The sequence below is a fragment of the Marmota monax genome, unplaced genomic scaffold (assembly GCF_021218885.2).
Source record: "Marmota monax isolate L192 unplaced genomic scaffold, Marmota_monax_Labrador192_F-V1.1 WCK01_AAM20220418_F8-fsc00186, whole genome shotgun sequence".
Lineage (NCBI taxonomy): Eukaryota > Metazoa > Chordata > Mammalia > Rodentia > Sciuridae > Marmota > Marmota monax.
This window is the reverse complement of record NW_026694725.1, coordinates 652,968-725,056: the sequence shown is the minus strand read 5'-3', so window position 1 is coordinate 725,056 and position 72,089 is coordinate 652,968.

Sequence of the window (72,089 nt, the reverse complement as noted above, 5' to 3'; positions counted from 1 at the left end):
ATGCATGTAGCTTTGGGGCCAGTTAAAGACCCTGCCGAGTTGTGGAGACTGAGTATCTTTTCTCTCCCACCTGGTCCAAAACCACAGAATCCATTTTCCCAATGGCCAGTGCCACTGTGTGAGAGGCCGGAGATGCTGACCAAGAACTTCACCTCCCAAGTTTGGGGCTGCCTTCTTAGCTTGCTGATGTCAGTGTTGTCCCAGTCTGACCGCTGGCTCCCCAGAATCTCAAAATGATAGTGTCACGTTTTTCTGGTCGGTTGCGGAGTTGGTGGGAATTTCTGTTGTTTCTCAGTTACTATGGAAACCACTTCCACAAATAAATATTTAGATAAGGATGAGGAGCAAACCCCCTTAAAGATTGTGTGTATTTTATTTAATGCTGAAACTATTTAGTTACAGCACAGAGTGCAACGTAACCAGCCATGGCCACCCCTATTCAGAAGGAATGTTCTGTCACACTCTTCTGACCCTGAGTACCCCTTTATCATCCACGGTTGATTCACAAATTCTCCCTTTCCTCTTTTCTCCTTTCTACTGTTCTCTCTTTTATCTGCATTTTTCTCTCTTCACGTTTTCTCTCTGCCATTTGCCCTCTTGGCCTCTTTCCCACATCCTCCTGTCTCCTCCTCTTCCCCTTTTCCCCCTACTTTGTCTTCTTTTCTCTCTTGGCAAAAAATAAGCAAGTATTCAAACAACCAAATCTGTAGCTGGTTTTTGATCCATTCTGGTTCTTGAGACTATGAATGACAGAAGACTCTGTCCCTTGGCCACCTGTCACAGGTTAGGCCTGTGGCCAAGACCCACTTCCGGTGTTTGCTGGAGAGACGCTGGGAAGTCCTCCTGGCAACTGCACAGATGGTGAGTGATGGAGTCCGGATGCCGGGACTCAGGGCAGGTCAAAACGATGACCACTCAAGTGTAAACTGGGCTAATTGCTGGGGACAAAGGGAGAGTCAGGCCCCAGTGGAGCGAGTACATGTTAGGGTGGAGTACCATAAGTAAGGCATGTGTTATATTGCTCACAGATTGATATTGAGGGTCCTGACATAAGCTTCAAGACTGCCTTGGTTTTGATTCTCATTTTGTGGATGTAGACGTTGGGCTCTGTCTTTCCATCCCAGCAAATAAAAGTTTATTTTGATTGTTTATATACACTTTCCTAACGGGGCAGATATTTTTCTTGGGAGACAGTTCATTTAAAGCATCACAGAAAAGATACACAAACACAGACCAAGAAAGAAACTTGGAAGCCTCCCGAGGGGCCCCTGCATATCCTTCATCCTAGTCATGGTGCCATTTCTCCAAAATTGGCCACTACCTGATGTTTGTATAGTAAGCGTGCTCTTGCATTCCTTTAAGGTTTTATCACCCAAGTGTGCATCCCTACATGCTCCCATTAAATCTTACATATTTTTAAAAACTTGATTTGTCTTTTAAACTCCCTCTGATCTGCTTTCTCTGTCCTTCTCTCTCTTGTCCTTACAATATACTGATTTTTTTTTTCAACCCAGGTTCAGGATTCTTGTTTGTCCTCGGTATTTCTTGTAAATCGGCAACCTGGATCAGTCCTGACCGGCTCAGATGCAGTCCCTTTGGTGAGACATGGTGATGTGTTCTTTCATCAAAGCATTACAGAGACTTTTTTTTCCTTTTTGGTGTTAGTAGTCACTGATGATCAATATCTAGATCCATTTCTTCATTAGGAGTTGGTGACATCTTAATCTGTTACAGATTGAGTGTCCCTTATCCAAAATGCTTGGGACAGTATGGTTTAGATTTGGGATTTATTTTTTTCAGATTTAGAATACTTGAATATATATAATTAGGTATCTTGGGGATGGGACCCAAGTCTAAGCACACAATTTATTTATGTCTCCTGTAATCTTATACAAGTAGCCTGAAGGTAATTTTATATAATCGTTTTCTCTGAGCCAGTGTTTTTTCTGTGACCCATTATATGAGATCTAGTATACAATTTTCCCCTTGTGGAATCATGTTGGCAGTCAGAAAGTTTTGGATTTGGGGGCATTTTGGATTCCAGATATTTGGATTAGGGATGCTTACCTGTACTTCATTTTACATTTAAAACTGAACTGATTGAATAAGAAAACAATTGTCCTTATCCAATATTTTGTTACTCAGTGGTACATTTCATTTAAGAAAGAATAAATGTTCTATTTGCCCAGTTTTCAAGCTAATGACTTGATATACTGTCATCCTTGAATGTGACTAATTGCAAATACATCTGTGGATTCAGAAATATTTGATGGGTTTCAAATCATTAAAATTCTTTTCTTGATTGAATCTCAAAGTATCTCCTCTTTGGCAATAGAGAACATTTTCATGTTGATTCCTGGGTCCTCTTGACTGACTTGTCCCTGGTAATCTTTCATAATCTATCTGGTACAGCAAAACAGTCCAGGATCATCTTGTGAATTTCCCTGAGAAGCCCTATTTCTGTTTGCTTTAAAATGAGAATAACAATTGAAAACCACAACATGGACACCAAAGATACTGATTGCTAGTGGGATGTGTATAGATGACATACACATGTATATTTGTGACAAATGGAAGATAGTAGATATAATCTATACACAGACACAACACACATAATGAACTTATATATTCATACTGATATTTTCCATTTAAACCCATGATTATCTGGCATTTCTTCAACTTCTAAGTTGCATAAGTATCTCCTTTCATTCATACTAAAATCCTGGCTTTCAAGGATACCAGGATGATAGAATTAGGTTGCCCCATACTTATTCATTTGCTTTATCCTTTGTTACACATACAATAATCTTAGAATAATAATATTAATAATACCTCCACCAATTATGATTCAAAGCAGCTAAAACCTTTTGTGTATGTTATCCTCATTCTTCCTCATATTTTTATAATTATACTATTTCTACATCGTAAGAGCACATATCCATTCCATACTATACTATCTCCTTCTTAGCCCTGTTTAATCTCAGTTCTATAAGCATGTGTATACTTAGTGTCACCTCCAGGTCTCCTGTTTCTCTTGATTCTTTTTGTTTGTCTGAAGCTCAATCTCTAGTAAATTCTTTGGAAGGGCTCAGAGGAACAGAATTCTTTCATTCTTAATGTCAGCAAGAGTGCCTTTGTACCAGTAATACTTGAAAGTAAATTTATTCAGGTAGAAAACAATTGTCTTACCTTGTCTTTCACTGAGATATTAAGTAAGTGACTCAATTTTATTCTGTTAAATAAGTCTGATTACATAATAATTTTTAACTTCCTAAGTAATGTATTTTTCTGCTCTAGATATTTATGACTTAATTAAAAAAATTAATATCTTTAGAACACATCCTTTGTGATCATAATTTTGTCTTGATATTCTCAAACATATGTTGTGCTTTTTCAATATGTGGTTTTCAAATGCTTTTTATTTTAGGAATGTTTTTCTTGATTTTAATGTTTGTTTTTTTCCTTTGCCTGGATTTTCTTCTTTAGGAACACTTATCACTGGGTTCTCTGTGTCTATCTTTATTATATGTCACTTTCTCTCAAGTGCTTTTGTAATCTCTTCATTTTTTTCTGATTTAACTCCCTACCCCGTTGTACTTTCTGTTTTTTCTAAGGGATTATGTGTTAGGATTATTCACTCTTGTGCTCCTAACAGTTTCGTCTTTATTTCTACTTGATTTTTTCATTTATTTCTGACTTTTTCACCCAGGTTCTGAGTTTTCCACATTCTGACTTATGCAGTCCTCTTATATTTTGTACCACATTAATACATTAATATATTTTAATTTATTTGAACATTTTTTTACAGCTTTGCTTTTTTAAAACAGTTTCTTTCTGACATGATTTCATTGTCTGTAAGGAGATTTCTTGATCCTCATTCTCCTTTGTCTTAAGGTAGCTTTGTAGAGCAATCGATTTCTAACACACGTTTTTATGTTGAGTTCATGTATTGAGAGCTTCTGAATATATCCTCTCTCCCACTTCTCCTTGCACCTTATCTTTCTTTTTTAAAAAACATTTATGTATTCTGCTTAATTTTGATTTTACCCCCTAAGTGTTTATCCTCAGTATTGCGCCCTGTCCTGGGAGGGAGCCCTGGGGTTACACTTTTATGGGGCTATAAGCTTTAGAGAGGCACCTTGCACTCACCTTGAGTGCAGCTGCTTCCAGCTTCAGCTGCTGTCCTCAGACCTGTCCACTGCCCCGCCCCTCTATCACACACTGAACCTTTAAGATTCCAGTGCTCTCAGGTTGGTGGAGCTCCCTGTTTTGGCCTTTGCTTTCTTGTGCTGTAACCTACAGTTCCCATGGCTGCGGGTGGTTTGTCCCCATCTATTTGTATGTTACCTAGTTTTTTTTTTTTGTTTTTTTTGTTTGTAAATGTAGCCCATGGGGTTCTGTTTTTGCTAAAGATAAAAGTTCTTTATCTTTTTTGTGTGTGTGGAGGTGAGGGGGTACTGGGGATTGAACTCAGGGGCACTTGACCACTGAGCCACATCCCCAGCCCTATTTTGTATTTTATTTAGAGACAGGGTCTCATTGAGTTGCTTAGCACCTCGCTTTTGCCAAGGCTGGCTTTGAACTCGTGATCCTCCTGCCTCAGCTTCTTGAACTGCTAGGATTACAGGTGTGTACCCCTTGCCCAGCTCTTTAGCTTTTAAATTATTATGTCACCACTGCCACTTCCATCTTCCTAAATTTTAGTGACTCATTTTTTTATCACAAGCAGTCAGTGTATCTGTGTCTGTGTGTGCTGCATGTGGGCTTAATAAAATAACCAGGCCTTGCATGTTTGTTTTGATGATTATTTTTGTATTTTAATTAATATGTAATATCTGTACTTATTTATTGGTCTTATAATTTGATACATGTGTCCAATGTGAAATGATCAAATCAGGGAAATTCATTTGCATCACCTCAAATATTATCATTTTTATGATCTGGAGGTCTTTGAACTCTGCTTCTCATGTTGATTGTGTAATTAGTTGTGTCACACTGCATTTTCCCTATTGTGCTCCGTAGCTGACTGTGCTCCCTTCCCTCCTCACTTCCCTCCTCTGACTGTGCTCCCTTCCCTCCTCTTACCCATCCTTCACCTTCTCTGGGTCCCTCTCCCCCTGGCCCTTTCTGGCCTCTTTGATGTGATGGTTTGAAGAGTTTCAATAATTTTAAACACTCCTATAAACCACCACCCAGAGTTCCATCATTGTACTCATTTTCCTCACATCTCTTTCTACCCCATCTCCCTGCCCAACCTCCACTCCCACCATATGCAACAGTTTTCTGAATTTTATAAACATAGAGTACTTTTTACCTGTCCTTAGACTTTATATAAATGAAAACACAAATCATTTTCTGCTCCTAGATTATCACTTGTTAGTTTTTCTCTTTTTAATATGCTTTTATTAGTGTATTATAGCTATACACAATAGTTGGGTTCATTTTGACATAATCGTATTTGCATGGCCCTTAACTTGTTCCATTTCAGTCACTGGTACTTTCTCTTTTCCTTTTTTAACTCATCCCTAATTCCCCTTTCTCTATTCTACTGATCTGCCTTCTATTTATTTTTTTATATTTATTTTTTAGTTGTAGATAGACACAGTACCTTTATTTTATTTTATGTGGTGCTGAGGATCTAACCCAGTACCTCACACATACAAGGCAAGTGCTCTACCTCTGAGCCACAATCCCAGCCCTGTGCCTTCTATTTATTTATTCATTTTTAGCAGTTCATGGCTTTAACCACTGGGCCACCTTGTCCGTATTTATTCTTTTTTAATTGGTGCTTATAACAGTTATACATAAAGGAGAAATTCACCATGGTATATTTATACATGTACATAGTGTAATTCTATCAAATATAGTTGGCATTTCTTCCCCTTTCTTGTCCTTCCTCCATCCCCTTCAATCTCCTTCTTTGACTCCTCTGATCTTCCCTCTATCCTTGTGAGATCTGATTCGTCCAATTTTTACCTTACTCTGGTTTAGCTTCATGCCTGTCAACAGATGAATGGTAAAGAAAATATGGTATATAACCACAATGGAGGTTTACTCAGCCATAAAGAGAAGTGACATTGTGTCACTTGTTAGTAAATGAATGGAACTAGAGAGCATATGCTAAGTGAAATAAGCAAACTCAAGAAAGTTAAGGATCAAATATTTTCTCTCATTTATCATGAATCGTGTTGAATTTTATCAGGTGTGGTTCCTGAAGGTATGAAGTAGTTACATGATATTTTTTCCTTCTCTATTCTCTTTTTCTTCTTTTTAAAAATTTTATTTATGTATTTATCTGTTCTACATTTGTTACACATGACAACAGAATGCATTTCAATTCATAGTACACATATGGAGCACAATTTTTCATTTCTTTGGTTGTACACAAAGTAGAATCACACCATTTGTGACTTTATGTATGTACCTACGGTAATGATAACCATCTCAATCCACCATCTTTCCCACCCCTATGCCTCTTCCCTTCCCCTTCTTTTTCTTTGCCCTATCCAGACTTTCTCCATTCCTCCCATGCTCCCCTCACCCCCATTCTCTTAATGTATTGAATTAAATTGCTTTATTTTAAACCATGAAGTCAATTCACATTTCTGGAAGAAAAACACACATAGTCACAATACATAATTCTCTTTATATTACTAACTTTAATTTGCTAATATTTTGTTAAGAAACTTCCATTTTTATTTATTTATATTTATGAAGCATATTTGCCAGTATTATTATTATTATTGAAATATATTTTCAGGTTTTGATTCCCGGGTAATTCTGATCTCATAAAAATGAATCGGTAAGAAACATTTTTTGAGTTTGTGTAAGATTGATATGTATTCTGTAAACTTCATAACTTTATCATCTTGGCTTGAAATTTACTTTGTCAAAGGATTTTAGATTTTAGATTAAATTAAAAAATTATAGAAGTATCAAGAGTTTCATGAAAAATTCTTATTGGTGCATAATTACAGAATAGGACTTTATTGCACATAACACCATTTGATCAGTTTTGTTCCCCAGTACCTCCCTTACCATCTTTCCCTCCCTCCCCTGATCTATTTTCTCTACTATAGAGAGTATTTTCTCTACTCTCCATTTTCATGAGATATCTTTCCCCCCCTTTTTCCTGTCTAGTTTCTACATATGAGAGAAAGTATTTCACCCTTGACTTTCTGAGTCTGGTTTATTTAATTTAAAATGATGCTCTGCAGTTCTATTTTCCCACAACTTACACAATCTTGTTTTTCTTTGTGACTGAATAAGACTCTGGTGTGTATATATGCCACATTTTCTTTATTCACCTAGCATGGTCCCATAACTTGGTTATTGTGATTGTGCTGCTATAAACATGTATATGTACATCTCACTATAGTGTGCTGACTTTAATTCTTTTGTATAAATACTGAGGGGTGATACAACTGGGTCTTATGATGGTTCCAATCCTAATCTTTTGAGGACCACAATACTGATTTCCATAGTGACTGTACTAATTCACCGTCCCACCCAACCATGTGTAAGGGTACCATTCCCCTCACATCTTCCAATCAGCATTTATTGCTATTTGTATTCTTGATGACTGCTGTGAGATGAAATCTCAGTGTAGTTTTGATGTGCATTTTCCTGATGGCTAAAGATGTTAAATATTTTTATTTTTCATGTAATTCTTAGCCATTTTTACTTCTTCTTTAAGGAAATGTCTATTTAGTTCACTTTCCCCATTATTGATTGTGGTTTTTTTTTTCTTGTGTGTGTGTGTGTTTTAATGTTTTTCTCTATTCATACATTTTTGGATATTAATCCTCTGTCAGGAGAAGAGCTGGGAAAGATTTTCTCTTGTTCTGTAGGCTCTCTCTTCATGCTCTCAATTGTTTTCTTTGCTGGGCTAAAGGTTTTAAATTCAAGGCTATCTCACTTTTTAACTCTTGGTGCTACTTCCTCAACTATAGGAGTCCTCTTGAGAAAGTTGCTATTTATGCCTAGATGTTTATGTATTTCCTCTATGTGTTCTTCTAGTAGTTGCAAAGTTTCCTGTCTAATTCCTAGATCTTTGACTTTTTAAAAAAAAATGTATTTTTAATAACTTTATTTTGTTTATTTCTTTTTATGTGGTGCTGAGGATCAAACCTAGTGCCTCAAACATGTGAGGCAAGCGTTCTACTGCTAAGCCACAACCCCAGGCCCAGATATTTGATATATTTTGAGCTTACTTTTGTGCAGGGTGAGAGACAGGGGTCTAGTTTCATTTTTTTTTTATATATAGATATCCAATTTTCTCAGCATCATTTGTTAAAGGGACTGGGTTTTCTTCAATGTATGTTTTTGAGACATTTGTCGGGAAGGTTTCCTCTTTAATGCTTGATATTGACTGGAGCTGTGTGGGCTTGTCTGTCTGTATTCTGTTTTGTTCCATTTGTCTACTTTTATGCCAGTACTATGCTTTTTGTTGTTGTTGTTGTTGTTAAAATGGCCCTGTAGAACAATTTAAAGTCTGGTTTTATGATGCTTTCTGCTTGACTCTTTTTTGCTCAGAATTGCTTTGGTTATTCTGGGTCTTTTGTTCTTCCATACGAATTTTCACGATTATTTTTTTCTAGTTCCGCAAAGAGTTTTACTGGTATTTTGATGGGGATTGCATTGAATCTGTAGGTTGCTTTTGGTAGAATGGTCATTAATTCTGCCTATCCATGAACAGTTCTTTTCATCTTCTGGTGTCTTCTATTTCTTTCTTTAGCATTCTATAATTTTACTTGTAGAGATGTTTCACCTCTGGTTATATTTATTCCTGAGTAATTAAATTCCTTCTCAAGTTTAGTTTTGGTAAATTGAACTTTAAAAAACATTTTTTTCATTTGTCAAATGTATTGCCTATATTAATTTGTCTATTAACATTTGCTTAAAATTTTCTACAGATAAGTCTCTCGTATCCTTTAAATGTCTGTGAGTAAGCTATTGATCATGTTTCATTTATGATAATTGTAATTTGGTATTACTTCCCCCTTAAATGTTAGGCATAGCTTAGCAATAAATACATTTTGGCCTGAGGGTTTCTTGTGGGAAGGATTTAACTACAAATTCAATTTCTTTAATGAGCATAAGCGGTTTTGTTTATATACTTTTCCAGTTGTATTTGGTACTTTCTGTCTTTCAAAAATGTGTCCACCTCACCTATATTATTAAATGTATTATTGTAATAAATTTCACAATATTTCTTTATTATCTTTTTCTTTTTAAAATTTTTTATTTGTTCCTTTTAGTTATATATGACAGTAGAATGTATATATATATATATATATATATATATATATATATTTTGACATACTATACATACATGGAGTATACATAGTCTCCCATTCTTTTGGTTATACATGACGTGGAAGTTATACTAGTTATGTATTTGCATATGAACATAGGAAAGTTATGTCCAAATCATTCTACTGTCTTTCCTATTCCCATTTCTCCTCCCCTTCCTTCATTACCCTTTTTTAAATCCAAAGTACCTCTATTCTTTCCTCAACCCCCTTATTGTATGTTAGCATCTGCATATCAGAGAGGATATTCAGCCTTTGGTTTTGGGGGGATTGGCTTATTTCACTTAGCATGATTGTCTCCAGTTTCATCCATTTACCAGCAAATTCTATAATTTCATCCTCCTTTATAGCTGAGTAATACTTCATTGTGTATATATACTACATTTTCTTTATCCATTCATCTGTTGAAAGGCACCTAGGTTGGTTCCATAGCTTAGTTATTGTGAATTGAACTGCTATAAACATTGATGTGGCTGTGTCACTATAGTATGCTGATTTTAAGTTCTTTGGGGATGTACCAAGGAGTGGGATAGCTGGGTTAAAGGGTGGTTCCATTCCAAGTTTTCTGAGGAATCTCCATACTGTTTTCCAGAGTGGTTGCATCAATTTGCACTCCCACCAACAATGCATGAGTGTACCTTTTCCCCTATATCCTCGCTAACATATATTGTTACTTGTATTCTTGATAATTGCCATTCTGACTGGAGAGAGATGAAATCTCAATGTAGTTTTAATTTGCATTTCTCTTGATAGAGATGTTGAACATTTTTCATATATTTGTTACTGATTGTATAACTCTCTAGCATGTCGATTTAGGAAACAACTTCCTCAACAACACTCCTAAAGCACAAGAAGTAAAATCAAGAATCAATAAATGGGATGGTATCAAACTAAAAAGCTTCTTCACGGCAAAGAAAACAATCAAGAATGTTAAGAGAGAGCCTACAGAATGGGAGAAAATCTTTGCCACCTCAATAGAACAATAATCTCCAGAATATATAAAGAACTCCAAAAATTTAACAACAAAAACAAAACCCCCAAATAATCCAATCAATGAATGGGCAAAGAAACTGACAGTCTTATTATCCTTTCAATGCTTGTAAGATCTTTGATGATGTTTCCTCTTAAATGCTGGATATTGATATTATATATTTTCAGTTTTATTTTTCTTGTTTTGTCCGTCTTGAGCTTTACCAATTTTACTGACAATTTCAAATAATATCATTTCATTCATTGGTTTCATTCATTTTCTCTATCATTTTTCTCCTTTTCATTTTAGTGATTCTGAGGTTTTTTGTTCACTGGTTTTTGGTTTTATTTATTTAGACAGGGTGCCACTATGCTGCCCAGACTGACTTTGAACTCAAAATCTTTCTCTCAGCTTCCCAAATCACTCCCTAGAGACAAAAGGTGCATGCTTAGGTGCTTGGAAGAAATTCTGTTTGCTGTTACATTTTTCCTTTAGCATTTCTGGTTTAACTTACTTTTTAAAAAAAAATTCTAGTTTTTTTTATACATGACAGCAGAATGCATTACAGTTCATATTGTGCATATAGAACACAATTTTTCATATCTCTGATTGTATACAAAGTATATTCACATCATTCATGTCTTCATACATGTACTTAGGGTAATGATGTCCATCTCATTTCACCGTCTTTATTACCCTACTACCCCCACCCCCTCCCTTCCCCTCCCACCCCTTTGCCCTATCTAGAGTTTGTCTAATCTTCCTTTGCTACTCCTCCCAACCCCACTATGAATCAGTCTCCTTAAATCAAAGAAAACATTTGGCATTTGGTTTTGGGGGATTGGCTTACTTCACTTAGCATTATATTCTCCAGCTCCATCCATTTACCTGCAAATGCCACGATTTTATTCTCTTTTATTGCTGAGTAATATTCCATTGTGTATATATACCACATTTTCTTTATCCATTCATCTACTGAAGGGCATCTAGGTTGGTTCCACAGTTTAGCTATTATAAATTGTGCTGCAATAAACGTGATGTGGCTGTGTTCCTGTAGTATGCTGTTTTTAAGTCCTTTGGGTATACACTGAGGAGTGGGATAGTCAATGGGTGGTTCCATTCCAAGTTTTCCAAGGAATCTCCTAAACTGCATTCCATATTGGCTGTACCATTTTGCAGTCCCACCAGCAATGTATGAGTGTGCCTTTTCCCCCATATCCTCACCAACACTTATTGTTGTTTGTATTCTTAATAGTTGCCATTCTGACAGGAGTGAGATGAAATTTTAAAGAAGTTTTGATTTGCATTTCTCTAATTGCTAGAGATATTGAACATTTTTTAATATATTTATTGATTGATTGTATAGCCTCTTCTGAGAAGTATCTGTTCAGTTCCTTGGCTCATTTATTGATTGGGTTATTTGTTTTTTGGGTTTTTTTTTTGGTGTTTAGTCTTTTGAGTTCTCTATGTACCCTAGAGATTAGTGCTCCATCTGATGTGCAAGTGGTAAAAATTTGCTCCCAATCTGTAAGCTCTCTATTTACCTCACTGATTGTTTCTTTTGCTGAAAAGAAGCTTTTTAACTGAATCTATTCTACTTATTAATTCTTGATTTTAATTTTTACACTATAGGATTCTTATTAAGGAAATATTGGGGCCTAATCCAATATGATGGAGGTTTGGGCCTATTTTTTCTTCTATTGGGCCTGTTTTAATTCCTAGGTACTTGATCCACTTTGAGTTGAGTTTTGGGCATGGTGAGAGATAGGGGTTTAATTTCATTTTGTTGTATATGTATTTCCATTTTTCCCAGCACCATTTGTTGAAGAGGCTATCTTTTCTCCAATGTATGTTTTTGGCACCTTTGTATAATATAAGATAACTGTAATTATGTGGGTTAGTCTCTGTCCTCTATTTTGTACCCTTGGTCTACCAGTCTATTTTGATACCAATCCTAGGCTTTTTTTGTTACTATTGCTCTGTAGTATAGTTTAAGTTCTGGTATAGAGATGCTACCTGTTTCACTCTTCCTGCTAAGGATTGCTTTAACTATTCTGGGTCTCTTATTTTTCCAGATAAATTTCATGACTGCTTTTTCTATTTCTATGAGGAAGGTCACTGGGATTTTGATTGGAATTGCATTAAATATGTACAGTGCTCTTGGTAGTGTGGTCATTTTGACAATATTAATTCTGCCTATCCGAGAACAAGAGAGATCTTACCATCTTCTAAGGTCTTCTTTAATTTCTTTCTTTAGTGTTCTGTAGTTTTCATTATAGAGGCCTTTCACCTCTTTTGTTAGGTTGATTATCAAGTATTTTTTGTGGCTATTGTAAATGGGGTTGTTTTCCTTATTTCCCTTTCAGAGGTATTTGTCACTGATATGCAGAGATGCCTTTGATTTATGGGTGTTGATTTTGTATTCTGCTACTTTGCTGAATTCATTTACTAGCTCTAAAAGTTTTTTGGTGGAATTTTTTGAGTCTTCTAGGTATAGAATCATATTGTTGGCAAATAGTGCTAATTTGAGTTCTTTTTTTTCCTGTCTATATCCCTTTAATTTCTTTCATCCATCTAATTGCTCCAGTGTTTCAAGAACTATGTTAAATTGAAGTGGTGAAAGAGGGCATCCCTGTCTTGTTTCAGTTTTTAGAGGGAATGCTTTCAATTTTTCTCCATTTAGAAAGATGTTGGCCTAGGGCTTAGTATAGACAGCTTTTACAGTGTTGAAATATGTTCCTATTATCCCTAGTTTTCTAGTGTTTTGAACATGAAGAGGTGCTGTATCTTGTCAACTATCTTTTCTGCATCTAATGAGATGATCATATTATTCTTATCTCAAGTCTGTGATGTGATGAATTACATTTATTGATTTCTGTATGTTGAACCAACCTTGCATCCCTGGGATGAACCCCATTTGGTTGTGGTGTACTATCTTTTTGATATGTTTTTGTATTCAATTTGCCAGAATTTTATTGAGAATTTTTGCATCTATGTTCATTAGAGATATTGGTCTAAAGTTTTCTTTCTTTTATGTGTCTTTGCCTGGGTTTGGAATCAAGGTGATATTGGCCTCATAGAATAAGTTTGGAAGTGCTGTCTCTTTTTTCTGTTTTCTAAAATAAATTGAAGAGTATTGGTATTAATTCTTCTTTAAAGGTCTTGTAGAACTCAGCTGTGTATTTTTGGTATTTAACTTGACTTGGTTTTTCCTTTGATTAGTTTTTCCTTTAGTGTAATAACTCCCTTTGCTGATTTTCATTGTTTTTCAATTCCTCTTCATGGAATGTTTTGCTGAGTATGTTCTGTAGTGTAGGCTTTTGGGTCGTAAATTCTTTTAACTTTTTTTTTTATCATGGAAGATTTTTATTTCATCATCAAATCTAAAGCTTAATTTTGCTGTATATAAGATTCTTGATTGGCATACATTTTCTTTAAGAGCTTGGTATATGCTGTTCCAAGATCTTCTAGCTTTCAGGGTTTGGGTTGCACATAATCTAATGGGTTTTCCCCTATATGTAATCTGATTTCTTTCCCTCATGCCTTTTTAATATTCTCTCTTTATTCTGTATGTTGGGCATTTTCATTATAATGTGCCTTGGTGTGGATCTGTTGTGATTTTGTACATTTGACATCCTGTTACCCTCCTGAATTTGGTTTTCCAATTCATTCTTCAAGTTTGGAAAATTTTCTGATATTATCTTATTGAATAGATTTCTCATTCTTTTGGTTTGGAACTCTATGCCTTCCTCTATCCTGATAACTCTTAAATTTGGTCTTTTCATACTATCCCATATTTCATGAAGGTTTTGCTCATGGTTTCTTACCATTTTCACTGTGTAGTTCATATTCTTCTCAAGATTATATATTTTGTCTTCATTATCTGTGGTCTGTCTTCCAAATGGTCTAATCTATTGGTGATGCTTTCAATTGAACTTTTAATTGGTTTATTCTTTCCTTTATAGGATTGGTGTTTGTTTGTTTATTTGTTAGAACCTCTATTTCCCCACTGAAGTACATTTTGCTTCCTGAATTTGTTTATGTAGCTCATTGTCAAAATGATCTTCCGCTGCCTGTATTTGCTCTTATATTATCCTTTAATTCACAGAACATTTTAATTATGGACATCCTGAACTCCTTCTCTGTCATTTCTTCTGCTGTGCTGGTCATGGATTCTAATAATGTGGTTTGGGGCACTTTCTTCCCTTGTCTTTTCATATTGCTTGTGTGTCTTCCCTTATAGCACTGTGGATCCTAGTCATTACCGTTTTTATGCTATAGGCTTATAATGTCCCTGTAGGGATCTAGTACCTCTCCTTTGAGATGAAAGACAATGTTAACAGATCCCAATATAAATAATATACACCCTAAAAACAAATGTTTGCTATTAAGATGTTTACAGTTTGGTCACAATGTACAGAAATGGTAAATTCAATTATTATCTACAATATACTTAGTAGGTTTTTAAGAGGGTTTACAGTTTCTGATGGTGGATAAAGAACTGGAGGTGAGGAGTAGGATAATACGCTCAGGAAGTAGGAGGTGAGGATATAGAGCTATTATATCTTAGGAAGTATTAAAAAGAACTCTAAAGAGGAAGATTAGTAGCAGGAGAAGGGAGAGGAAGTAATTTTGGGTAGAGAAGTGGGAAGACAGTAGAGTACATAAAACAAACACACATATATATTAAGAAAAATTTAAAAAATGTTAAAATAGTAGAAATTGATGGGAAAAAAGAAAAAATATATACAACTGTAATATACTATTCAGATAATCCAGTCTTCAAAATCCTAATTCATGCAAAGTACTTGGTTTCACATATTGGGGATGTGAGGTAGAAGAATAGAGAGGGAGAGCAAAAAAAATCTTAAAGGAAGAAGCAGGTATTGTTTTGATTGGAGATCAGTATCTCATCCAATAGTTAGGGTCCTCGGTTGTTAGCTGGTATCTCCACCCTCAGGATGGTGAAGGTAACCAGGGTGTCACTGTGCCAGGCTAGTGGCTGCTGGGGAAAGGGGGGAGTTAGAAAATGGGTACCTGGCCAGCCAGAGTTCCAAACTGGGCGTTGTCCCCACTGAAGATGGTGATGAAGGTGGCCCAAGATAGAGGTGTCTGCTTTCAATGATGGGGTGTCGGATCAGATGGGGGGAGCTGGACAATGGTATTGGACAATGAGTTCAGAGATGAGCTCTGTGGTGTGCAGTGTGTTGCTGTCGGCTGTCTTCAGTGAAGTTCCCGAGTGCAGGCAGGCTACTGCACATTGGGGACTATCTCTGTTGCAGCAGAGTTCCAAGATGGCGGTGACCAGGGGAGCCCCAGTTGGTCAATGGGGGTCCACACGGGACTGGCAGCCAGGATTCCTACACATGGGAAGCTGCTGGGTGTGCTGTGTGGGAGCGGTGTCTGTGATTTCTGCTTGGGTGGGTCGCTGAAAGTTCTCCACAGGTGCTGCCACCGATGGTCTCACTGGGGTACGCGATAGTCCTGGATGGGCAAGTAGTTGGGAGACCGACTCTGACACCGAGGCCTGGAGCCCTGGAGGGGCGTGGTGACTCTTGCATTCTTGCACTGGGGCAGAAATATTGCTTGCAGAGAAGCAGTATTCTCACTACTTGAATCCCAGGTCAAGGAGCGACACAGAATACTGCCTCCCTCTGGCCCACCATCTTGGATTCCCCTTAACTTCCTTTTATTTTCATTTTCTGTGGAAAGTGGAAGCTTAGATCATTGTTTTGAATCTCTTTTCTTTTTAGGACAGGTGATGATAGTGTTCTTTCAGGTTCTCACTCATGCTTTGTACTCTCCAAGATTTGCTTTTTTTCCCATCATCTTGCTATAATTTATGAAAAAAAAGTAACTACATCCCAGACTGTTTTACAAGAGATGGGACATGTGCCTCCCCTGGAGGTATTATGCAAAAGGCTGGCGAGACTGAGACTAGAAGCTTGTTACCCTGGGCTAGGCTGAGTCAGGCTTGGAGATTGAGCCTGATGTCTGGCTGGTATGTTTGGTTCTAAGCACTCACTTTCCCAAACACCTATGTTTGAGGTAATAGTGCATTCAGGTCCTTGATTCTCCTTTGTCTAAACCCTGCCTAAATGCTTTAATTCAATATTTTTATTATTTTCTTATGTTTCCCTTGGTATTTGTGCATAGTGAACATTTGATTATAGGCAAGGGCAAAGATAAAATAAAATTACTGTATTTGCTCCCTTGGTGAATGGAATCATCCATTCTATGGCTTTAAATACCATCTACAGATATGTTGCTACATATACTGTTGCCTATCAGCTGTTATTAATTAGTCTTGTTAACATTATTATGCAGAACAGAATTAGGCTTACTACTTTGGATAAAGCAGGCATTGAAGACCAAGCTACTGGTGACTTCAAAATCTCAACAATTTCAGTAATTAGTCTGCAACCTAGGCCAGTAGGATATCAGAAAATAATAAGACAGAGAGCAGTCCACCCTCCACATGCAGGTGAAATACAGCAGAGACACAAGTTGGTGGTACTCTCATGTCACTGGTAGCTGCTGTTAGGACAAGCCAAATAAAATCCAAGCCCCCAAGACATGACTCCTACATGACTCTGCTCCCTGACAAGGAAATCCCAAATGAAAGATATGGCTCCAATCTACAAGGCCGATAAACAAGATACTAAAAGGTACACAGGTTAAAAACAAAAAACCTAGCAGTGATGGTGGGGGTGGAGAGTTGAATCATGGATATGCCATTTACTAGATGTGGTGTCTTCAGCAGTTTATCTAATCTTTCTTATTATGTTTTATCCATGGTAAAATAAGAATAATGGTAGGGACCTCACTGGTCTTTGGGGGATATTCATGAAAAAAATGAATGCGGAAATTCTGGGCTCCTTATAGACACCTCTTAACATTTTCTTATCATCTGAAACTACGGTGCTTGGTTTTGACCTAGATTAGCCCAAGCTGATTGTGAGCTTCTGCTGCTGCTGTTACTATCATTCACTGTCACCATCACTGTTATCATTATTGTGATTATTATGGAATTTGTAACACTTGAACAGAAAATAAAATTAATTGACTACCATGGCCTCTCTAGTGTTGTTGACAAACAGCTTTCTCCACCATTTAGTTTGTGGGAACTTGGAAAACAAAGACAGATCAAAGAAGTAGCTTTGGGATAATTTACACTTGCAACCAATTTAATGGACATCGGTGTGCCTGCCATTATAGAAGCAAATTTCCTGGCTCACACACAAGAACTCCAATCTCCATAACACTGCTGATTGTGTGGGGGTCTTCCTGAGGAGGCAGAGTCTCAGGAGGCTTTCTCTCAGAGCCCCTTGAAGCACCTCAGTGGGAAAGCATATTATGTGCCTGCATGATGGCAAAGAAGTCAGAGTCCCATCAATCTGCATTTGCATAGCGTGTTCCTTGTTATGGTTGATGAATTAGACAAAAAACATGGAAGGAGAACAAAGAAAAGTCATTATGTATAAAGGCCGTTCCTCAAACTCACTCATTTGCCAAATCCTGGTTTTAGAAGAAGATATGCAGAGCCTTTGAAACACATGTTACCAGCTCCGTTTGTATAGAGAAGAAGCTGACAGGCTGGCTAGCTTGTCACCAACTTTTGCATCACTGAATTGGTTCCCACTTCACTATTTTATTTTTTAATTCAATCCTAAGAGGGAACCTGGGGAGAGGAAAGAAACACTGGTTTTTAAAAAATGTATTCTAATTTGTTATATATGACAGCAGAATGTATTTCAATTCATAGTACACATATAGAGAACAATTTTTCATGTCACTGGTTGAACACAAAGTAGAGTGACACCATTTGTGTCTTCACACATGTACTTAGGGTAATGATGTCCATCTCATTCCACCATCTTTTTTAGCCCCTTGCTCCCTCCCTTCCCATCCCTCCCTTTTTCCCTATCTAGAGTCCATCTATTCCTACCATGCTCCCCCTCCCAACCCCGCTATGAATCAGCCTCATTATATCAGAGAAAACAATCAGCATTTGGTGTTTTGGGATTGGCTAACTTCACTTAGCATTATATTCCCCAACTCCATCCATTTATCTGCAAATGCAGTGATTTTATTCTCTTTTATAGCAGAGAGAAACAATTAATTTTGACTATATGTCCACCTACAGGCAAGAAAGGGGGCATGTGCTCTCATGTAGTAATATACAGCTTCAATATAACTTACAGCAATACTTACCAAACTTGCCCTTTCGGTTTGTTTAAGGCAATTACAACTCTTGCCTTGAATTCTTTTTTGAGTTCGTAGTTCTGTGCTGAATTTAATATGTTTTTGCATCTCACATTGTCCATACTGGGGCTCTATGTGGTTGTTTCCTTGTACAAAGATACTTTCCTAAATGCAGAGACTTCTTAGCATCCTTCTCTCATTCTGTATATGTTAATGTTAGGTTTTTGAGTACACCAGCCTAAGCAACTATATGCCCATAGTTTCAGCTATTTTTCCCTAATCTTAACACAAACATCCATGCAAAATCTTGACAATACTTCTAACTAGGGAAATACGTCTGCTGTCACTACCCAGAATGTTCTATTTTTCCCTTGGCCTGGAAAGAAGAAGTTCTATAAAATTCTTTGATTTTAATGGGAAGTCTCAAAAATTTCTGAAAGTTATTTCATGCTACCAAAAGACATTTATGTCCTACAATTTAGCCAGTTGCTTTCTATTTTACAGTATTCTATATCATTCTCCAAACCAACCTCAACCCGATAGCAATGTCTGGAGTTAAAACAGCATCTACTATAACCTTACTACATTTTTTTCTGATTACCTGATACTTATTTATTTTATGACTGTTACCCTCCATATGTCTCCCTCACACCCCTACAACTATTAGAAGTGCTGTATAATAAATAAGAAAACTAATGGTAGGAAAGTTTGAGTAAATTGTCCAAACTCACACATTCAGAAAGTGGCCGAACTACACTGCACATTTAGAGTGTTCTAAACCTAAAGCCACGTTCTTTCTATTGTCTCTAGGACCCTCCATTGTCGTCACCATAAACTGGATGATTCTCATGGAGTCAGATCAGGGGCAGATCCTTAAGGTCATTTCTGAGCAGCATACCAGGGCTACAACCATGACACTCTTGATACTTTTCACTGAATCCTTGTTTCCTCCAACGGCTATGAACCTTTATCCTGGGGCACTTGAACATTGAGCCACATCCCCAGCCCTATTTTGTATTTTATTTAGAGACAGGGTCTCATTGAGTTGCTTAGCACATTGATTTTGCTGAATCTGGTTTTGAACTTGCGATCCTCCAGCCTCAGCCTCTGGAGCCCCTGGGATGACAGGCATGTGCCACTGAGCCCAGCTGCAACATGAATTTTAAGAGAAGCTAAGGGAAAGTAATCATATACAGGCTTATAATATTCAATGCCTCATTATATTTCTTCTTCTGAGGTTATATTCCCATAATCATGGAATGTCAGCACTAGAAGAGACTAGAGATTGGATTGAGTTAAGCCCTTTGTCTTGTAAACTGCAAAGATAAAGCCAAAGAACAACCAGAGACAAGAAAAATTGAGCTCTATATGTATAATATGAATTGTAATTCTGCAGTCATATATAACAAATTTGTATAAATAAAATAAGATGATCAGATAGAACACTAATCTCTAGGATATATAAAGCACTCTTAACACCAAAAAAAATAACAAATAACCCAACCAATAAATGGGCCAAGGACCTGAACAGACACTTCTCAGAAGAGGAAATACAATTGAACAACAAACATATGAAAAAATATTCAACATCTTTAGCAATTAGAGAAATGCAAATCAAAACTTCTCTAAGATTTCATCTCACTGCAGTCAGAAGGGCAGTTATCAAGAATACAATCAACAATAAGTGTTGGTGAGGATTTGGGGAAAAGGCACACTCATACACTGCTGGTGGGACTACAAATTGGTGCAGCCAATCTGGAAAGCAGTATGGAGTTTCCTCAGAAAACTTGGAATAAAACCACCATTTGACCCAGCTATCCCATTTCCGGTTAATACCCAAAGGACTTAAAAACAGCATACTACAGGGACACAGCTACATCAAGTTTGTTAGTTTATTGCAGCAAAATTTACAATAGCTAAACTGTGGAACCAACCTATATGCCCTTCAGTAGATGAATGGATAAGGAAAATATGGTATATATATATATATATATATATATATATATATATATATATATATATACACATACACACACACACACACACAATGGAATATTACTCAGCAATAAAAGAGAACAAAATCATAGCATTTGCAGGTAAATGGATGGCACTGGAGAAGATAATGCTAAGTGAAGCAAGCCAAACCCAAAAAACCAAAGGCTGAATATTTTCTTTGACTTGAGGATGCAGACGTGTGATGGTAATTGGGGGTGGGGGGGCAGGGAGAATGGGAGGAATGGAGGAACTTTAGATAGAGAAAAGGGGAGGGAGGGAAAGGGAGGGGGAAAGGGGATAGGAGTGATGGTGGAATGAGTTAGACATCATTACCCTAAGTACATATATGAAGACACAAATGGTGTGAAAATTCTTTATTTTGTACAACCAGTGACTTGAAAAGTTGTGCTCTATATGTGTAATATGAAATGAATTGCATGCTGCCATCATATATAGCAAATCAGAATAAATAAATGATTTCATAAAGAAAAAATAAATTAAAAAAAAGATGAAACCAAAAGAGAACTAGCCCACAGTACCCCATGATCTGGTGAGCAGACAGCCTCTATTCCTGCAAGGATGAAGTTGGGACTATGAAAATGACTCATTAAAGCCTCTGCACCTGACAGTGAGCCTGCAAATTCAATCCTGTGTGGAGGAAGCTTGGAGCTGCTAATGGCAAAATGTGACTTTGCCTCACTAGATATTTAGGCACTAGCTTTGCCACAGTTGCTTTGGAATTCACACCAAACAAGGTGGTTTATATTAATAAGGTGCCATTGTGTAGCATTTTATGAATTATTATAAAGTAGTTATTAAGATATGTTTTAGCAATCAGTTGAGCTCAACACAAAACATCAACACAAAACCACCAAGCACTACAGATCAATTGGCTAAAGTCACACAAGATAATCTTCAATTTCCTATGCTGTCAGTGATGCCCATGACATCATTCTTAAGTCTAGAATATGCAAATTTTATATTGCTTTTTACAAGCTATAACTGGCTTTTGCATAAATCAATTCCTTTACATGGCATCAAACCCCTGCAAATTAAATAGAATATATACTGTTGTTCCTTTTACAAATGGAAACTAGAAACTCAGAGGGTTTAAGGGACTAGGGTTAGTCCACTATTAATTAGTAGAATTGAGACTTCAATGTGGGTTTTGTGTATCTATGTGGGCAGTCTTTCCATACTGTCATAAGGTCACAGTACATTTTTTTAAATAGAATTTAGTCCTAAAAACAACTCCTTCAATGATTTACTGATTATCTTTGCCTTCAACTATTACATTTTTTCCCTAATGTCTTCCAAATTTTTGTCATATAACCCCCAATTCTGCATCTACCAATTATTTTGTGCAGTTCTATTTGTCCGGCAGCTGGACATCATACGTCTTTGGAGAGCACAACATTTGGATACATGTTTTTTCTATCCTCCATGGTACTTAGCACTATGCTTTTCACTTATGAGTGAGTAAGTCTGGAGATGCAGGATAAATGAAAATATCATGAAAAGGTTTCAAAGGTATATGGAAATCCGGATGGTGAAAGAATAACATAGAAAACAGCACAAAGATGATTACGGCTGCCAATGTGTACCTTGCAACCATTAGAGTCACAGAGCCTTAGAGTTGGAGGATAGCTAACACCATCTACTCCAACTATCACATATATACATGAGAAATTGAAACAACAAGTGGGACAAATGACTTCTTCAGAGCCATTTTAAGTGACAGTTCTAGGATTCCAACCCAGACTTTCTGGAGCTCAGATGGCCCCTTCAGGACTAAGGCACTTATTCCCAGCTGCTAGGAATGTTGGCTGCTCATGGTTCAGAGCTGAATCCTCCAGACACTGCTCTCACAGAACAGCTCCTGGTTCGGCCCTGCCCAGGTCTGTGCCTGTTCTCCAGGGGAAGTCTCCAATCATTGATTCCTGCTAGGTACTAAGAGTCTGCTGCCTATGTCCAATTAGCACATCCCTGCAGGGTCACCCAAGGCAGAGCATCCAGCACACTTGACTGATGTCTCTTGTTGCCCCTACTTCACAGTTCAACATCTCTCTCTGCCCAAGCCTGCTCCCCTCATGTGTCCATTAAACTTCCTGAACACAAATCTGTATCTCAGAACTTGTTTCATAGAGAAGTTGGCCAAAGAGATCATCCAAACTAGCTGTCTTTTGGAAGAAGAGACTGATAGACTGATGGGATCTCTGATTTGTAAGTACTTTGGTTCTAATTAAAAAGAATAAAAGGGACACCTTTACTCCTAGCTATCTCTCCTTCCCTTACTCTTTAGCCGTCTTCCTTTCCCACTGCTTTGCACATTTTAGGAGCCACCTACCTGTCCTAACAAACCAATCCCCTAACCTCGGTCAGCCAAGCACTACTTTTCCATCCTGAAAGCTTCCTTGGGAAATTCCTATTTGCATTACTCAGAACTCCTCTTGGCAGGAGTGGGTCAGAGTTGGTTTAGACAATACTGCGTACTGCTGTGTATAATGCCTCGTAATCCCACCAGCCTTCTCTGGCACAGCTGTCTCTTTCTAGTTGTCTTCTTCACCTCATAAATATGCTAAATCCATAGAGTCTGAAAGCAGAAATGAAAGGCAAAGCATGCTCTCCTTCTCCACCTTGACACAGGTGGGTCCTGACAAACCTTTGATGGCTTGGCTTCCTGCATCTGGACCATGGTCTCTCCCCAGGGAAGGACAAAAATACAGAAGCATATCAGGCTGACGATGACTGGACCAGATTCCTGGAAGCCACAAAATCAGAGGTGAACTTTTTGTGTACTGCCAACCCAACAGCTTCATCCCTCTTCTGGGAATTACAGTTGATGGTCACTTCTCCTTAGGAAGCCTTCCAGCAGCAACTCCAGCTGTTGTGCAAACCACTGATCCAGTTTTTGACTTGGTGAGTCATCTTTACCATAGTCTCTCCTCTCCTTAAACCCCTCTCCCTATCCATGCATAGCACATAAAAATGGATTGTGGATGATTGCTGTTATGTGTATATCTGGACATAAACTAGAAGGACTCTAAACTACGAACTAACAAGCCCATCCCCCACCACCAGGTGCCAACTTGAAACTTCCACTCTGGCTCCGGCTTTTATTCTAAAGCTCTCCTCAATACTTACTTCCTGTCCTCAGCTCCCTTGTTCTACCTGCAAAACTATTTTCCCCAAGTGCTATGGGTGCTCTTTGGAAGGTAGAGACCATATTAACCATCTTGGTATCCAGTCTCTGCTCCTCCCCAGCCTATTAACCCTGCTCAGCATGTATTTGGTGTTCATTAAATATCTGTTCAGCATAACAACTTAATGCATTGCTAGGAAGCAAAATTAAGAAAAATTTCTCACTAGTCAGTACCATGAAGCACTAAATGTCCTTCATTAAGTGGTGTCATCCTGTGTATGGCTGTGTATGCTGAGGTGGGGTGGAGAGGACACACTGCCAGACTGCAGCCCTGGATCTTCCATGCATGATCTTGGTGACCTTAGACACTTCTCACCTATTGAACTCAGTTTTCCTGTCAGTTAAGTATTGGTGCTCTCTAACACCACATCAAATGTTTTTCTGTAACTCCTTATGATTGTCTAGATTATCGGATGACTTAATTCAAATCACTGGTGTCCTCTCCACTTGGCCTAACAGTGGCCATATAAGTTGAGTATGAAACCATACATGAGGAAATCTCCCAGTCTAGAGCAGCTTAGCCTTAGTGCGACAGGAATACCTTCAGATGCAGAAGGAAAAATAGCTTTTGACTGAAGCTTTCTTTCCAACTTTTCTGTATGGATATTGTCACATCCAACCCAGCCCTGATCTTCTTCAGGTTTATTTACAGGTGAGAGGAAGGTGAAGGCAGGGACAGGTAAGGCTGTCCCTCTCTATAGTGTCTCTGTCAGGACACCGGTTTACACAGTGTGAGCTTCCTCCGCCCACCCTAACTAATTTGTAAAGCTGTTGCACAAAGCGATCCTTGTCTATCACTTTGGGTTCCCACCTTGTACTTTGTTCCACATAAACATTGTTGTTTTGTGAGAAGGCCTTGCACTGGGAAAAAAGAAATGTTACCTGAGGCCACAGAGAGAATGAGTCAATGGCCCATGAGAACACAGGAGGAAAATTATAAATGACAACAATATAACTGAAAAATAGAGAAGACTGATTCTGGTCTGGTTTTTATAAGGTGTGGAGAGAATACAGCAAAGCACAAGTTTTTTTTTTTTTTTCATACCAATATACTAATTTGCTTTGGATCTGTATACATTTGACATGGTGGTCTTTATTAAGACGAATTGAAAATTAAAAAATTAAACCATCTTTGGTAATTTTTACTTTTTTCAGACTGCTGTTAAAAAAATACCATAAGCTGGGTGGCATAGAGACATTTATTTTCTCACATCTCTGGATGCTGGAAGCCCTAGACTAAGCACAGCAGGGCTGAATTCTCTGGAGTCTTATCTCCTTGGATTGCAGAAAGCCCCCTTCTCCCAGTGCCCTCAAGGATCCTTTCCTTGGGTGCACTTCTGGTGTCTCTTCCTCTTACAAGGACACCAGTCCTGTCAGCTTGGAACCCACACTATGGCCTCATATAACCTTAATTACCTTCTTAAAAGTTTTCTCTCCCCAGTAGAATGCGTCGGACATAACTTTCCTATGTTCATATATGAATATGTGACCAGTGTAACTCCACATCAGTACAACCACTGGAATGGGAAGTTATACTCCATGTATGTCTGATGTGTCAAAATACACTCTACTGCCACGAGTAACTTAAAAGAACAAAATTTTTTTTTAAAGTTCTGTCTCCAAATACAACCACTTTGGGGCCTAAATCTATTAATTTGGGGAATATAATTTGGTCCATAATTTTCTCCAAACCCAGTTTTTGGAGTGAAACATGGAAATGAGAAGGCTAGCTTCAAACTTCCTAGAATTAAGTCACCATTACGCATTCTAGAAACAGGTTGCTAAAAGGATTCAATTTTACCCGTTAATCAAGAAGCCATTTGTATTCAGCCTTAGAAAATATTTTTATTTTTCCATTGTTTTGCACCAGGTTGGATTTTCAGATAAACCCTCTAGTCCAGTTTTTACAATCCACCTCAGCTCTCCTTCTTACCTAAGTAGTGTTGTGCCCATGACCCCAAGGATCCACCTTGCTTTAAACTGACAGATCTACTTTCAGCCCTTCTATCCAAATCACATAGGGTCATAAAACACAGTGATCTTTTCTCAACTTGATTCAAACAAAGCCCAAAACAACTTACTAACTTTTCACTTTCCTGGTTGTGCTTGAAGTAGAGTCACACCATTCGTGCAATCATATATGGACCTAGGGTAATGGTGTCTGTCTCATTCCACAGTCTTTTCTACCCTTTTGCCCCCTTCCCCTTCCCCTTTGCCCCATCCAAAGTTCCTCCACTCATCCCATGCCCCCTTATGGATTAGCGTCCACTTATCAGAGAAAACATTTGGCCCCTGTTTTTTTTTGTTTTGTTTTTTTTTTGAGATTGACTTATTTCACTTATCATGATATTCTCCAACTCTATCGATATACCTGCAAATGCCATGATTTTATTTTTTTTTTAAGGTTGAGTAAGTTACATTGTATGTATGTACCACAGTTTCTTTATCCATCTAGTGAAGGGCATCTAGTTTACTTTCACAGTTTAGCAATTGTGAATTGTGTTGCTATAAACATTGAATTGGCTGTGTCACTGTAGTATGCTATTTTTAAGACTTTAGGGTATAGACCAAGGAGTGGGATAGCTGGGTCAAAAAGTCATTCCGTTCCAAGTTTTCTAAGGAATCTCCATGCTCCTTTCAGATTGGCTGCACCAATTTGCAGTCCCACCAGCAATCCTCGCCAATACTTTATTGTTGATTGTATTCTTGATAACTCTCCTTCTGACTGGAGTGAGATGAAATCTTGGAGTAGATTTGATTTGCATTTCTCTGATTACTAGATATCTTGAACATATTTTCATATATTTGTTGATTGATTGTATCCTATTCATTCCCAGAGGCAAAAGTTTTTTAAAAGTATTTTTCACATCACGCTTCCTTAACACTTCAGAGCTGTGCCCAAAGACTCCTAGATTCTATTTCCAACTTTCTAAAAATTTTCCCCCATCAGCCTCTTCAGGTACTCTAGTCTTCCCCTTATTCTTCTCCTCCTTCTCCCCTTCTCCTTTTTCTTCCTCCTCCTTCTTCTTGTTTTCATCTCCAATTTAAACAGTCCTTTATTTTTCTACTTTCTAGACTCTTTTCCATATTAGCAATCCTTTCAAATTTTTCCCACCCAGTGGGTATAAGTTCCAAAAATCATGCAGAGGGGATGAAATACTTCTTAGGAGAGAAGGAGAAGAATGGGTTGGGGATGGAGACAGGGCCACAGGCATGTGGGTCTGTGATTGTCCCTGCATTGCTGTGTTCTGCTGTCACTGGTGTTCATGCCTGCCTATGGGCCACTGCTGTTGTTGGGGCCCGAATCACATTTTTCTGGTCATGTTGCCACTCCACTGGGCCTAGCTGTCTTAAAGAGAACTTGGCCATTTCAGGCCCCCCTGTCTGACCTCTTAATCAAGTCAGTACTTAGTTGGGCACTCTCGTTGTTGTGTCAGTCTAACTCCCTTAGCCCGGGAGTTTTCATAGCAAGATCCTGTGTTACTATGATTTCTATGATCTGTTCTTATCCTAGTGTACAATTCAATAAATGTTTGCTGATTGATGGTATCTTGCTAAAGCCCCTATATGTATATCTCTGAAGCATAAATAAATACTTATCAGAAAAGCAGGTGACAGAGAAACACTTTCAAGATTGGTGGAAGGCTAGGCTGAGATGGACATTTTCCTCAAAGAATACACATAGTAGATGGATAAGGGTCTCTGTCATTAAAGTCCATCTGTTAGTAGTTTTGAGAGTGCAGTAGAAGATTGGTCTCCATTCTCTGTCCATTTCTATCTAATTCTACTCTAATTACATCTGATTGTGTGCAATTAGTTAAAAACAAAGTATAGAGTTAAGTGGCCTTTGAAAACTATGTAGAAATTGACCAGATAGAGGGGAGAGGTGGGAGCACTGCAGCCATGTTGTCTAACACAGGACTAGAAGTGGGAAGCAGGTATAGTAAGGTGGAAAGGTAGACAGAGCCAGGAGGACTGGAGCCTTCACTTTTTTCAGTTCTTCCCTGACACCTGAGGAAGGACAGACTAAGAAGAATCACCATAGAACCCCCTGGAGTGGGACTTGTGAATCCTGGGCAGGAGCTGAGTGCTTGATGTTATTGTTGGATCAAATTCTCATCTCATCTTTTTGTCAATCAGAAAATAGTTAAGCAGATATTGTAGGTGAAATGTTCTCCAAGGAACCCACAACTCTGGCCAGTTGACCTTGTATCCTCTTTCTGGAAAACTCTGTAATGGGTCTGTAAAATTTCACATGAGCAGTGTGGGTTAATTTTATGGTTGAAGAACTTTAAAATGCCCCGATTTATCCCATTTTATGCACAGCTGATCCAACTTAGCCCTTCATGAACCAGTGGATCCTGTGGAGGACCATACTCATATCGAAAGGGATATGAGTAACATGGCCAAATTCAAGTTCTCTGAAAGGTAGCTAAGCCCACAGCCTTTATAAAAAGGGCTTCAGAAGGCTGAATAAGAGGGTCTTTGGGATATTCCTCTGGCAGAAGCTCCAGGTTAAGGCAACCTCCAGTTAGTAGGCCAGACACATTCTTGGAGAATCTATTATAAATCCCATGAATGCAGCTGCAAAGCAAAGACTTGAAATTCCTGCATTCATTCATGAGGCTATGAATCTAATGGAGAGAAAGATATACTAGAAAAATAAATAAATAAAATACCCGACATAATGAGTTAGGTGGTGGAAAGTACTATACAGAAAACCAGTAGGGATGGAAAATGAAGTGTTGGGCAAGGGGCAGGCTGCAGTTGCAACTATTGATCACTGGAGTCACTGAGAAAGGCAGTTGAGCAAAGACTTTGTCCTTTGGGGGGGAGGAATTGATATCATTCATATTATACAAACTCTTCAGCACATGTTAAGTCCCTATCACTAAATTAACATCCAGCAAAAGACAAATTAAGGTGTACATATGCTCCTTTGAACAGACTTGAAAACCAAACATACAAAGAGAAAATTTTAGAATTGGAAACAACATATCTATCCAGCACCAGCCAAAGAGAACATAAAGACAATAATGCAAGTGTAAATTCATTCACTTCCCTCTGCCTCTAGTTCTTCTTCTAGGTCTGAACTGTGGTCCATTTCTGGTCTTCTTTTAACCTGTGGCTAAAGTGCCACATCATCCTCTGTTGAGAAATCTCTTGGCTGCCCATCACAAATAGGAGAAAGCCTGTACCCCTTGAAACAACACGCAAGAGCACAGCCCACCTGACTGGCATCTCTGGCCACAGCCAATTCCCATGGACACCCTGTGGGCTGCCATTCCTTTTAGAAGCCACACACTCTCAATGCTTCTTTGTCTTGGTACTTGCTATTGCTTTTCCATTAAATGCAACTTTCTTCCTCTTTCTTTATCTTTTAAGCTCTGTTTATCCTTGAAGAACCCATTTAAGTGTCAACTCTTTAGAGCTTCCCCCACTTTACCTGGGCAGTCAGTAATTCCTTCTTTTGTGTTCTAGCAGCAGGGTATTTACACTTGCATTATTGTCTTATGTTGCTTTTTTGGCTGGTACTGGTTTTCAAGTCTGTCTGTTCAAACTAGCATATGTATACCTAAATTTTTCTTTTCCCTGAAGTCAATTTGGTGGCAGGGACTTAACATGTGCTGAAAAGAGTTTGTATAACATGAACGATATTTAGGAAGATTCATTTGGTGGTCACCTGCAGGACAGCTCATGTGAGAGACTGAATAGAGAGTAACCAGAGGCAATTGCTATACTCTGATCAAGATTCAAGATAGGCACCCTGGATGTGAGATCTCAGGATAGAATGACTGAAGATGACTGTGACTAGAAGTGACAGAAGAGAAACATGTAAAATGGCTCTGGAATTTGGAGTGTAGGTGCCTGGGGGAATGATGGGCTATTAAGAGAAACAGGGAAATAAGGAGGAGGTGACCTTGAGGGAGAGCCATATTGGGTTTGAATTCATTCAGGACACACAACGGCAAAGTTCCACAGGCCTGTGGGAATGGGGACCCTGTGCTGGGTAGGTGGATTTGACGGACTGGAAATCTAAGGTGTGATAAGAAACAGGCTATATTACTGTGGGAGAGAGCACAAAGAAAGAAAAAATTCTCTGGGGAACTGCTCTGTTGGGGAGCAAAAGGAAGAAAATAAGAACATAGAGAAGGAGAAAAGACCAGAAAGTAGGCGTGAACCAGGATAGAGTCTTGCTGTAGAAACTGGAAAGGACGAATTCCAGAGTTGAAGGTCAACAGTATCAAATTCGGTGTTGAAGATGGGACTGAGGAAGAGGATCGGGATTTGGCCACGGGAGGACCTAGGTGACCTTCAAGAGAGACATTGCTGAGCAGATGAGGGGGTGGGGACACTGCCGGATGTGAAGGAGAGAGTGGGTGGGGGGAAGCTGAGGTGGCAGGTGCTGCCCTTTTTCCAGGGAATTTGGCAGTGTAAGGAGGGAGGGGGCGCCAGGGCTGGAATGGGCTGAGATGTGTTTACGGGGAATGTTTTCTGTCCTCTTGGTCTACATGCAAACCACCACCGAGTCATGCGGAGTCCGGTCCAGCTTCTCCTTCTCTATGTTCTTATCCAGAATCTGCTGTTCTCTGGTTCGGGGACTATTACCTCTTGCCATGACAGGAGAGCAAACTGCAGGCCTTTGGCCCCCATTTCTCTCTACTCTATTTCTTCCTCTATGCTTGGAAAGAAAAGCCTTCTCAATGTACTCTTCTTTTCCTGTCTGTCCCATGGGCAAAAACGAAATCAAGCCCAATGCCTCACTCAACTACATGAGACTCTCCATGCATGAGCCTCAACCGCCTTCAGATTCTCTCCCACAGCCCCCACCACACACCCGACCTATACTTGAATTCCACTGTGCCTTCTGCTACCTGAGGCTCTCTTGCTCCCTCCTGCCCACCTTCCTGTCTGCCCCTCACCTGAGACAAACTTCCAGCTCCCTGCTTCAGCTGCTGGTTGAACTCAAAGTCACTCTCTTCTAGTTTGCTTTTCAAAATCCTCATGTTTCCTTTTATCTCTTCCTAAACTGGAAACTGATCTTCCAGAACTGGTTTCTTTTAAAAGACATAATTCATTTCGTTTTCAAACTGGCATTTCCTTTTTGTGTTAGAGCACAATGTAACAAACTCTGAAAGCCTGCATTCTTTAGCCTCTACAGGTAAGCCTGTACTTGTCCTGGGTGCAAACCAGAGCTTTCCCCAAGGCCATTGTAAATGTCCCCTATACCATGACAGAACTCCTGGTTTCCCAATATAAAACCCTGTAACATTGTGTTTATAGCAGGCAAATAGGAATCTCATAGAATATGCATAGAATCTCTCGTTCCTTATGCATATAACACACACACACACACACACACACACACACACACCACTACCACCACCACCACCACCACCACCACCTTCTTATTATTCTATGATGTCTTTGTGGGCAGGCCTATATTTTTACCTATTTCATATCCTTATAAGCCTGTTCTAGACCTATATCTTAAGGACTTAATAAACATGAATTGCAAATATATATTATCTATTTTTATAATATACATATATGTATGTGTGTATATATATGTGTGTGTGTGTGTATATATATATAATATATATGTGTGTGAGTGTGTGTGTGTGTGTGTGTGTGTATATATATATATACATATATATATATATATATATATATAATTCTCCAACCCCCAAATCAGCTGAGAGGGTGTGGACATGGGCGGCCCTTGGAGAGATGGAGTTTTCCATTGCTGAGACAGAATGGCTCCACAGTGGGTGGCGGGCCCTCCCTCTCCTTTAAAGTCAGACAGACACCCTATTGTCAGTGCCCTTCAGCAGAGCTGGGGGCTGAGGGTAGCTGTCAGTGCCACACAGGTTGGCACCTGGTGATAGTTAATTCAGTACCTTATCATAGGCCGCCTCATATTGTTCTTTAATTGTTTCACATATGGCTGTCTTTTCACTCTAGCAAGATTCAACAACAATAAACATCAACTGTGTATCTACTTACTCTGTGCCAGGTACTTTTGCATGGTTCTCATATTGAAAACTCAAATAGGTCCTATGTGGTAGGTTTTATTCTTGTTTTTCAGATGAGAAAATGAGTTTTGGAGACTGGCTGAAGTTCATGTAACAAATACAGGGCAAAGTCACTATCTGGATCGAGATGTGCAGAACTCACTTCAATTTTGCTGCAGTCTCTTTGAGGGTGGGGCTTAGCCCTCTTGCTCCCACCCTCGCATCAGTCTATCCTCCTAAGGGGTCCAGCCCTATAGCCCTGGTCATGGCTTACTATGTATTCTTTGAATTAAGTAGAAGGGAATGCTCCTTCCTCTTTGCTGTGTCTCAGGATGGAAAACACCATCCTCCTGTTCCTGCAATGCTCAGTGCCAAGCTAAGCCCTGACAGTGCAAACAAACAGCCCTGCAGGTGCAAGGGCAGGGCTATAAATATTTGCTGCATTGTTCTCCTTGTCAGTGCCAAACAACATTGGTTCTCCTCCCCTAGGGGAGCTGATAAATAAATGAGAGGTGCCACCTGAATAAAGCCAAGCAATGCCTTGGGGCTGTGCCTGGGTGATTCCAGCTGAATTGTTAAGGGGTGTGAATCCTTTGTGGCCTTTATCATAGAAGGAGCTGGCAACCATGCCCAATCTCCATAGGCCACAATTAACCCTGTGCAACACCCTGGCCTGAGGGAGGGAGGTGTCCCCAACCACAGGTAACTTCAAGCAGCCCCATGCTAGACCTTGATGAATGTTGTTTATGTCACCTCCCTTCCCTTCTGAATTGTCCCATATCATGTTCCCCCACCTAGGAACCAGTATCTATTTTTTACGAGAAGTATTAAAGCCTCTAATATTTAAACAGAACTTTGTAGTTTACAGAGAACTTTGGGGTGACATAATGAGGCAGTAATGGACGGTATATGTTATGGGCTTTCCCTTACAGATCAGTGAACCAAGAGGAAAAGTGTCCTGCCCAAGGATACACAGCAAGTGAGAGACCAAACTTGGACCCAAATTCAGGTCTCCTGGCTCTAGGACCTGGGATCTCTGTTTTCCCCACAGCTACCTCTTTTGGCAGGAGTTTTGGAATATATCAGTAAGATGTGCCCTTCATACCACAGCCCACCTTCTGAGTCATATTAGTCTCCTATCGTCTCAGGTGAACAGTGGCCAAAATTGGATCATTCCTGGGAGAAACAATTCTTTTGATGTCAATCTACAAACATGGTACAAGGGATTTTAGTAAGTTTTTGGCAGGAATTTCAACACCTTTGGTGAAGTTGACAAGGGGCTTGGTAATACTCCGAGTAGTTTGGAGCAACCAAATAGCCATCACCCAAGCCATACTTGAAATCCTGGGAGTCACTTATAAAACAGGGTTCCCCACAGCTTTACAGAAAGCTGTATCATGGAGCTAAATCTGGTACCCTTTGTAAACTTTTGGTGAAATGTAAATATTCCTACTTTGCATACATTGATAAAAATAATAAAATAAAAAATAATAAAATCAATATTAAAATAATTTCCAAAATTATTTTTGAGATACTGATTTATACTTGGGCAGTGCTTAGTTCATGCTAGGGCAGGCAGGTTGGCCTGGTTCTACTATGTAGGGAATTCTAAGATAAATAACAATGTAAACAAATATAAACAAGGAAAACCTTAATCCTTAGGAAAGGATTTCTTCTCTAGAACGAGCGCTATGATGTAGCACACTGGTCCCTGTGACTCATGACCAGATAATCGTGGGAGGACATTAGCCTTCATAGCCAGTGCAGAACCTGGCCTCAGTTGACCCAAGTCTGAGTTAGTCTTGCTTCCTTTGCCGGTTCAGGGTTCCATACCATCCACAGAACCTCCAAGGTGCTTTTCTCCATCTCACATCTCCTAGACCTAGAGGTAGATTATGAAGCCAGAGGTAGAGTAGAGTTTGTGTGCCAGAGATGGAGCAGGGCCTGAGTTCTCATTGTTAGGGGGGCCTAGGTCCAAGGATACCTTCCTGCACATGGGCACTCCTTCCCCTTCAGGCAAGGGCCTTCTCTATTCAGTTATTCATTTTATTTACAACCACTCATTCATGCTGCTTATTTTGTTATAGAATATAATAATGAATCAAACAACATAAAAGCTGCCTTTGTGGAACTTACATTCTATTGAGTGTATCTTTAATGGAGTACTCAGTGTCTGAATACTAAGGGAAATAAGCAATGAAATGTTAGGTAAGTTGCATGATGCCGAGTGCTGACAGTCATGTGGACCATGGTCAGGACATTGGCTTCCTTCCTGAGACATGGAGCATCCTAACCAAGGTTGTGCATTTCAGGAGGAGGGCTGCAATTTTAAGTGGAAGAGGCAGTTGGGATGGGCCTTAAATAAAAGGATGACATTTGAATTAAAAACTTAAAGGAAGTAGGGAAGTGAACCTTGCAAGTACCTGGGGTGAGGACATTGCAGGCAAAGGGGACTGCCAAAGCCAAGTTCCTAGGCTAGGAGCATCCTGGAATGAGTGAGCAATGGTAAGATGGTGGGTATGGTGGAGTGGATGGACAGGGGAGAAAGAGAAAGGAGATGAGGCAGTAGTGGTCAGAGGGCTTGGGAAGGCAGCCTTTCTTGGGTATGTGGGTCATGGTCAGGACTTTGGCTGGGAAACTAGGGAATTCTTGGAAATGGCCTCCTGATCTGACTTTTGTTTTGACAGTACCACTTTGGAGGCTGCATTGGGAATGGGATGTTGGGAAGCAATGGCAGATGCAGGGATACCCCTGGCAAAAGATGACAGGGACTTGGACCAGGGAGATGGCTGTGTGAGAGGTGAGGCATATCAGGATCTGGGAACCTCCTGCCAAATTGGATGTGGAGTATAAGAAGAAAAGAAACACCAAGGTGATCCCAGGGTTTTCACACTGAGCAGCTGAACTGGAAGGATGGAATCGCCATGCCTGAGAGAAGGAAGACTCTGTGGAAGGGAGGCAGAACAGAAGTTCCGTTTCAGACTTGAGATTTTAGAGGTATCATGGAACCAGAAGATAATTCCTGGTCCTGCCACTTATTAGCTAGATGTGACCCTGTCAGAGTTCTCATCTTTTCATCTGCAAAAGAATAACAGTGCCACCTCCACCAAAGGGGCATTTGGGGGCCCCAAATCACAGGAAGATTAGCACAGCATCTGGCACTTAGCTGGACTAAATAAATAGCGGTTATGGCTATTATTCCTAGCAGGACCAGGGCAGAGCTAAAGAGGGGCAATAGACATTTTCCAGTCTCCAAAAGGCGGAGTCTCTGTGTGACGGGCAAATGCCTCCTTTGAAGTCTTTAAAGGTCAGCGCTTCGCCAGCTGCTTGCTGGCGACAAAAGACTGCATGTTTTCTGCTTTTTGTTTCTTCCTTGTCTACCTCAAACAAGTGGCCTGAAGCCAACTCCCTGACACTGCTGGGACAATCCCAGTGGGGACTTCTTGCTGCTGGAAGACTTAAAACCCCCTTGCATAAAGAGAAGAGAGCTCCCTTTTCCTCCTCCCACTCTCCCATGAACTGTTCCAGAAGATCTGCTCATGGAAAGAACATGGACCTTGAGGTCCCAGTCCTGGATTCCAGTCCTACTGCTAGTTGACTGTGGCCTTGGTAAGGTTAGCTTCCCTGGGGGGACTTGTTTTTCTCCTCAGTTGAATGGAAATAGTATGACCATTTTGAGGCTTGTTATATTTGTGAATCACGTCCTGGGACCATGGGTACAAATTTTGACTTGTCCTTTTCTAGCTGTGACACCTTGTACAAATTGCTTAAAACCCATACATCTCATTTTCTACTCTTTAACATGGAAAGTGTAATGATGTATATTTCACAGGGTAGTTTGAGAATCAAGTGAAATAAAATGTTCCAAACAACATAGCACATAGTAGGTCCTTAAAAATATCAGCTCTTGAACACAGAATAAAAAAAAAAGTGCTTCGGATGCTATGATACTTTAAATATACAACATAGTTTCATTATATTTGCCTAGGATTTGAGGTCCCCAAGCCAATCCTCTGATTTTCATCTCCGAGATGGCATTCTTTCTGTGCTACTATCCAGAAGCAAAACATTAAGCTTTGTTCTTTTGGAAATAGAAACTTGCTTGATACATGTTAAATAATCATCTCAGGGGAAATTTGCAGTTTTTTCAACAGAATGAAAAATATTTGATTTTGTACACTGAGTTATATTTTTTGAACTGAGTTTCCCAATTCAAAGTCTATCCTGTCTGGCTTGTCTTCATCGAGTGCAATTGCTATGAAGTCAGGCTCTGTAGCTCCCAGGAAATCAGGGTATGTGTGAGCTGATGGTTTATAAATGACTTATGTTCAGGCTAAGGATGGAAAACATGTGGCCATGTGTCAAATTGGATTTTTATAAAGACAAAAGAAATTTCAGAGAGATGCTGAGATTTGCAGTACCAGGAACACTCTAAAGCAACAGCAGTCAACATGTATTATAAAACAGTACTCCACTAGTTGCCAACTATGTGTCTTGAGGCCTGATTAATCCGTGATCCAGACGGATGTACATGGCATGTCCCATATAGGAGGCTGCTGAACATAGCTGCCCCTATGCTTGTTCAATATGTTCCTCAACTACTGAATTTCTAGCTTATACCAGGCCCTGTAGTTGATGTAGACCACTGGTGAGCTCTTGCTAAATATGTCTGTTTCCGCAGATAGATTTCTTTTCACTCATGAACTTGGTTCTTCTCCCAAATAACTCTTACTTACTAGCTGTGTAAGATAGGGCTAATTGTTTATGTGAACTAAATCGTCTGAATTTCTATTTCCCCATTCAGAGATTCAGAATCATATTACCTGTCCCTCAGGGTGGTTAGGGGGATGATGGGTGGGTTTTGCAAATAGTCAGGCAGCAATCACTGAAAGGGATTGCCTTGACCTTGGACATGTCCTTCAGTCTTTCTGCATTTAGGTTCTTGGTCTGTGAAGGAAGAGTCAATAGCTTTCTGTCACCTAATTCTTAAAGAAGATCAATGTGCAAGCATGAGTCCTAGGTTGTGGTGGCTCCTTGGCAAACTCTCCACTCAGCTCTATGGCTGTTTGTGTAACATGGGCCACCAGGGACATTTAGAAAGGAGGGCAAACACTTACCCACCACTTAACTTCTCATTCACACTTAAAAGGCTCATACTGTGATTTATCAGATGTGGCACTGGACACTGGGTCCTAATTCATTCCATGCCACTAAATCATGTACCCTCAGGCAAACCATTTCTCTTCATTTGAGTTGAAATTTTGTCCTCTGTAAAACAAGGGGTTGTATTAAGAAACTTCCAAGGTCACTGCCAGTTGAACTCTCTCATTGCTAAACTTTGCATTTCTATCATCTGATTGACAGATATAAGATATTTAATCAATTTTCTCAAACTAATTGGATGCATTAGTTACTAATTAAAATAACAAAATCCATTAACAGCCCTTGGTCTCCCAACTCTTTACTTCTTATGTCTGTCTGGCAGCTTCTTCAAAGAAAAGCAATCTGAAGGTAGATTCTTCCATTGGTCATGGGAAAACTCCAGATGGTCTGGCTCACCTCAATCCTTTAACACCACCTTCCTTCTAGAAAGAAGAACCAAAACAGATTTTACTTTGTAATGAGTGAATAAATCCCCAAACCAACTATTTGAAAGAGGAGCTATAGCAAAACACATGATATCTTGGATGGTCTTCTAATAAGTTATGGGTTCCATAATGAAGCAAAAGAGATCACATAGAGGAGGATAGAATGCAAGAGAAAAGGAGGAAATTGCTTCTATGTTCTTATTTTGCTGAGTCCCAGAGAGAACTGACTTGCTAAAGCAACTAGTCTGTACTCCAATATGACATCAGAGCAGGACAGAGGAGCAGCAAGAGACTAGGTTTCTAGCGATTGCTCCCTGGACTCTGATCCTACACACATCTACTTCCCATTAACCGTGTGAAAGGCATCATGTTAAGGTATGAGGCATCAACACAAACGAGACAAGCTGAATAAGTTTCTACCGTTATACAGTTTGAATGTAACAGGGATGACAAACACATTTTGTAAGAAGTTTAATTCAGCGTACTGAATGCCTTACTGGAATACACATAAGTGAAGTAATTGAGAAGACAGGAGGGAAAAAATAATTCATATTAGGAATTATTCTGTAATGGTGGCATAGGGTTCACTCAATTGAGGAAAAATATTCTTGAAGTGATTCTTATGTGCTTACCACTGCATTAGGGGTTGGGAAGAAGCAGTATGGAGAACCCATTGTGAAGAGGGAAAGGGAGACTCAGAAAACAGAATTCAAGACCCTGGGTTCCCTTTCATTTATTCATTCAACACTCACTAGGCACAAACACTGTGTCAAGCTATAGCTGGACCTAGAAGATAAAAAAGATAAGTGAGAGAGGCCTCTGCCCAATTCTGCTCAGAGAACCCACCTTTTAGGCCAGCTGCTGGGTATCTGTGGTGAGCTGCAGGGGCTCAGCCTGTGCTGTAAGATGGTATTCAGAGAACCCATCTAAACTGCGCACAGACCCATGGAAAAACTTGCCTGGCCACAGCACCTACTCTCTGGTTAGCTTTGATGGTGAATCTGTCCACCGGTCTGGTTCTGACCTTATGGTCCAGACCTGATGAGTTCTGTGGCCATTCCTGGTTCCTGACTTCACCATCTTCTCATTTTACCTTTATCTCATGTACTGTTTGGGCATATTGTGCCACACATACCTCACATCCCAGAGCCAAAGGCTCACAAGGCTCTGTGATAAGTGCTGTCTTAGAGCCAGAGGAAGCTCTGTATGACTCTTCCCTTGTGGCTTCTAGCCAATTAGGTGAAGCTGCCTAGGGCATTGTGTTGTGAGACCTGCTGGCAGGGAGGGGGTACACAGCTGTACCCCTACAGGCATGCTGTGCTATATGGGATCTCATGAAGCAGAAGTGGTTTCCTAGAATTGCTAGATTTCTGTGAGTTGCTAAAAGCCAAATTGTGTAAATTGGATGGGCTTCTAGGAAACATAATATCCTATAGGACCCTATAATAAAAAAATACTATTACATAATGCAACTCTAGAGGACTAAGATTGTGCCTCTTTCAACCTAGCACACAAAACAAAGGGATCTCATCATTTCGAAGGGAAAAACAGTGGGTTTTTCATTACTCACATTGCAATTTTTTCTATGAACCTTACTTTCAGTGTAAGTGTTAGGAGAGCCAATGGTTCACCTTGTTTACTTTTCCCCCAAGCTGGAGTTTGTGGCCCAGAGGGTAGCAAGAGAAGGCTCAAGCCTCCATTTTCCACTAGAACAGTCCATTAGAGAACTACAATCTTCTCTAAGATGTGGTTTTAAGGCATGAGATCCTCAGACAGTGAGTTAATTATGATGGGGGCAAAATTTTTCCCTTTCCAGTGGGGCTGGTCCAGGAACTCATCAGTAAGATTAAGCATCAACTTTCCTGGGCTCTTTAGGTCAGGTTTTCATAGTCTAATGATTTAAAGCAGATTGTGCACATGCCAGAAAGTTCAGTGCTCAAATATGACTTTAACAATAGTAAAATAGCCTCATATATTTGTATAGCATTTTATAGCTTACAAAGAACTTTCATGTATTATCTCATTTGAGCCATGGAAATCCCAGACATAAAACATCATTATTCTCATTATACAGAAGAAACTAAGTCCAGAAAAGTTTAAATGATTTTCCAGTGGTTATATACTCACTCAGTGACTATCCATGACTTAGCCTTAAGTCATCTGCTCAAAAAGACCCTTTTATTCTACATCAGATGCATTCCTGAGCCAAATAGAAACAATTTGGGGGTTGTTAGCTCTTAGGGATTTTATGTACTAGTCCTCTTTTTCAATAGCACACATAAATGGGGAACTGATAGAAATGCCTGATCATTGTTTTGAAAGAGGTGAAGGGGAAAAGCAAATGAAATTTTCATGTGTGGGAGAAGTTGCCAACAGAACTGTCCTGTACTTTTCAAAGTTTGTACACTGTCCACCATTAATGTGTCTTGGATGGCTATATGAGTAGCTTGCCTAGATGCAAGGGGTGAGATAAGATGGGGTTTGACTTTTATATATACATGCATGAATATACCACCGTGAATCCCAACATCAGGTATATCTACAAGACACTAATTTAAAAAAATACATAGATAAATTGCAGAAGATCAGTATGGAGGTGATAAGGGAAGGAGGAAGTGTGCTATGGACAGAATTAGAGCAAATTATAAATTATATTTCATGCTTTTGTGATATATATGTGTGTGTGTGTGTGTGTGTGTGTGTGTGTGTGTGTGTGTGTGTATCAAAATATATCCTGATGTTTACATAACTGAAAAGAATTTTAAAAAATTAGTTGTTCCAAATTTCAGGAAGCAACTGGTAACAAAAGTAAAAGGTATAAGAGACAAATGAGAAATTGCAGTTACAGATTGAATATAAGTTGATAGAAAAATAATCCCAAAATAAGCAGAAATAAAATAATATTTCAACAAAACTGCCAATGAACATGACTGGATGGATGGGTTCAAATACTGCACTCAACAATAGCACATCTAGGACATTCTTGTGAAGCAGGTAAGGGACGGTCACAAAAGAGACTACATTCAGCTATAAGACTATTCTTTATCTTTCTTTTTTATCTTTTAAAATTTGTTCTAATTAGTTATACATGACAGTAGAATGCATTTTGATACATTGTACACAAATGGAGCACAACTTCTCATTCCTCTGGCTGTGCGTGGTGCAGAGTCACACAAGTAGCATAATCATATGTGCATACAGGGGAATAATGTCTGTCTCTTCCATCATCCTTCTTACTCTCACACCCCCTTTCCTCCCTTCACTCCCCTTTGGCCAACCCAAAGTTCCTTCATTCTTCTTTATAGCCCCCCAATTATGGATCAGTATTTGCTTAGCCGAGAAAACATTCAGCCTTTGATGTTTTGGAATTGGTTTATTTCTCTTCGCATGATATTCTCCAGCTCCATTCAGTTACCTCCAATGATGTCATAAGCCTTCTTTAAGGCTGAGTAATATTCCATTGTGTGTATACATACATATATATATATGTACATATATATAAATGTGAGATATGTGTGTATATATTTTTTTCTTTATCTGTTCATCTGTTGAAGCACACTTAGGTTGGTTCCATAGTTAAGCCAGTGTGAATTGAGCTTCTATAAACATTGATGTGGCTGCATCACTATAATATGCTGATTGGGATAGCTGGGTCAAATGGTGGTTCCATTCTGAGTTTTCTGAGGAATCTCTCATACTTCTTCCCAGAGTGGTCACACCAATTTTCAGTCCTATCAGCAATGGATGAGTGTACCTTTTCTCCCACAATCTCACCAACACTTGTTTTTATAAGTGCAAAAGAGTAAAATACTAAATTGCACTTCTGAACACTAGCAAAACGACAACAACAACAACAAAAGGATGGGGTTCAAGTTCTCATTCAATTCAGACAACCTGCTGGCCTTTTCTTAGGATTTCTTTTTGCTTTACCACTGAGTCACAAAGGTATATCCCCAGCCTTTTAAACAAACAATTTTTTTTTTGAGATAGGATCTCACTGAGTTACTTAGGATCTCACAATTTAGCTGAGGCTGACCTCAAACTTACCATCCTCTTACCTCAATCTCCCAAAATCATAGGATTCGTGTTTCTGCCACTACATCTGGTGGCTCTTTTCTCAGAGATTTTTATGGTACTACCTCTCAGCCATCACCTTCAAATGGTCTCTATCTCTATCAACCCCAGCTGCCTGATCTTCTGAGGACACCTCCCTAAGACATAGAATATTTGTGTTAGTATCTTACTGTGGCCTCTTGGAAACTGACCATCCTCATCTAGCAATGTAAGGCATGTTCTCCACAAAAACATGAAAAACTTTTAGCTGTGACACTACTCCATACAGAAATAGAAGGTTATATCGTGTTTTAAAGACACCCCTCCACCACCACCACACACACAAACTAACTTGAAGTCAATATTGAAACTATCATATCCCTAATTTGGCAAAAATCAATGCTGTGTGTTTAGAATAAACAAAGACATGACACATAATTCTTTGATTTTACTCAAGAAAAATATTTAAATGCCAATTTAGGGTAAGCAATTTATCCCTATGCAGTAAGGGATGAAGTATTTCAACACAGGGATAATGGTTTACATAAATGTAATACAAAAATCACTGTCCTTCAAGAAACACTTACAAATGATCAGTAATGAGTAAAACATTAGTTCACAGGGTGCAATGATGCCTTTTAACACATGAAGAAATGAAAAATAAGACTGTACCTAGGAGTTCAACTATCAATCAGCAGAAAATGAACTAGAATAAGCCAGGTTTTCTCAATCTGGTCATTGGGGCTGGATGATTCTTTGTGGCAAAGGTTGTCCTGTCCTTGTAGGATGTTTAGTAGCATCTCTGGTCTGTACTCGCTAGTAACAAGTAGTGCCCTCATCACTTCCCCCGCAAGTGGTGATAACAAAAGATGTCTCTAGAACCCACTAAAAATTCTCTGAGGGAAAAGACTGAGAATCATCAGAACAGAGAAACATCAAAAGAGAGAGGAGTACTTGGGGATGTCCAAGTCTTGACTTGAAACACATAAACCTATCTATAAAATCAGAAGGGAGAGGGAGGGTAAACTTGAGGAGTGTCCATCCAAGCACTTTAGAGGATGCCTTAATATCCCTTCCAAGCTGGGCCTGGTGGCGCACACCTGTAATCTCAGAGATTTGGGAGCCTCAGGCAGGAGGATCTCAAGTTCAAAGCCAGCCTCAGCAACTTAGCCAGGCGCTAAGCAACTCAGTGAGACCCTGTCTCTAAATAAAATATAAAAAATGGCTGTGGATGTAGCTCAGTGGTTAAGTGCTACTGGGTTCAATCCCTCATACCAAAAACAAACAAACAAACAAACAAACAAAAAAACAACCTTATATATAGTAGAAGGAAGGTGCAGTCCTTCTAAAAGGCATGACCATAGTTGAACCTTTTGGACAATCTGATATCCTACTCCCCTTGTTCTGGATCCATTTTACCAAATAACCTTCTAATTATCAATCGTGTTTCTATAGTAGGCTTCATGGGCCAGAGATGTGAATGAACATCTTGTTCACCTGATAACAACATTTTTGTGTATGAGAAGCTTATTCTTCATTCTGCGTGAGCTTTACTAGCATAAATCAGATTAAGTAGTCTGATCTATGTGGGAATCTCAAATGAAACCGAATTTTTGAGCCTCCAAAATTTAATGAATTTAACAAGATTAAAACATATGTATGAAGCTTCTGAGAAGTTTCTAACTAGTCCTCTTCTTCTGGTTATTTATTGCTATATATATCAAACCACTCCAGAACTTAGTAGCTTAAATCCGTGACCATTTTATTGCTTATATACCAAAAATTCTGGCCAGTTTCAATGGGGACACATGATGTTGCTGACATTACTCATGGATCACACTCATGACTGGAAACTTATCCCTGCTAAGAAGTTGGGGTATCCCAGAGCCCCTGCACTTGGCCTTTTTCTCCACCAGGATAATTTGGACTTCTTCCACAGTGGTACAGGGCTCTAAGAGTACTACAGTAGAAACTTCCAGGTCTTTTCAGGTCTAGTCCTGAAGGTGACACAGTGTTACTCCTATTGCATACTATTGCTCAAAGCAAGTCACAAGTTTAATTTAGTTTCAGTGAAAAACTGAATAGGCTCTAAATCTTGATGGAAAGGGTGGCAAAGTCACATTTTAAAAGTTGCTGTGGGATTGGAGGGATGGTTATGGCCCTTGGAAACAATGTACTATAGCATCATAGAATAAACTGCAATACAATCTATAGAAAACCTACACATTTTTAAAGAGAAGTGTACTGAAGAAAGCACTACCCACTTGGATTTTAGGACAGAGGCCACTGAAAATAAAGAGGACTCTGGGCCCCCAACTTTCTTTGGGTAGAAACTTCACATGTGAAAAATATAATTTTTAATAGAAAATGAAAGATGCTTTAAAGAATGAATTCCCGAGGGCAGAATTAAGAGCTTGTTGAGGAAAACAATAGATTTAGGAACCATTTCTCCAAAGCTGTAATGGATTGTAATCAAGCAACATTCCTTCTCCCTGGAGTCAGGGGAATTGATGACATAAACCCAGATTTAGAATTGTGCTAAACCAGTGATTGCTTTATGCTTATCAGCATTTTTGAAAGTTTGAAATTCCACATATATGCCTGAACTTACCAGGAGGTGAAGTCTATTTCCTCTCTCCTTGAGTCTTGGCTGGCCTGGTTGTTGCTTTGACTAATAGGAGGTGGTGGGAATTACGCTGAGGGCCTTCTATTCCTAGGATTTCGTGGTATGGCAATGTTTAATTTTGTGCTTTTGGAGTCCTGAACCACCACATAAGAAAGTCTAGTCTAATTATCTGGAAAAAGAGACCAAGTGGAAGAGCCCTGAGTTGTCCCAGCAGCCTGCCAACATCAAACATCCATTTATGTGATTAAGGACATTGAGAGTCCTCTAATCCCAGTGAAACCTTGTCAACACTAAGTGGGTCAGACTTAAGCCCATTCCTGCTGAGACTTGCCCCAACTGCAGATCCATAAAATTGTGAACAAATTAAATGGTTGTTATTTTAAACCATGATATTTTTGGACAGTTCATTACATAAAAGGAAAAAAAAAAAACCTGAAACACACTCCATCATCACAATATACTTTTTCTTATATTCATTTTTTTTTCACTTTCTCCCTGTGTGTTTCTTAAGAAATACTTAAAATTTTCAACTTCAAAGCAGGATTGTGGCTATTCTGTTATTAAAACAATGACATAAGTATCAGGGAAGCACATGACACTCGGGGACATTCCTAATCCCACGAATTTAATGACTGAAACTGAATAGACAAATACAAAGACCTACAGCTGACAACAGGCTCCAACAGGCACAGAGTTAGAATGACAGATCTCCAGGGTTTGGGTCCCTACTCAGCCTTCCTTGTCAAATCACAGTGCTTCTGTGGAGACTCACCCTTATTCCACCATTCCCCACCACCAAACTTAACAAATGCTTTGAGTTTACCACCACCATGTTTCTGCTTGCAGAAACCATCATGGACACCGTCAGGTCCCCAAATCTTAGTCCATGGGGAAGAAAGAAGGACAAAAGTCTTCTTCAGGCTTTGAGGAAGGTCACCAATTATGGTTCTTTATTTACAGATGAATTTTGAGTTTCTTTTATCATCTGTAGTTGATTCTAAGAAATCAATGTCATGGGATTGGCCCTGAAGTACATTTTTCTTCTAGATCACTGAGAGCAAAAATGGTTCCTGATTATTCATGTTGTCTGCTATGTGGCAAGAGAGGTAGAGAAATGTTGATGTAAAAAAAGTTGGGGTTTGTTATAGCTTGAATTCTAAACTATGCAGATACAGAATGACTTGTAATGAAATCCATTGGGAAATAATGCAATTATAAACTAAGGTACAAAAATATCACCAAGACTGAGTTATCTAAAAGTTTCAGCAGAGCTGTCATCCTCTGAGAAGCTGTAGACCTGGGTTTGAATTCCAGCTCAAACTAACCTCAGCTACACTCTCTGCATTGCTTGATGATTCTTTTTTATACATGGATTTCTCCTAAATCTGTCACTGGACACCACTTCTACATTCAGAGCACCACAAACTTGGTCCTACTTCCTTTAAAAAAATGAGACCATCAAGGATAAAGCACCTTTAACTTTTGTGTCCTTCACTATCACCCTCTTTAAAACTTGCCAGCTCTTTTTCCATAGTCAGCTTCTTACCTTGGGGGTCAGAGGACAAGGTTTTTCTCTCCATTTTCCATTTACCCAATTCTTGTGGTTCCAGGAGCCCTTCTGCTCCCCTAGGACTCTATCAACTATTGCCTCTTTCTTTGCTATGTCCTCAAATTCTTATTCTCCCCTGGTTCTTTGCCCTCTGCCACTAAACATGACTAAGTCCCTACCCTCCATATGAAATTACTCTTGGATCTTAAATTCTCTTCCAACCAACAATATATCTCTCATTCTTTGGAAAAAAATATCCGTGTTCCTGGGATAGATGTCTACACTAATTTTCTCCACCACTTCCCAACCTAAGCCTCCTCAATGATTTCACTCTGGTTTCCCTCACTGCCACTTTGACTGCTCTAGTCAAGGTCAACACGTGGCCATGCTCATTCTGACCTACCACCGGGCTGTTTTCCACCCTTGTCATCAGATATCCTTTCTGCATTTAACTTCATGACCATGGACTCTTACTTCATTGGCATCAGGGATTCATCCCTTTTGGTTCACTTTGCATGTTTAGTGATCTCTCTGGCATCTTCAGAGAAATTACCTAGGACTCTTCCTTAAATATACTATCCTCATGAATAAGGCCTTGATCCATTATTGCACCTTTTTATAAATGTTCTTTGAATGGTTTTAATCGCTCATTAAGGATTTCTTCCATACCTGTTGAGGACCAACTGGACAACCCAATACTGGACGTAGTCGAATAATCATCTTTCTTCTCTTTGTTCTACAGTCTCACTTTCTCAACCTGTGGTTCCATGGTACATCTTGTCACTCGTAAGATACCTGAAATCATCTTCTGTTCCTTTTTCTCTTCCAGACTCGTGTCCACCTTATCATCAAATTTACCTGACTTTCCCTCTTCAGTCCTCTTTCAATCTGTTTCTCTACCTCTACCTCTGCTGTCCTTGTTCATGAGCTCTCACCCAGGTCACTGGAATTATCCCCCTTGGAAATTCTTCCAGCCATATTACTCTTCCAAAATCCACTCTCCAGATAAACCCAGAATATTTCATCTAAAAGTAAAAATGTTATATTCCTCTACTTAATCCTTCCATGGCCCTCTGTTATCAGCAGAGACAACTCTAATCTCTTGGCCAAAGCATCAGAGTTCTCCATAGTTTCATGTCCTATCATTTCCTCTTCTGGTGCTATTTGCTCCAATATAGTCAAACCACTAGTCCCTCACAATTACCTGGTTATTACACACCTGCAGTTTTGCTCATGCACAGAATGAATGCCTCCTCTTTTTCACTGCCTGGCTAACTCACTCTTTCCTTCAGAACCAAATTTAAGGTTCAGCTCCTCTTAAAATCTCCTTTAAATTTGCAGGTTAGATTCTGTTTCCATAGCCTCTCAGTCTTAATATATCTCTCTCTCTCTCTCTCTCTCTCTCTCTCCCTCCCTCCCTCCCTCCCTCTCTCATCACCTGCCCTGCCCCATTATATCTAAGTGTTTGTGGACATGTTCATCTCCCTCTCAATATGATCAGCTTCTTAACAAGGACTAATGAGTTCATGATGTAGCCTAGTAATGAGCACACAGTCTAGGCATATGAGGTACTTAAAAATTCTTTAAATGAAGCAGAAATACCTGGTTACCTGAGGAAGTCACTGTCCCCTACCTTGGTCTTAGGTTCTTCATCTGTAAATAAACTGGATTGAATTACATGTTTTCCTATTAAAAGTTTCTTTCCTCCATAACAGCCAGTGCTTTGTGTGCTTCTGAGCTGGGAGCTATTGGTAGGACAGAGTTGTCCAGATGGCTTGTTTTTAATTCTCCTGTCTCTAAAGCACATACAAAGATAATCAAAGAAGCAACAGTTCACAGTTGCTACATTCCACTTGGTGCAGGCACTATTAAAGGTCCTTTAAATATAATAACATATTTGATATTCATATCTACATTATTGAGTATTATTATTGTTTCCATCTTTCACATTAGAAAACTGAGATACACAGTAACCTTCCCAAAAGCTACATGGGTAGAAGGCAAAAGCAGAATGCAGACAGACTCAGGATGGCCGGCATGCAAGTGCGCACTCACAGTGGTTATACTATACAGCATATACAGACATATGAAAAGATTCACAGACACTGATAGATGTGACTATGAGAGAAGGGGAAGCAGATATCCCCCCAAGTAGCAGAAGGACAAGGGGGAGTTTAGCTCATCCCCTAATGCCCACATGAAGCCTGACTTGGCTCAGCACCAGGGTGAGCAGTTGCATGGTGGTATTTAAACTACTCTAACTTCTTAGGATTCTGTTGGTAGAAAAGGAAGAGTCTAAAAAGACTCCTCCTATGAGAGGTCTTGGAGCTTAATGAATTCTTCTTGCATTTGTCATTATACTGCTAATTAGGCTACATTTTCTGGGCCTTAAAATGGTTCTGGCCAGAATTTCCTAGATATTTTATTGTAATTTAGCATTAGTCAGGCTTAAGTTAATGGACATGGGTGGCTTCATTCACCCTGGTTTGGGCCCCACCATTGCTATTATTATATCTTTTGATATTCATCCTCATGACACTAATCAGCAAGTATTGATTTAGACATTGTGCATTTCCATAGGAATTCCATCTTAATTCAACATTAGAGTGCCATTAAAATGTAAAGGAAAGGGCATAGAAAAGTCACCTTAAAGCATTACTGTCTGAGGAAAATCTGCTGGTTTTAGTCATTCTGCCAGTTCTGCTCTGGGTAAGACAAAGACCCAGACATAAGGGAGTAGGCTCCCTTCCTTATTCACTGAATTCTAGTTGCTGCTTTAGGACACAGCCTATTGGCCAGAGTTTGAGGAGTGGTGATGGAGGGGACGGATGGTGATTTGGGGTGGGGGCCCCTCTTGTATCTCTGCCCATTGAAGATTCTGCTGAGTCTGCATCTACTTGCATCACCATCAAAGAAAGGGAGAAGTGGGGACAATGTCATGAGAGCAGAAGGGCTCAGCAAGTTCACAAGGACAGTTGGAAGAACAATGGTGTCAGGGTGCAAAAGCTTTCTCTTGGTGAGAAAGTCCATATCCTTATTCCAACAAAGCCACATCTCTAGGAGGCATATAGTGTACAACTGAGTCAAAGAAGTCCTGTGTTGTATTTTTATTCTTTTTTTATGGGACCATCAGGAGGCTTCTCTCACTTTGTTCATCCCTTATATCTTCTTACATCTTTGGCTTGTCCAGATTCCATTATCAGGACATGTCCCTTGTCATTATCTATTCCCCCTCGATGAGTCCACCCCCTTCTGAGACTGGATGTAAACTTTCCTGGAAATAGTGTGGCCATTTATAAACTGACAACCTTCAAGTCCTCAGATTGAATCAGGTTTAGCCTCTCTACTTTCCTAAGGCTGATAATTGCATCTGCTTATTTCCTATATCTCTGTTTGGAGGTCCCATGCACACCTTAAACTCATTATGTACAAACTCGTCTTATTATCTATCTCCAAAATTTGCTCCTTTTCCTACAAATTTTAACTATCACATTCTCCATTTATTTGTTGCTCATGTAACAGTGGTCCATTTTACGTTTTGAATATAGCTCTTGCTGCTCTGCCACTGTGACGTATTTTTTAAAAGGACACATTTCTTTCTCTTCCTCTCTCCCTGCTCTTACCTAATCTCTCCCCTTCCTAATCTCAGGGGAAACAGGATTATCTTTCTTCCCTATCCTAGGAGCAGTTTTCTGTCCTTGAGCACATATCCACCATAGGAACAAAGTAATTCAGACTTGGGGATGGCACTAGAAGATCTCAGAAATAACTAGCTCTCAAATTAACAAGTGAATCACAACTCCAACGGAGAATACTTGGAATGTAGCCTTTGAATCATCTCTTTAAACATCTCCTGTTCTCCATGATGGGCAGAATCATAACCTCTGAAACAGGATTCCCTTGTGTTTCTCCTTTGCTAGCAAAGCAATAAAACTTTTTTCCTTTTTCTCAAAATCATGTCTTCATTGTTGGATTGGCATTGAGGATAAGGACTGAGCTTTTGGTAATACTTAGTCTAGAACCTTGCAATCTTCTTAGAGATAAGTGCTAGTACCTATGGATGTAAACTTTCCTGGAAATAGTATCTTCCTAAATGTACTCAAGTTAAGCGAGGTCATACTCAATTAGGAGATGATCTAACATGGTTGAAGGTCTTATGAGAAAATGAGAAGAGAAATGGAGACACACAAAGGAAGTTTCCGTGACCAAGACTGAGACTAGAGGGAAATGTGTGCATATCTTAGGAATTCTTGTATTCCTTTTTTATTCTTTATGATACTGTAGGAATTAAGGTTCTCCAGAGAAGCAGAACCAACAGGATATATGCTTACAGAGAAGGAGATTTATTATAAGGAATTGAGAAGTCCCAAGTTCTGTAGTGGGCAAGCTGGAGACCCAGGAGCACCAATAGTTGCTCCAGAACTCAGCAAGGTCTAAACCCAAGAAGATACTTAGACCTATGTTCCTTCAGAAACTTATGTCTCTAAACATCAGTGCTTCAATTTGAGTCTAAAGTCAGAGAAAGGCTGATGTTCCAGCTCACACAGGCAGGAATTCCATCTTACCTGCCCAAGGGTTAGATTTTTTGTTTTTTTCCAACCTTTCATGGATTGTGTCCACCACATTAAGGAGGGAAATCTGCTTTACTTTGTCTATTAATTCAATTGTTAATATCACCCAAAAATATCTTCATAAACACACCTAGAATAATGTTTGGTCAGACATCTGGGCACCTTGTGGCCCCATCCAGTTGATACATAAAACTAACCATATCAGAGACCAATAGACAGGCTTATCTAGCTTTGGTTGCCCCTTATCTCTTCAAATCTTTGGCTCACCCCTAGTTCATTGTCAGCACTCTTCCATTGCCATCAGCTACTCTCCCTCAGGCTCAGAACACCAAGGATCTCCATCAGAAACCAGAGGCTAGCAGAGAGGCAGGGAACAGGTCTCTAAAAAGTGAGCATTTACACACGCCTTCATTTTAGACTTCTAACCTCCACAGTGTGAATGAATAAATCTCTGTGGTTTTAATCCACCCCATTTGTTGCACTTGGCTATGGTGGCACTAGAACGCCGATGTGCATATTGAGGCTGAGAAAGTATTGATTTAGACATTGTGCATTTCCATAGGAATTCCATCTTAATTCAACATTAGAGTTCCATTAAAATGTAAAGGAAAGGACATGCAAAAGCTTACAAAAACTTACAAAACTTACCTCTTTACACTGTCACAGTTGTAAGTGAAAATTCCCTGGCATCTCCATGGGTGCACCCTGCACACTCCTTCAGCCAGTCTCACGGGTCACCCGTGTTTTCACAGTATCACCCACACTGCTCAATAAGCAGCCCAGTCTATCATTTTCCTGGAAGGATCAAACTATTTCATCCCTTTGCACATTCTCTGCCTACAATTGCCTTCCTTCCTTGTCTATGAGGAAAAATGAGCAGCTTGTCTTAGAAGCCTTCCTTGATCCACCCAGAGCAGAGCCCATCACTGCCACATTTTTTCTTCACACAGTGCACCACTACGGCTCCTAATGCACTAACGACTGTGGTTGCAGGCCTGTCTTTTGCCTGCTTTCTTCATAGGCACTTAATAAGTACTGAAGATGCAAATGGGGTCTTATTCATCTCTGAGTCCCCTGTGTCTAGCAAAATGCCCATCATGTAGCAAATGCTTGATGAATGTTTTCAGGAAGACTAAAAACAGAGCCAAGTCTTTGAGGAGCATCTGTGTTTAGGGGACAGGGAACAGGAGAGGGGCAGTGGGAGGCAGCTCTTCCCTGCATCTGCTTCTTTGTCTATGGTCCGGACTCCTTGCTTCATTGCTCATTTGTTTCCAAGTGTCTGGCACATGGTAGGCGTCTAATAAAGAATTGCTAAGGAAAGGAAGAAGGGAACAATGAGAGAGGAAGTTGTAGTTGTGGGAAGGTACCTTGGCATGGATGCCAAGGAAGGAGAGACACAGCCTTACCCAGAGCTTCACCTTCATCTTTTATGGACCCTTAATACACACCTGATGGTAGACAAATATGCAAAACATTTATTATACTCCCCAAGAGTATCCAGGTCTCCAGATAGCTGTCTCTCCAGACCCTCAGACTTATTTAAAGTCCTCTTGAGAAAAATAATCACTGAATGACAACATTTGAAGATGAAAGGTGCTTTAGAGAATATTTAGGCTCAAGAATCTTAGAATTTTAGAAGAACAAGAAAGCTTAGCGCGGTTATCTAGCTCACGGTGTACCTCTGTCTGTGTGATTTATGAGGAAGAAGATGAGGCCCAGGGAGGGAAAGTGGCTTACACTAGAACACCCAGTTGATTGCTTTTGGTGACCGTGACTCCTTTTTTCCTGTGTTATTTTGATATCTGTATGACTGGTATTTTTTCCACACTTGAATAAATCACCTGTAAGAGGAAGAATTGTCCACAAATGGCACCATGGTCTTTTTCATCCCTCATATGCCCGCTTCAGCAAACTCTCATCCTTTTCTGACCTTTGAATAAGACCATGGAACATTGGAACTAGTCCAAGTTCAAGTCCCCTCTTCTCCCCTGGCACAGCCTTACAAAATCTGCCCAGGTCTCTCAGCTTCTTCTCCATGTGCCTTGGAAGATGTCTTTCCAGGTGCCTTTCACATATCTGTGTGCCTATGTTCCTTCAGAAACTTATGTCTCTAAGTGCCACCTAAATGCTAGGCCTTGCCAGGAGGGAAGATGCTCCCTTGAAGATACTGGGTTCACAGCAAAGATCCCATAGCCACTGTCTACCTCTGAGCAGCAAAGGCCCAGTGGCCCCTAAGAATTCCTTTCTGACCCATTGAACAGGGCAGGAGGAAGTTTCTGGTTTCGAAGAAGCCAGCCTCCCTAAGTGGTAGGGTATGATGAGCATGGAAGTTGAAGTTATAGGATGTGTTGTGTACTTCTATGGCTCCTGCTTCTAAAGCCATATGGGAATTTGGTTTCCTCATTTTATTTATTATAATATCACCATATGAGGATTCCTTCATAGAAATGGCAAATAAAGACTAAGGAGAAAAAAATATAGAAATGTATGAACATTGCAAAGGCGTAAGGGGAGAAAGGCCAAGAGATAGCGCCTTCTTTTGATCTGGGGGAACAATGTTTGTAGAGCAATGCTTGGTGCTAACACGGAGTGGGCCTTGGGGTGTCACTAGGAGTGGTGCTCCTGCAGTAAAAGGAGAGGGGCTCTCCAACTACCAAGGAAGCTCCTTCTCTGGGTTCAGTAAGACTGGCCAACAGCTATACACAAAGATGCTCCACATCACTAATTGTCAGGGAAATGCAAACCCAAACCAGAATGAAGCGTCACCTCACACCTGTCAGAATGGCAATTGTCAAAAAGACAAGAGATAACATTCATTGGCAGGGATGCGGAGAAACTGGAACTCTTGCACACTGTTGGAGGGAATGTAGAGTAACCACTACTAAAATAGTATGGTGGTTTCTCAAAAACTTAAAATACAACTACCATGTGATCTGGCAATACCTCTCATATATGTCTAAAGGAAATGAAGTCATCTCAAAGAGTTGTCTGTACTTCCATGTTCATTGTAACATTTTTCACAATAGCCGAGATATGGAAAGAATCTGAGTCCATCAACAGATGAGAGAATAGAGAAAATACCACATCTGTCTGTCTGTCTGTCTGTATCTGGATTGGTATGTCATTCAGCCCTTACATAGAAAGAAAGACATCTTGCCATTTGCAACAACATGGATTAACCTGGAAGACACTTTGCTGAGTGAAATAAGCCAGACATAGACAATACTGCATAATCTCACATGTAGAATCTTGCATAGTCAAGCCAGTAGAAATAGAGAGTAGAACAGTGGTTGCTAGAAGGTGGGGAAGGGGAAATGGGGAGGTGTTGGTCAAAAAATACAAGTTTGCAGTTATAAGATGAATATAACTGCAAACTTGTATTTTGCAAACTTGTATTGCACTGAATACTTGAAAACTTGCAGAGTACTGTTCTCACCACAATAAGGAAGGACACAGTGGGTGGGAGAGAGGGAGAGGGAGAGGGAGAGAGGGAATGATTGCATGATTGCTAGGTGAAAGTAATGGACATGTAATTAGCTTGGTTGTGATTATTATTCATTTATAATATATGAATGTGTGTGTATATGTATATATATATATATATATATATATATATATATATATATATATATACACAGAGAGAGAGAGAGAGAGAAACTAAGGTATATATAATTCTTATCAGTTAATTATATCTCAATAAAACTGGAATAAATCAAAACAAAAGAACTGCTGTCTAAGAATCTGAAAGCAGAAATGAGAGCCTCAGTGTCCATATCTGTCATCATTGGAGTCTTGAAATGCAGCTGGTTTTCAAGGTTGTTGCTCATGGATATTCCAAGCCATTGGCTACTGATTCTTCCTCCTTTGGCTTGTGTACACTTCTCTTGGGCATGTCTGGTTATGAAATCAAGGAGAATGACAGGTCCCCAGTGGCCCAGAATCAGGACCAGGATTAGGGTACAAAATTTAAGGAACACCCATGCTCAGGGCCAGCTCTGCACTTGCTTCCTGGGTAGTTGAGGTCCTGCCCAATTCTGCTGGTTTCTGGGTGATACTGGCTCCTTATCCCATGGGCCAGTGTTAGTAAGCACCCTTCCCCTGCAGATACAGTATCTTCAGCACATGTATGTATCACAACAATAGAGATGGTATTTACTTTCTGACTGCATGGGAGAAAAGCATTTGAGAAGTGACACTGGGTTTGTGTCCTGGTTCCGACATTCACAAGCTGGAGGCCCTGAGCCAGTTACTTAATCTTGTAGAGGCTCAGTTTTCTTGTCAATAATAATGGGAATAAGAATAATAATTCTTTTCTTGTCAATAATGGGAATAAGAATAATAATTCCACTAAGGATTGTTTTCAAGATTAAATAAATTAAGACATATAAAACACTCCAAAGACTGATTGACACTTAGAAAATATTCAATAAATGTATCTAAATAATAATTGTTGTCAAAAGGTAATATTGATACTAGGTGGGAAGAAACACAATTTGCACTTGATGTTACATTTATTTAAATATTGTTGTACAGTTTCACTTATCTTGAAAAGCATTTGAATGCTTAACCACTAGTGATTTTTAAATGGGTTTATCTTTAGGTTAAGTTTTGCTTTTATAGAGATTGCTTAAGTAATTGGGCCCTAAGGTGTGGTTTTCCATCACTGACATGGGGTCAGCTTCATAGTCCCCTCTCAAGCATCACCTCTCAGTGAGGCAGTCATCCAAATCACATGCACCATGCCAAGAGCTGAAGAGTCTCATGGTACAATATTAACAGCAATCCCTTGTTTTTTAATGGAATCTTAAGCTGGTAGGTAAATAAGCACCAATTCCTTTGGGCCTGGTCTAATGGGCACATTAAAATGAAGCACTTTGAAATTTTTTAACAAATAAGTATTTTGCAAATATATCACTCTAGGTGCAGATCAGAGTGGAACCTCCAGGAAAAACTCCAACTCTCCATTACTCTCTACAAATGTGTATACCAGTGGTGTGCTTCTACATGTTTAACAATTAATTCTTTAAGAAGCAAAAAAGCCCCGGTGTGTAGCATTTTCCAGTTCCATGGTATAAATGCTACCATGGCCAATCTCAAGCTACCATTGCATGCAGAGTTGGGGAGAAGACTTTTACCATAAGTCACTGAATGCAGAGTTTGGGGAAGAGAAAACATTCGGTCCTCATGGCCTTTTACAAGATGTCTCCAGCAAATTGTAGTCCTTCAAAGTATGCATTGCTTATCATGGAAATGTCAGATGAGGACTTAATTTGACAAGAGGGGAATTTACTCACTAGATCCTTACATTATTAACTTTGCTGATATACAGTACTTATTCTGGGCCAGGCACTGCTCTACATTAACTCATTAGTTCTCAGAGAAAGTATGATTCCTTTTTAGAGCAGAAGCAAGGGAACAGAGAAATCAAGTAATTTGCTCAAGATCGACAGCTGGCTCCCAAGTGGTGGGGTTGCAATTTAAACTCTGGCAGTTTGGCTCCAGTATTGGTACTTTTACCCTTTGCATGCTGTTCTCTTTCTTCCTCTGTCGTCTACCACAGCATTCTATGTGTCTTCCTAATCATTCAATATTGTAATTATTATGTTGACTTGTTATTTTCTTGTGTATTTATGTACCTCTCCTACAGACTATGCACATCTGGGTAACAGGGACCATGACAGGCACTCAATAAATAGCTGGCTGTGTAAATGGATCTCCTATCCCTCTCCCACATGATCTGGCTCCTTTACTAGAATATAACACACATGAAGGCAGGAACAGAGACTATCTTTTTTGCAATATCAGTAATCAGCATATGGCTAGGACAGCTGGCACTAGTAAATGTTTGTGGCCCCAGTAAATTAAACTGTCTACTATTGAATGTTCATTTATTTCCAATGATTAAAAGTAGCTCAGGGCTGGGGTTGCAGCTCAGTTATGAAGCACTTGCCTAGCATATGTGGGGCACTGGGTTTGATCCTCAACATCACATAAAAATAATTAAATAAATAAATAAGTACTGTGCCCATCTACTACTAAAAAAAATTTTTTTAAAAAATGTACCTCATTGGGCTGGGTTTATAGATCAGTGGTAGAGTGCTTACCTGGCTTGTGTGAGGCACTGGGTTCAATCCTCAGCATCACATATGAATAAATAAAATAAAGACAAAAGAAAAGTAGCTCATCTTCAGGAAAGTCCATGCATATTGAAATTGCTGTTGTTCATACCTGTGTGCTTGTCTTGGTTACCTTGGATTCCTGAAATGAGCAGAAACCAAACCTTATCAACTTCATAGCCCCAAGATTCAGCATAATGCCTAAGTTTTCATAGATATGCCAAACATGTTTTCAGACTGAAGCAGACACTGTTTAATGAACACTTGCTTATGAGTGAATTAGTCATAAAGAGTTTGATCCTCAAAGAAGACTATGTCTGATAGAAAAGGTGCCTGAGCTGTTAATACAGGTAAGGTTCTCTGTCTCACATGCTAGGGACAGAACAGGCTGAAGGAATGATCTGATGTGTTGTAGATGACTTCCAGAATTATCTTGCAAAAGTAGGCATTGGCCTAAGAGTTCAGAATTAGGAGCTGAGGTCTGGTTCATCCATACAGATACCATACAACTCTATATAAATTCTATTTGACCTTTTTGGACTAAACAATTTGAATGAGTAGTGATTGGTGATTTTTAATGGGTTTATTCTTAGGTTAAATTTTGGTTTTATAGCAACTGTTTAAATATTGGGCTATTAGGTTTTCATTTTCTATCACTGACATGGGGTCAGCTTCACATTCCCCTTCCAAGCCTCACTACCCAGAGAGGCAGTTATCCAAACCACATGCACCACGCCAAGGGAACAGATTTAGCTGAAATGGTTTCAGCTAATGGTTCCTGGTCAAAAATAGTGTGTTTTTAAAAGCAGGAAGTTAATGCTCAAGAATTGCCGTGGAACCCTAAGAATTAAGTACATGCCTACTATTGAATAGCAAAGATCTAAAGAGCTAACATATGACCATGTATTTGAATACTTCTTTTCATAAATCTCAATGAAACATAGTGATCTGATTAATATTAATTGCCTTTTCTTTTTTTTCCAGGCACAGGATGAGGATGGGGGAAAAAAGGAAAAAGGGAGAGGAACTGAAGAGACTGAATTCTTAAGTGGAGTGATTCTGTTACCTCCAAAAGATCTCCAAAGGTGAGCATGCAATTACTACAAATTGCAGACAGTACTACTGATAATGATAATAATCACTTTGCTTGGCCCTATTCTTAAAAACACTACAGGCCTTACTACAGATCACTCACATTAGTGGTCAGTGTTCAGAGGGCTGTTCCCATAATGTTTGGAGGATTCTGTATTCTGAATGGTGGAGTGACAAATCCATCCACTTCCTCCCTCATCCACAACCTACCTCTGGACTCTACTCCACCTACCCTATACGTGAATATCCCCTTTTGCGATAATCAGTGTGTGAAAGCGGCAGCCCATAATTAGGGTTCCAGAGTGATTATACTTGGAAACCTGCTTTTTGGTGAACAACCTACTTCATTGCTGCAGTTTATCCTGTAACCAGAGCCCAGTACCTAGAAGGGTAGACACTGGAGAATACAGTCCTATTTCCATATCTATGGACCTAAACAGTGAGAAATGGGACCTTAATCTTCTGGCGAATGAGCTAGAGATAATAATACTATTGTCTCCTTCCCTATTGTTCTGTGACAGTGGAAATTTGATGAGAAACCCATAGTGTGTCTTTCAGAAAACTGTTGTGTATATGTAAACCAGAGATTATTCTGGGATTTCTCCTGGTATTTCTAAAGAATATCACGATGATTGTTGATGCCAGGAAACTAACGGACCCTTTAAACTTTAATGAAAATAATCCTGTGCAGCCATTGTTGTTAATACGTCCCATTGACAACAGAAAAAAAGAAAACATACACATGTCTCATGTCATGAAACAATCAACTCCAGAGGCAGCATGGGATGAGGTTTCTTTAGAAATGCTGACATTGCTCTGTGCCAACTGGGCCCCACTGGCATAGATGCAGTCATCTCCTCCTGGCTACTAATGTGTATGGGCATCCATTCCACTGCTGCTCCAGAGAAGCTTTGGACCCCAACTTCATTTCCTCCTACTAATTTCTATATTGCAAACATCATCAATAAATTCCATGTTTTTATCACTCTCCCCCTAATGAAAGAAACACACACAAAAGCAAAAGGATATAGATTTCCAAATTGCCAGTGCACTTTCTATTCGGTCTATCACTTGTCTTGGGTCAGCTACACTGAAGTTCTGAAGACATCAGTAAAATTCCATCTGATTCTATCAGTGGGGGAAACACCTTCCTATTTGCCCTGTATGCCAAGCAGATTGTTTTTCTGTGGCATGGATCGAATCTCCCTCTCCCTGCCTGGATTTAGAAGCTTCTACAATGACAAAAGAGAATGATAGCATTGTTAAATGTAAGTGATTTAAATGTAAATAATTCTTTCCTGTGATCCTGCTTTGATCCTGAAATATGGATCATCATCAGAGTCACCAGACAGTATAATCTGCCAAAGCCACTTGCAATGTCCTGGAGACTCAAGATAGTGTTTTTGTCAGCTTTTTCGCTGCTGTGACTAAAGGATCTGACCAGCACAACTGTTAAGAGGAAAAGTTTACTTGAGGGCTCACAGTTTCAGAGGTCTTAGTTCATAGAAGGCCAGCTCCATCCATTCCTTGGGGTTGAGGTGAGGCAGAACACCATGGTGGAGAGTGTGGCAGAGTAAAGCAACTCACATCATGGTGGTTGAGAAGCAGAGATGGAGACTCCAGCTCCAGATACAAAATATATACCCTATCGCCACACCCCTAACTAGCCACTTCCTTCAGTCACACCTCACCTGCCTCCAGTTACCACTCAGATAATCCCATCAGGGATTAATTCACTGATTGGGTTAATACGCTCACAATTCAATTGTTTCTCCTCTGAGCCTTCCTGCATTGTCTCACACATGAGCTTCTGGGGGACACCTCACATCCAAACCATAACAGAAAGACTTAGTCTTGTTTTTCTTAGATACAAATAGCCATTCTCATTGCTTTCTTTCACTGATGACATTTGAGCTTGAATATACTTATTTACCTTTTTTTGAATGGTTAATTTGGATTGTTTTAAGACATGACAAATCATTTTTATACCCATTTTATAGGTGCTAATATGAACCCAAAGGAGAATTTTCAAAATAAAAATCAGGACCTTGAATAATAATCTCCTGCAATACACACCAGAGTCCCTGTGATCTATCTTGAGCTCTGGAGATGCCCTCCCCACTCCCCCATCCAAAAAAAAAAAAAATCTGTGGTTAAGAGGATTCAGATGCAGTCGGTCCAGTCTTAAAAATCCCACACTCTTCCAACCTCAGATCAAGCCTGTGGTCACAGTCACTACACACAGTTGTCATTCCTAAGCCATCAGCAAAATGCAGCAGTGGAAAATATCCAGGGCTTTGTATCCAGGTTTTAACTCAGCTTCTCATGCAACCAGATGCTGGGAGCCCAGGGAGCCCCAGCTGCCTCTAATCTTCCTAGTTCTACTCTGATTGCAAATCTGTGCTGCAGATACTCCCTGACCCACTACCTGTGTACCCTGGAATGGTTCACAAATTTCAATGAACAGGAAGTTGGATGGGTAAGTCTGATTAATATGCGTTTAAATCTCAGAGCTCCTGTATCACCAGGAGTGAGGGAGAATGGAGAAATTTTAATTCTACCAACTCCTCAGGTGACCAGATACAGGTGTGGGAGTGCACACTGAGGCCAGGGATGAAGCAGAGTTGGGAGGTTCTCTGGGAAATCGAGTTTGGAGACTTGAATCTTTTATGCTCTCTTCTGAGAACTCTGTTTCTTCCTTCTGTTATGTTCTTTGACTCCAGAATGAGTGTGCAAGGATGATATGCCTAAAACCGTGTTCCACAAAACAATTTGTTGACGTCCTAACCCACAATACCACAGAATAGGACATTATTGATAGTTTATGGAGGTTATCAAGCTAAAATGAGGTCATGATTGGGCCTTAATCTAATAGGACTGATGTCCTTGTACAAAAGGGAAAAATTAGACCCAGAGAAACATGTGAAGATTGGAATTATAGAGCCAAAAGCCAAGAACTCCAGAGACTGGAAGAGAGCCTTGAACCAAGTCCTTCCCTGGCATGCTCAAAGTATGCTCAGCCCAGCTGCCACCTTGAGCTGGAATTTCTATCCTCCAGAACTGTGACTCAATGAATTTCTGTTGGAAGCCCCCTGGTTTATGCTCCTTTGTTACCACAGACCTAGAAAACCAATACAATGCAATCTCTTGTGGCGTGTGAATTTGGTGGATTTTCCTTCCTGCAATGTTGAGTTGGGCTGCAGGGAGTCAAATGCAATCAACAAGGACTGCCACCAAAGGAAAAGTCACTGGCAATGAGTCCCTGCTGCCTCACGTGCGTCCCTGTGATGACTAGTCTTTGGGAGTTGGCTGAGAGCCTGTTTTTTTTCCATTCCTTTTGTTCCTTCTGAGTGGAGTACTCAGAGGATCTGTGTCACTCTGAGCTACCCCACTGCAAAAAGCAACATCAGATCTCTTAAAAGGCAATGGAATACCGTACATCAGGTGATGGGCGAAGATATGTACTATCAGCTAACATTAATTGAGCTCTTACCAATGAGCTTTTCTCATATCTCTCTCTAGATATCATTATTATCTAGATATTTCACAGATAGGGAAACTGAGGCACAGAGAGATGAAATTGCATACCCAAAGTTACATATCTAGAAAATGAGCAAATGTCAGGCTGGTCTGGTAGTGCAGAGAGAAGGATGGTATGTAGCATCAAAATATCTTCTAAAAAAATTGTTTTTGCAGTAGTGCTTGGGGAAAAGAACAAGGTTTGGAAGTCAAAATGATTGTGTGGAGGGGTAAAAGAAAGACTCTCCAAGAAGGCGGTTTCTGCCACATGTGGGTGGATTTCTTGTGTTCAGGGAAGTCTGATATTTGGCCTGGAGAGAGGGAGAGAGGAAGTCAAGTGCAAACTCTATCCCTGGTCCCTTACTTCAAACTAATTTCCAGTGGTGACCACCATGAAGGTGACCCAGTATCCTTTGGAGGAGATGCTCTATTAACAAGCTATTATAGTCACCACCACCACCACCAATGCCATGACTTCCCCTTGCATTGATATGTAATTTTTCAATTAATAAATGCCTCTCTCTTTTTTATTAGTTCTTTGTATTTATACAGAACATTAGGATTCATTTGACATAATTATAAAAGCATGTAATATAATTTACTCTAATTCAGTCCCCAGTTTTCCCCCTTCCCTCCTCTACTTCCTCCCCATGTTCCCTTACCTTTACTGATTTTTCTGCTATTTACTTATAGAACTTTTTAAATTAGTGTCTTGTGGATGTACAGGATGGTGAGATTCACTGTGGTATACTCATATATATACACAGGAAAGTTAGGTCAGATTCATTCCACTATTCTTCCCTTATCCTGTCCCTCCTCCTTACCGCTTAATCCCCTTCCTCTACTCCATTAATCTTCCTCCTAAAATCAGAACTTTAATCGAATGGAGAAAAAACTGGACCTCAGAAAAATCTTATTTATTTATTTTTAAATGTTCCCAAATGGCTACTTTTAGTGCCAAGGCTGAAATCCAAGAGGGCTGACCTTCTCCACCTTTGCAGGTCCTTCTACTTTGATCCCCAACCATCCCCTCACCCTGAGCTCTGGGATGCCCTGAGCTGCAGGGGCCGGGTGCTCTGTCCAGAGCCCCATTCCTCCTTGCCCTCTTAACTATCCCCAAGGCTCCCTGCCCAGAGGAATTCAGAACACGCAGCAGTTATTTGTGGAGCACTTTGTTTCTGGGAGATGGGGGCTTATACAGCTTGGAAAAAGCAGCACTTGCCTACACAGACAACACTGCCTGAGCTATTAATATCCAAGCACAATAGCTTAATAGACGGAGTGTGGCTTACCCTGGGCACAGGACTTGTGTGGAGATTGTATTATTTTACTGCAGTCCTGTTATTACCCTAGCAATGAGACTCTTGCCCCATCTTCTGATCCAGTTAGACAGTAGAAAAAAGAAAAGTCCTACATGAAACAGCACTGGCCTGTTCTCACCATGTTTACTGGAAAATAAAGACAAGTGGGGGCTTGGTGTCTTGAAATAATGTTTGATTAGTGCCCCCCCTTTCCCCTAAAGTATCCCAAACATTCTGCATTTGTTGTCTTTCTCTGTCTTATAGTTGTCTTTGTGCCTAGAGAAAAGGTAAACAGTTTTAATGCATTTATTTACTCACAAAACTTGTTTTAAGTGTTGCCATGTGCCTAAACCGTACTGAGATCTGATGGTATTAGGATGAGGATGGTCGAATTCATTCCTTCAAGGTCACGGCTGGATAGAGAAAGACAGTTAAGACGTCAGTATATCACAGCCTGATTACTGCTGTCACAAAGCTAAGTGTTAGGGCTCTAACTGCACAGAGGAAGGAGTGATCTGTTCAGTCCTCAAGAGACCAACTCAAGGAGGATTCAAGGAGGAGAAATAATTGCCCTAAGTTTTAGGGAAGAATAGAAGTTTAGCAGGACAAGTTTAGCAGGGAAGGGTACTGTATCAGAGGGAAGGGCAAGTTCAAAAGCAGGGGGTAGGCTGGAAGCCAAGAAAGAGGATCCCAGTTTGTCCCAGAGAGGGAGGAAACTTTATGGTGGACTATGGAGAAATGAACGAGAAGGATCAGACTTGTGGGAACTTAATGTTTTGAAACTTCAATTTCCAAAGGTGATTCTCATTAGTCCTTCCAAGTATTTTTTCACCAGGCAACATTGCCTACCATGAGTCTTCCTGCTGTGTGCTCTTGTCTCATAGCTAGGTGCTTAAAAGGATCTGTGAGAGCTCTGGAGCTTTCCAGATGTCTAGGGCACTTAAAAAGTGATGGTGTTATCTCAGGGTAGAGAATATCTCAGGGTGCTTTAAAATACACGAATGACAGAAAGATGGACAAGACAGAAACCATAGAATCAAGACAATTTGAGCACCTGCCAGTTGTGACTAATGAATCCAAACCATTTTAACCTTCTTGAGGCGCTAGAAGGCAGAGGAGGGCCCTCTAATTGGCACGCCAGCCTTGGAGGCTCACCTGCTTCTTTGTAAAATTTAGGCACCTACTGACAGAACCCTACATTACTAGTGCAAATTACCCAGTCACCTGGAATCCCAACCCTTTGCTCCAACAAAGATGAAAAAGCTTGAGGGACCCCAGACCTGAACCATGAAATGTCATTAGCTAAATCTCAGTCCTCACAGCTCCCAGAACTAATTATAGAGCTAGGAGTGGCTGGGGCCAGACCCCTCTGATATAAAAAGATTTTATGAAAGACAAAGGGTGGGGGGAGGCAACGATAATTCTCACCCTATTATATTCCTTTCAATTATTTACAGTAATAGACACTGATGGGGAACAAATATAGACACTGGAATCCAGTGAGGTCACACATGCGTTCTGGAAGCTAATGATGCAGTATTGGAATCTGGAACACTACGAGGCCGTGTTTCAGCTGCCCCTGCATTCTTCACCTCCTATTGTCTTCTGTCTCTCTTCACACCCCTCCCCCATGACCAAAGTCAAGGTAAGAATTCTAAGGTTCACTCCATGACCAGCACTAGCAGATACCATCTTTCCATCAAACAGCACATTTGCTTTTGTTCTTCCAACTGAGCACAGTGGGAAATGGATGCTGGGAGTCCAGGGGTATCAAGGGGATGATGTCAGTGAGTGGGACATGTCAATCACTCGGATCCCCTGGGAGTTGCCTGGCCACAGGGAAGCCCTTGAACAAAAGCTCTGTATCCCCAAGGATCCATGTGCTCCTTTGTAATTCCCAGCCTCCCTTGTATTGATTAAGGTGAAGCCTCAACTTACTATCTTCTGGCTGATGGAATGTGGGCAGTGATTCAAGCCATTCCAGGCTTGCTCCTTAAACATTCCTGCAAAACCCTCCAGTTCTTTCCTCCTCTGCCATAGTAGCCTCAGATGCTGCATGTATCCGATCATATAGCTACAATAAGAAGCCTCTTGACCCACCAGTTATCCGACTTGGATAAAAGCAACAAATAAATGTTTCTAATCATGTTAAGCCAGTGCCAAGCAAGGTTTGTCAAGAGGTGACATTGAGCATTGTTCTTCTATGAATTAAGCCCCTTATAGCACAGGCACCAAGCACCAAGATGTTCATTTGGCACAAATAAAAAAGTCCACTACCTGAAATGAATCACCCCCCTTTTCTTGATCCAGTTATTCGTGTTTTCAGGACTTACTTGGCCTGAAAGCTGGAGGGAATGTTATAGGAAATAAGTTGGTCATGATGGGCAGGTACCTGTGCCACTGTCTCAGAGCTGGAATGATCCAATTCCCCCAGCAGCAGAGAGGGCAGGGAACCTACGCAGGGTCTACAGCAGGGCCCCTGGAGCTCTGTGTAATCAGAAATGATGAACTAAATCACATTAAATTTTGGAAATCACTCCAAATGTGTGCGTTCACATGCACAAACACAACACAACACTTTTCCCCACATAGCAGCCTTGTCCTGTGGGACCATCTGGGAAATTTTCTGATGGAGAAAACCAGTTGGGATTCCCAGTGACTGTTAAGGATTGTGTCCATATTTTTGGATGGCCCAGCACCCAGGTTTTTAAAACAAGAGAGAGTATTTTTTTTTTTCTCTCTAGAAATTCTTTTCTGTTTTTATTTGCCTTCACTCCTTTTCTTTTGTCTCTACCTCAGGCTCTCATCTCTGAACTCAGTTCTCCGACTGCTTTCCAGTCTTCTAGTTCTTTGCTCTTTCGGAAAAGGGCACTTTCAGTACTTTAGAAACAAGACACCCATGATTGCAGACTGGCAAGATCCCCAGTTTCAGCCACCAGATGACTCTGATCTGAGAGGATCCCAGCACTTAGGGCCTTCCTCAAGTCAGGTACTTGATGGTTTTTACCATCTCAGTCACTGAGGCAGAAAATCAGAAACAGAAGAGAGCTTTGAGCCTATTCTATTTGGCTCTTCAAAGCATTGAGCCAGGGGTCATTATACCCAAGAATTGCACTGGACATTAATCATGGAGGAGGCTTCTCTGCCATCTCCCTTTATCAGTACCAGCTCCTTCCTAATTAGATGGACATCTCACTGATACAGGCATTCTTACATCCTTTCTAGGGCACCACAAGGACCTTCTATAGTTCTTTCCCTTCGGTTTACTCTATTCATTGCTGCCAGGGTTATTTCCCCAAAACCCAATATTGACCATCCCTGTGCCAAGAAGCCTCTCTGACTCCTCACAACTTTATGGCAGAATATTAACCTAGCATTCAATGCCTCCAAAAATCTGTACCCATTCTATATTTTCAACTCTGTCCCTCTCTGTTTTTTTTTCCCATATTTCAGTCCAACTCCCCATCAGTGATATCTATGCCTACACACCACCTCCTAAAAGGCCACCATGACATCTCTAACTGGAGAAATTCTACAAATCCCTTAGGACAGGACCTAGTACAGTGTTATCCCTACCTGATGGCTTCCTAGCTCAACCCAACACCACGTATATGTGGTCCTGGTTTAAACGAGCCATAGCACTTAGAACCTCCTGTCTGCATTTGGCACATTCTACTTTGCATTCATTATTGCCAAGTTGTTGGTTTGAGCTCCACTATTTGGGGATCAGGTCCTTGAGAATGGGCACCATGCGTTATTCATGGTTATATCTTTCATGGTGTATGCATATCCCTTTACAGGGTAGTCACCCTATAAAATAATGGGCTGTTGAATTGGATATAGGACAGCCTAACATGAAAGTTTAACAAGGCAATTATCCAAGGTGGGAATCAAGAGTTGACTGGGCTTTTCTGAAACTTGATCAGGGAAATCTTTAAAGAGTAACCTTTCTCGGAAAAATGGAGAGGACGGGAAAGCCACTCAAGCCATCAGAAAAATAAATAGTAGCCATCTCATTTCACAGCTTAGCCAAGCCTTTGTCCATCTAAAAGAAAGGGTCTGGCACTACGCTGCCAGAATGACAAGCTACAGGGCTGTGGGTCAGGAGGTGGCCCAGGAAGAGATAGGACTCTCCATTTACCAACTGTTTTCTGACTCCTTCCACTAATCAGGAATCTCCACTAGAAAATGACACCAGGTGTGTGTCACTGAGGTTCGCCTGCTCTCAGGCCTGCTGGTGCCTCCCAGACCCTTTGATCCTCTGCTTCTATTGTCTCCTGAAACCAATACTTTCCATTTTGTATTTTTCCTCCTAGATCACCTGATACCTTCAAGCAACCAGGTGTTCCTTTCAGAAGCCAGGAGCAGATAACCTGGGCTTTCTGATCTAACCCCCAGCCCATGTTCTCTCTTGCAGGACTTAGGGAGGAGATTCCTCCCACTGACGGATGGGTGCCAACACTCCCTTTCAAACTAATTCATTAGCAAGCTAAAGAGAATGCCAGCAATGTTAGGAGCGATGGAAGCACCCCTGGAATTATAACAACAAGGACTTAAAGGAGATGCTTTTGCTAAAAGCAGTGACTTGACTTGGGCCTGCAGATGTCAATGGGTAACCAGAAGCAGGATAAAGCTTGGCCTCTCTACCATCATTTTGCATATGTCTCCTTTATCACCTTCAACTTTGAATCAGGCCCCTGTACCTAGGCATGATAATCATTTAAGGAGTGTTCATCCAAAAACTGGTACTATAAAGTTTATTAGCTCTAAATTCACCTAACATATCTTGTCCCCCTTTAAGACTGAGGCAGGAGAAGCTGGATATTGTTTCAGACCCCTGGAGCCACCTGGAAATGTTCAGTTGTCCTGCACCTTCCAGGAACAGCAGGGGCAATTATCTAAAGGGGAACTAAATTGTCCCTTCCCCAATCTCAGGTCTGACAGATAGACATTCTGCATCCCACAAAGTCTCTCAAGTGACAGGATCTTCTCTGGAGCCACTTTACAGAACCAGAACTGAAATAATGATCCACCAGACTACAGTTTGACCAAGACTCCTTAATGATGGATACCTCTCATGCCTGCCTCAGTTCTTCTACTTAAAACTAAAACCAAATAGCCAGCACTTAGAACTGCAAAGACAGAACTGGGGTTCTGGATCTTACTTTGGCTCAATATGTCATTGATTTAAGTTCCTTTCCTACTTCTCACCATTACCTTTTCTGTTCAGTTTTTGGGGCAAGTGGCCAGGCCTGGTTTGTTGGAACCCTCAGAGGCAGAACTCTGATGCTGTAACAGAATAAGTAAATGTCTTTGAAAGACAATTATTTCAAGATAACATCTCATTTAAATGTGCAATTTTTTTGTTGTTGTTGTTGGTAGTGGGGAAGGTACCAGGGACTAAACTCAGGGGTACTCAGCCACTGAGCCATATTCCTAGCCCTATAAATGTGCAAGATTTTGATTTTTTTTAAAAAAAGGAAATACAATTAGCACTATTACCTTGTAGACCTCACCATGAGTAATTATCTTCACAGCTTCATTATAGATTCCTTAGTATACAAACTATGCATATGTCTCCTTTATCACCTTTAACTTTGAATCAGGCCTCTGTACCTAACTGTGAATTAATTTTGGGCCTCAAGGTCTAGCCCTGAATTGAAAACACCATAATCAGTAGGTCTTGTGGATTTGTTGTTTTTTCAGTTGTTTATGGATGAGACATCTTCTTGGATTCTACACCTAACCTGTGCCTTCCATTAATTAAAACAGCCGATTCAAATGCTCAATACTCTATGACTCATCACAAAAAGCCCAGTGGAGAAGTAAGCATGCTGTCACTCTCCAGATATTTTAGGATCAAAAGAATTTGGGATCCAGGCCAGAGAGTATAAGTGATTCTCCAGATATCATCCCATGGTCCACGGATAGAAAACCCTTAGCTAGTGGAATGAACACAGTAGAGGCCAGCCCTGTTTTAGATGATCCACTGAACAAAGTCAATTGATAAATATGGTTGGGGCTCTTAGAAAGAGAAACTTTGCCTAAACCCATCTTGATCCCAGCTGGGTTTCCTATGCCTAAGGAAAAACAGATATAAGAGAATATAACACTGGAGGATCTTAGGTCATTCCTCCTTTTCAAAGGGATACACCACTAATATAGTCACTCTCCACAGAATCAGCCACTGAGGGTATGGATGTGGGCTGAGGCAGGGGGAGCAGAGGATGGCTTGTCCTTGTGACCTGCTTCTGACATTCCAACCCATTCTTCCATATGTCGCCCAGAACACAGAGTCCTCCTGTGGTTTGGGAAATGCCTATTTTCAAACATACTCAAGGTGGAGAGTCATGGTCTCATACCAGCAGGCAATGCCCCAGTTTAGACCTCTTAAACAACGGGTCAGGATCTGAGGCAGATCAATGTCTATACTTACGAGCAAATATTGCATTTACCCAGAAGGCCCAAGAATTCTCTAGAAAGGCTAGAATTCAGGTCAAACTGAATGCATATGTATCCCTTATCTGGCTGACCCCAGGGATCCCACCCTAGGATCAAAGGCCATAACACTTCTGTGATCTTAAATTCATGCACTAATTCTCAGCATCTTTACAATTGCTGTTGCAATCTATTTGAATGATGACTATTAACAGTTAAAAGACTTCCAAAGTTTTACATGCAGACAATAAAGCTGACCCATAGTGCAGTAAGAAAGCCAAACTACATCTGTAGCAGTTAGTTAAAAGGACTTGATTTTTCTTTCCAATAAATTCAGTGAAATATATAACTTAAGATTTCCTTCAGTCTTGGAAGAAGCCAAAGAGTGAGGATCAGAACACCAGAGTTTGGGTGGGTACATTGGTTTTATAATTGTGTGATTTTGAACAAATTACTTATGCTCCCGGAGTTTGTTTCCTCATTTGAAAAACAAGAACGTAATACCTACTGCACACAGGTAGAAGGATTAAGTGGGGTAATGTAGGTACAAGTGCTTTGGAAAAGGTAAAGAGCCACCCAAATGTGCCTTTCTATTGTTTTATTCACAGTGCTCCGTCTGACTGCATCTACTTAACCCACTCTCCAAGAGCTAGAATCAGATTTCCACCGTATGGAATTATCTACAATGCAGCAGATGGATTTACAAGTGTCTTGGTCTCTTCGTGTAATTAACAGCCAAGAAGTCTAAAGCTTGCATTGTTTACATGGAAGATGTTTCTTGCTCTTCTCTTGCCCGTTCCCACGTCATACCATCTGAAATTGTTACCTTTTTTATCTGTTCAGTGCAGTTCTTTACTTTGTGGGATCCTCCGCATATAAACTTCATTCGACTCTTTCCTCCTACTGCGAACAGCTACTTCTCTATGAATTTAGCTCTATGATTTACAAAGCATCCCCCCCCATATTTTTGGTCTGAATTATGTTTCACAAAAACCCTCTGAAGTCAGGAATGTGGGAATCATTGTTACTTTTGCAGGTGAAGAAGCTGAGGCACAGAGAGGTCTACCCACAGGTGACAGCAAGAATCCAAGCAGCTCATCAGTCTCCCAGCTGAGAAATCCTTTTTTTTTCCTTTTTTTTTTTTTTTTTGTGTGTGTGTGTGTCATATTGTCTTTTCTTAAAAAGATATGTCCCTCTCATGGTGAGATTATAAAGATCCAGAAAGTATAGATGAATTGAAGGGACTTTTGCAAAATCATTCCCCTAAGGGCCATTATTCTGTTCAAATACTCAGAGGTATCTGTGTGGTGCTGCTGCCTCTGTATACCTGGCCTGCATTGTGCTAATGAGATGGGAGACACAAAAGAAATTTGAGAAATTGTCTCTGATCCTAAGGAATTCATAAAAAGACCAGGGAGATAAGGGTAGCATATAAGACACTAAAAGATTGAATCTCCCAGACTGAAATTTTTTAATCTTTAAAAGGAAGCCTGGTTTCATTGTTCAAGGGCCAGAAGTATAATCCATAGGTGGATTTAGGTTTGAGCCCTTTCTAATGGATCATGTTCTAAATTTCTCTCATGACCACCAGTCTGCTGGTGCCTCCCAGACCCTTTGATCCTCTACTTCATAGCACATGTGAAGGTGGCTTTCCTTGTTTTTATTGTGCTATTTTTGTTTGATTTTTGGTAGGAGTAGGAGGGTGTTAGTGTTCCAGTACTATAACAAATGCCTCAAGTAATCAATTTATAAAGAGAAAAGATTTATTTTGGCTCATTGTTTTAGAGGTTCCAGTTCATGATAGGTCAGCCATGTTGCTTTCAGGCCTGTAGCAAGGCAGCACCTCATGGTTAAGATGGGTGGGAACAAAACAGAGAAAGAGGAATGGGCCAGGGTCCCCATATGCCCTTCAAGAACCTGAAGACCTCCTACTGGGCTCTACCTCTTAAAGCTTCCACTACCTCCCAATAGTTTCACCCTAGGGAGCCAAGACCCACATGGATCTTTGGGGGACACCTGAAATACAAACTGTAGCAGAGAGATAAGTGGGATAAGAAGAGACTAGGAAAAGATCATTGTCTTTAGTAGCATTTTTTCCTAGGCTTTGTACCTTCTCCATAGAAAATAGCTTCTTGGAATAGCTTTGTGTTCTTTTCTAATTTAACCAGGGAGATTTACTTTTTACTTAGAGGACCCTTCTTTTAAAGGTTAATAAGCTGTTGAACCTAATTGTTATTGCCTCCAAACTGTGCCTTCTCCCCAACTTCACCTGGGAAGGTAGAGTAGCTATCATGTCCCCAATATTTGAAGACCTCGTGTCCTAGCATCCTAAAAAATCTACCTGTCTAAAGTAAGGCAGTCTTTGCACCCTGGTATTGATGTGCTGTCCACACTTCTGTCAGAGGCACCATGTTACATTTTCTGTATAAGGGATCATGAGCTGGCAGTGGAGGCTATGGGCATACACCAGCTCCATGCTGGCTAAGTAAGTTAGCAGTGACAAGGAACCCCTCCCTGTCCTAGTAGTCAGCCTGCTAAGGCAGAAAGCTGAGTTGTCATGCCTCCATAGTCTCTGGATACCATTACCAAAGCTGCCTGGTCCTCAGGGTAGGATGAAATCAAAGTAAAGGGAGACTCTGAGATCATATTCCAAGTTGTGACCAGATCTGGGAAATAGAATGAGATGTGTGGGGACTGCACAGCCTTATGTGGCTGAGGCTTGCAAACCCCAGTAGCAGAGGGTGCTATGGGAGTACTAAGCCAGTTAAGTTCTAGTGGCTGTTCAGTGTGACCTTGGAATCAGAAAAAGTCTGCCATGAGCTCCTGTCCTTCCATATAGTCTCTGTATGACCTTGGGCTGGTTGTTTAGCTTCAGTGAGCATCCATGTGGGCTCTCATGAGAAGAGTTATAATGCATATAGGCACTCAAAAATTCTGGCTAGCTATCATCATTTTTATTCTTTTCCATGTCTAGAGATAAACATGATCCAAATAAAATAAAGACTTGAAAAGATCATTCCTGGCCTAGAGCCTAGGAAAATTTCTTAAGGTGAATCAATAAAATATATAAAGACCCAATATTAAATATATATTTTATCATATAATGTATGTATATATGTACACACACACACACACACACATATATATATATATATATATATATATATATATACATATATAAACAATAGTTTAAAGGGCAACATTACTTGCCAAAAATCATGAAGTTGTAAAAGCAAAAAGACAAGGGTCTAGCCCAGCCCTTGCTTCTCCACTGTCTATAATCTTGGGCTGATAATGCAACCTCTGTCTTTCTCAGTTCCCCTCCTCTATTAAATAAAGAAAAATTGCCTATTGCACAGAGAAAATTTGCAAAGGGCAAATACCAGTCCATATTTCAAAGGGCTCTGAAAATAAAATGTTAGTCCAATTATAAGAGCTAGTTAATATTTGAACCTAAATAAAACTCTGGAAGATGAAATAGCTTAATATGTTAGAACAAAAGTAGCATCTCACTTAGATTTTGTTTGTCAGCCAC